Below are 72,089 nucleotides of genomic sequence, written 5' to 3'. Positions count from 1 at the left end.
CTATGGTAACGTCAGGTCAGTAACCTATCGTAACGTCAGGTCAGTACAGTAACCTATGGTAACGTCAGGTCAGTAGCCTATGGTAACGTCAGGTCAGTAACCTATGGTAACGTCAGGTCAGTAACCTATGGTAACGTCAGGTCAGTAGCCTATCGTCAGGTCAGTAACCTATCGTAGCGTCAGGTCAGTAACCTATGGTAACGTCAGGTCAGTAGCCTATCGTAACGTCAGTACAGTAACCTATGGTAACGTCAGGTCAGTAGCCTATCGTAACGTCAGGTCAGTAACCTATCGTAACGTCAGGTCAGTAGCCTATGGTAACGTCAGTACAGCAGCCTATCGTAGCGTCAGGTCAGTAGCCTATCGTAGCGTCAGGTCAGTAGCCTATCGTAACGTCAGGTCAGTAGCCTATCGTAACGGCAGGTCAGTAGCCTATCGTAACGTCAGGTCAGTAGCCTATGGTAACATCTGCACAGTAGCCTATCGTAACATCAGGTCAGTAACCTATCGTAACGTCAGGTCAGTAGCCTATCGTAACGTCAGTACAGTAGCCTATGGTAACGTCAGTACAGTAGCCTATGGTAACGTCAGTACAGTAGCCTATCGTAACGTCAGTACAGTAGCCTATGGTAACGTCAGTACAGTAGCCTATGGTAACGTCAGTACAGTAGCCTATGGTAACGTCAGTACAGTAGCCTATCGTAACGTCAGTACAGTAGCCTATGGTAACGTCAGTACAGTAGCCTATGGTAACATCATTACAGTAGCCTATGGTAACATCAGTACAGTAACCTATGGTAACGTCAGTACAGTAGCCTATGGTAACATCAGCACAGTAGCCTATCGTAACGTCAGGTCAGTAGCCTATTGTAACGTCAGTACAGTAACCTATGGTAACATCAGTACAGTAGCCTATGGTAACGTCGGTACAGTAGCCTATGGTAACATCAGTACAGTAGCCTATCGTAACGTCAGGTCAGTAGCCTATCGTAACGTCAAGTCAGTAGCCTATCGTAACATCAGGTCAGTACAGTAACCTATGGTAACGTCAGGTCAGTAGCCTATGGTAACGTCAGGTCAGTAACCTATCGTAACGTCAGTACAGTAGCCTATGGTAACGTCAGGTCAGTAACCTATGGTAACGTCAGGTCAGTAGCCTATCGTAACGTCAGGTCAGTAGCCTATCGTAACGTCAGGTCAGTAGCCCATCGTAACGTCAGGTCAGTAGCCTATCGTAACGTCAGGTCAGTAGCCTATCGTAACGTCAAGTCAGTAGCCTATCGTAACGTCAGGTCAGTAGCCTATCGTAACATCAGGTCAGTAGCCTATGGTAACGTCAGTACAGTAGCCTATGGTAACGTCAGTACAGTAACCTATGGTAACGTCAGCACAGTAGCCGATCGTAACGTCAGCACAGTAGCCTATCGTAACGTCAGTACAGTAGCCTATGGTAACGTCAGCACAGTAGCCTATCGTAACATCAGGTCAGTAACCTATCGTAACGTCAGGTCAGTAGCCTATCGTAACGTCAGTACAGTAGCTAATGGTAACGTCAGTACAGTAACCTATGGTAACGTCAGTACAGTAACCTATGGTAATGTCAGTACAGTAACCTATCGTAACGTCAGTGCAGTAACCTATGGTAACGTCAGTACAGTAACCTATCGTAACGTCAGGTCAGTAGCCTATCGTAACGTCAGGTCAGTAGCCTATCGTAACGTCAGGTCAGTAGCCTATGGTAACGTCAGGTCAGTAGCCTATCGTAACGTCAGGTCAGTAGCCTATGGTAACGTCAGGTCAATAGCCTATCGTAACGTCAGGTCAGTAGCCTATGGTAACGTCAGGTCAGTAACCTATCGTAACGTCAGGTCAGTACAGTAACCTATGGTAACGTCAGGTCAGTAGCCTATGGTAACGTCAGGTCAGTAGCCTATGGTAACGTCAGGTCAGTAACCTATGGTAACGTCAGGTCAGTAACCTATGGTAACGTCAGGTCAGTAGCCTATCGTAACGTCAGGTCAGTAACCTATCGTAGCGTCAGGTCAGTAACCTATGGTAACGTCAGGTCAGTAGCCTATCGTAACGCCAGGTCAGTAACCTATCGTAACGTCAGTACAGTAACCTATGGTAACGTCAGGTCAGTAGCCTATCGTAACGTCAGGTCAGTAACCTATCGTAACGTCAGGTCAGTAGCCTATGGTAACGTCAGTACAGCAGCCTATCGTAGCGTCAGGTCAGTAGCCTATCGTAGCGTCAGGTCAGTAGCCTATCGTAACGTCAGGTCAGTAGCCTATCGTAACGGCAGGTCAGTAGCCTATCGTAACGTCAGGTCAGTAGCCTATTGTAACGTCAGTACAGTAACCTATGGTAACATCAGTACAGTAGCCTATGGTAACGTCGGTACAGTAGCCTATGGTAACATCAGTACAGTAGCCTATCGTAACGTCAGGTCAGTAGCCTATCGTAACGTCAAGTCAGTAGCCTATCGTAACATCAGGTCAGTACAGTAACCTATGGTAACGTCAGGTCAGTAGCCTATGGTAACGTCAGGTCAGTAACCTATCGTAACGTCAGTACAGTAGCCTATGGTAACGTCAGGTCAGTAACCTATGGTAACGTCAGGTCAGTAGCCTATCGTAACGTCAGGTCAGTAGCCTATCGTAACGTCAGGTCAGTAGCCCATCGTAACGTCAGGTCAGTAGCCTATCGTAACGTCAGGTCAGTAGCCTATCGTAACGTCAAGTCAGTAGCCTATCGTAACGTCAGGTCAGTAGCCTATCGTAACATCAGGTCAGTAGCCTATGGTAACGTCAGTACAGTAGCCTATGGTAACGTCAGTACAGTAACCTATGGTAACGTCAGCACAGTAGCCGATCGTAACGTCAGCACAGTAGCCTATCGTAACGTCAGTACAGTAGCCTATGGTAACGTCAGCACAGTAGCCTATCGTAACATCAGGTCAGTAACCTATCGTAACGTCAGGTCAGTAGCCTATCGTAACGTCAGTACAGTAGCTAATGGTAACGTCAGTACAGTAACCTATGGTAACGTCAGTACAGTAACCTATGGTAATGTCAGTACAGTAACCTATCGTAACGTCAGTGCAGTAACCTATGGTAACGTCAGCACAGTAACCTATCGTAACGTCAGGTCAGTAGCCTATCGTAACGTCAGGTCAGTAGCCTATCGTAACGTCAGGTCAGTAGCCTATGGTAACGTCAGGTCAGTAGCCTATCGTAACGTCAGGTCAGTAGCCTATGGTAACGTCAGGTCAATAGCCTATCGTAACGTCAGGTCAGTAGCCTATGGTAACGTCAGGTCAGTAACCTATCGTAACGTCAGGTCAGTACAGTAACCTATGGTAACGTCAGGTCAGTAGCCTATGGTAACGTCAGGTCAGTAGCCTATGGTAACGTCAGGTCAGTAACCTATGGTAACGTCAGGTCAGTAACCTATGGTAACGTCAGGTCAGTAGCCTATCGTAACGTCAGGTCAGTAACCTATCGTAGCGTCAGGTCAGTAACCTATGGTAACGTCAGGTCAGTAGCCTATCGTAACGCCAGGTCAGTAACCTATCGTAACGTCAGTACAGTAACCTATGGTAACGTCAGGTCAGTAGCCTATCGTAACGTCAGGTCAGTAACCTATCGTAACGTCAGGTCAGTAGCCTATGGTAACGTCAGTACAGCAGCCTATCGTAGCGTCAGGTCAGTAGCCTATCGTAGCGTCAGGTCAGTAGCCTATCGTAACGTCAGGTCAGTAGCCTATGGTAACATCTGCACAGTAGCCTATCGTAACATCAGGTCAGTAACCTATCGTAACGTCAGGTCAGTAGCCTATCGTAACGTCAGTACAGTAGCTAATGGTAACGTCAGTACAGTAACCTATGGTAACGTCAGTACAGTAACCTATGGTAATGTCAGTACAGTAGCCTATGGTAACGTCAGGTCAGTAGCCTATGGTAACGTCAGGTCAGTAACCTATGGTAACGTCAGGTCAGTAGCCTATGGTAACGTCAGGTCAGTAACCTATGGTAACGTCAGGTCAGTAACCTATGGTAACGTCAGGTCAGTAACCTATGGGAACGTCAGGTCAGTAGCCTATCGTAACTTCAGGTCAGTAACCTATCGTAACGTCAGGTCAGTAACCTATGGTAACGTCAGGTCAGTAGCCTATCGTAACGTCAGGTCAGTAGCCTATCGTAACGTCAGTACAGTAACCTATGGTAACGTCATGTCAGTAGCCTATCGTAACGTCAGGTCAGTAACCTATCGTAACGTCAGGTCAGTAGCCTATCGTAACGTCAGGTCAGTAACCTATGGTAACGTCAGGTCAGTAGCCTATCGTAACTTCAGGTCAGTAGCCTATCGTAACGTCAGGTCAGTAACCTATCGTAACGTCAGGTCAGTAGCCTATGGTAACGTCAGGTCAGTAACCTATGGTAACGTCAGGTCAGTAGCCTATCGTAACGTCAGGTCAGTAACCTATGGTAATGTCAGGTCAGTAGCCTATGGTAACGTCAGGTCAGTAGCCTATCGTAACGTCAGGTCAGTAGCCTATGGTAACGTCAGGTCAGTAGCCTATCGTAACGTCAGTACAGTAGCTAATGGTAACGTTAGTACAGTAGCCTATCGTAACGTCAGTACAGTAGCCTATGGTAACGTCAGTACAGTAGCCTATGGTAACGTCAGTACAGTAGCCTATGGTAACGTCAGTACAGTAGCCTATGGTAACGTCAGTACAGTAGCCTATCGTAACATCAGGTCAGTAACCTATGGTAACATCAGTACAGTAGCCTATCGTAACGTCAGTACAGTAGCCTATGGTAACGTCAGTACAGTAGCCTATGGTAACGTCAGTACAGTAGCCTATGGTAACGTCAGTACAGTAGCCTATGGTAACGTCAGTACAGTAGCCTATGGTAACGTCAGTACAGTAGCCTATCGTAACGTCAGTACAGTAGCCTATCGTAACGTCAGTACAGTAGCCTATGGTAACGTCAGTACAGTAGCCTATGGTAACGTCAGTACAGTAGCCTATCGTAACGTCAGTACAGTAGCCTATGGTAACGTCAGTACAGTAGCCTATGGTAACGTCAGTACAGTAGCCTATGGTAACGTCAGTACAGTAGCCTATCGTAACATCAGGTCAGTAACCTATGGTAACATCAGTACAGTAGCCTATCGTAACATCAGGTCAGTAACCTATGGTAACATCAGTACAGTAACCTATCGTAACGTCAGTACAGTAGCCTATGGTAACGTCAGTACAGTAGCCTATGGTAACGTCAGTACAGTAGCCTATGGTAACGTCAGTACAGTAGCCTATGGTAACGTCAGGTCAGTAGCCTATCGTAACGTCAGGTCAGTAGCCTATCGTAACGTCAGGTCAGTAGCCTATCGTAACGTCAGGTCAGTAGCCTATCGTAACGTCAGGTCAGTAGCCTATCGTAACGTCAAGTTAGTAGCCTATCGTAACGTCAGGTCAGTAGCCTATCGTAACGTCAGGTCAGTAGCCTATGGTAACGTCAGTACAGTAGCCTATGGTAACGTCAGTACAGTAACCTATGGTAACGTCAGCACAGTAGCCTATCGTAACGTCAGCACAGTAGCCTATCGTAACGTCAGCACAGTAGCCTATCGTAACGTCAGTACAGTAGCCTATGGTAACGTCAGCACAGTAGCCTATCGTAACATCAGGTCAGTAACCTATCGTAACGTCAGGTCAGTAACCTATGGTAACGTCAGTACAGTAACCTATGGTAACGTCAGTACAGTAACCTATCGTAACGTCAGTACAGTAACCTATGGTAACGTCAGTACAGTAACCTATCGTAACGTCAGGTCAGTAGCCTATCGTAACGTCAGGTCAGTAGCCTATCGTAACGTCAGGTCAGTAGCCTATGGTAACGTCAGGTCAGTAGCCTATCGTAACGTCAGGTCAGTAGCCTATGGTAACGTCAGGTCAATAGCCTATGGTAACGTCAGGTCAGTAGCCTATGGTAACGTCAGGTCAGTAACCTATCGTAACGTCAGGTCAGTACAGTAACCTATGGTAACGTCAGGTCAGTAGCCTATGGTAACGTCAGGTCAGTAGACTATGGTAACGTCAGGTCAGTAGCCTATGGTAACGTCAGGTCAGTAACCTATGGTAACGTCAGGTCAGTAGCCTATCGTAACGTCAGGTCAGTAACCTATCGTAACGTCAGGTCAGTAACCTATGGTAACGTCAGGTCAGTAGCCTATCGTAACGTCAGGTCAGTAACCTATCGTAACGTCAGTACAGTAACCTATGGTAACGTCAGGTCAGTAGCCTATCGTAACGTCAGGTCAGTAACCTATCGTAACGTCAGGTCAGTAGCCTATGGTAACGTCAGTACAGCAGCCTATCGTAGCGTCAGGTCAGTAGCCTATCGTAACGTCAGGTCAGTAGCCTATCGTAACGTCAGGTCAGTAGCCTATCGTAACGTCAGGTCAGTAGCCTATCGTAACGTCAGGTCAGTAGCCTATGGTAACATCAGCACAGTAGCCTATCGTAACATCAGGTCAGTAACCTATCGTAACGTCAGGTCAGTAGCCTATCGTAACGTCAGGTCAGTAGCCTATCGTAACGTCAGTACAGTAGCTAATGGTAACGTCAGTACAGCAGCCTATCGTAGCGTCAGTACAGTAACCTATCGTAACGTCAGGTCAGTAGCCTATCGTAACGTCAGGTCAGTAGCCTATGGTAACGTCAGGTCAGTAGCCTATGGTAACGTCAGGTCAGTAGCCTATGGTAACGTCAGGTCAGGAGCCTATGGTAACGTCAGGTCAGTAGCCTATGGTAACGTCAGGTCAGTAGCCTATGGTAACGTCAGGTCAGTAACCTATCGTAACGTCAGGTCAGTACAGTAACCTATGGTAACGTCAGGTCAGTAGCCTATGGTAACGTCAGGTCAGTAACCTATGGTAACGTCAGGTCAGTAACCTATGGTAACGTCAGGTCAGTAACCTATGGTAACGTCAGGTCAGTAGCCTATCGTAACGTCAGGTCAGTAACCTATCGTAACGTCAGGTCAGTAACCTATGGTAACGTCAGGTCAGTAGCCTATCGTAACGTCAGGTCAGTAGCCTATCGTAACGTCAGGTCAGTAACCTATCGTAACGTCAGTACAGTAACCTATGGTAACGTCATGTCAGTAGCCTATCGTAACGTCAGGTCAGTAACCTATCGTAACGTCAGGTCAGTAGCCTATGGTAACGTCAGGTCAGTAACCTATGGTAACGTCAGGTCAGTAGCCTATCGTAACTTCAGGTCAGTAGCCTATCGTAACGTCAGGTCAGTAACCTATCGTAACGTCAGGTCAGTAGCCTATGGTAACGTCAGGTCAGTAACCTATGGTAACGTCAGGTCAGTAGCCTATCGTAACGTCAGGTCAGTAACCTATGGTAATGTCAGGTCAGTAGCCTATGGTAACGTCAGGTCAGTAGCCTATCGTAACGTCAGGTCAGTAGCCTATCGTAACGTCAGGTCAGTAGCCTATCGTAACGTCAGGTCAGTAGCCTATCGTAACGTCAGTACAGTAGCTAATGGTAACGTCAGTACAGTAGCCTATGGTAACGTCAGTACAGTAGCCTATGGTAACGTCAGTACAGTAGCCTATGGTAACGTCAGTACAGTAGCCTATGGTAACGTCAGTACAGTAGCCTATGGTAACATCAGTACAGTAGCCTATAGTAACGTCAGTACAGTAGCCTATGGTAACGTCAGTACAGTAGCCTATGGTAACGTCAGTACAGTAGCCTATGGTAACGTCAGTACAGTAGCCTATGGTAACGTCAGTACAGTAGCCTATGGTAACGTCAGTACAGTAGCCTATGGTAACGTCAGTACAGTAGCCTATGGTAACGTCAGTACAGTAGCCTATCGTAACGTCAGGTCAGTAACCTATCGTAACGTCAGGTCAGTAACCTATGGTAACGTCAGGTCAGTAGCCTATCGTAACGTCAGGTCAGTAACCTATCGTAACGTCAGTACAGTAACCTATGGTAACGTCAGGTCAGTAGCCTATCGTAACGTCAGGTCAGTAGCCTATCGTAACGTCAGGTCAGTAGCCTATCGTAACGTCAGGTCAGTAGCCTATGGTAACATCAGCACAGTAGCCTATCGTAACGTCAGGTCAGTAACCTATCGTAACGTCAGGTCAGTAGCCTATCGTAACGTCAGGTCAGTAGCCTATCGTAACGTCAGTACAGTAGCTAATGGCAACGTCAGTACAGTAACCTATGGTAACGTCAGTACAGTAACCTATGGTAATGTCAGTACAGTAACCTATCGTAACGTCAGTACAGTAACCTATCGTAACGTCAGGTCAGTAGCCTATCGTAACGTCAGGTCAGTAGCCTATCGTAACGTCAGGTCAGTAGCCTATGGTAACGTCAGGTCAGTAGCCTATGGTAACGTCAGGTCAGTAGCCTATGGTAACGTCAGGTCAGTAGCCTATGGTAACGTCAGGTCAGTAGCCTATGGTAACGTCAGGTCAGTAGCCTATGGTAACGTCAGGTCAGTAACCTATCGTAACGTCAGGTCAGTACAGTAACCTATGGTAACGTCAGGTCAGTAGCCTATGGTAACGTCAGGTCAGTAACCTATGGTAACGTCAGGTCAGTAACCTATGGTAACGTCAGGTCAGTAACCTATGGTAACGTCAGGTCAGTAGCCTATCGTAACGTCAGGTCAGTAACCTATCGTAACGTCAGGTCAGTAACCTATGGTAACGTCAGGTCAGTAGCCTATCGTAACGTCAGGTCAGTAGCCTATGGTAACGTCAGGTCAGTAACCTATGGTAACGTCAGGTCAGTAGCCTATCGTAACTTCAGGTCAGTAGCCTATCGTAACGTCAGGTCAGTAACCTATCGTAACGTCAGGTCAGTAGCCTATGGTAACGTCAGGTCAGTAACCTATGGTAACGTCAGGTCAGTAGCCTATCATAACGTCAGGTCAGTAACCTATGGTAATGTCAGGTCAGTAGCCTATGGTAACGTCAGGTCAGTAGCCTATGGTAACGTCAGTACAGCAGCCTATCGTAGCGTCAGGTCAGTAGCCTATCGTAGCGTCAGGTCAGTAGCCTATCGTAACGTCAGGTCAGTAGCCTATCGTAACGGCAGGTCAGTAGCCTATGGTAACATCTGCACAGTAGCCTATCGTAACATCAGGTCAGTAACCTATCGTAACGTCAGGTCAGTAGCCTATCGTAACGTCAGTACAGTAGCTAATGGTAACGTCAGTACAGTAGCTAATGGTAACGTCAGTACAGTAACCTATGGTAACGTCAGTACAGTAACCTATGGTAATGTCAGTACAGTAGCCTATGGTAACGTCAGGTCAGTAGCCTATGGTAACGTCAGGTCAGTAGCCTATGGTAACGTCAGGTCAGTAACCTATGGTAACGTCAGGTCAGTAGCCTATGGTAACGTCAGGTCAGTAACCTATGGTAACGTCAGGTCAGTAACCTATGGTAACGTCAGGTCAGTAACCTATGGTAACGTCAGGTCAGTAGCCTATCGTAACTTCAGGTCAGTAACCTATGGTAACGTCAGGTCAGTAACCTATGGTAACGTCAGGTCAGTAGCCTATCGTAACGTCAGGTCAGTAGCCTATCGTAACGTCAGGTCAGTAACCTATCGTAACGTCAGTACAGTAACCTATGGTAACGTCAGGTCAGTAGCCTATCGTAACGTCAGGTCAGTAACCTATGGTAACGTCAGGTCAGTAGCCTATCGTAACTTCAGGTCAGTAGCCTATCGTAACGTCAGGTCAGTAACCTATCGTAACGTCAGGTCAGTAGCCTATGGTAACGTCAGGTCAGTAACCTATGGTAACGTCAGGTCAGTAACCTATGGTAACGTCAGGTCAGTAGCCTATCGTAACGTCAGGTCAGTAACCTATGGTAACGTCAGGTCAGTAGCCTATGGTAACGTCAGTACAGTAGCTAATGGTAACGTTAGTACAGTAGCCTATCGTAACGTCAGTACAGTAGCCTATGGTAACGTCAGTACAGTAGCCTATGGTAACGTCAGTACAGTAGCCTATGGTAACGTCAGTACAGTAGCCTATGGTAACGTCAGTACAGTAGCCTATGGTAACGTCAGTACAGTAGCCTATCGTAACATCAGGTCAGTAACCGATGGTAACATCAGTACAGTAGCCTATCGTAACGTCAGTACAGTAGCCTATGGTAACGTCAGTACAGTAGCCTATGGTAACGTCAGTACAGTAGCCTATGGTAACGTCAGTACAGTAGCCTATCGTAACGTCAGTACAGTAGCCTATCGTAACGTCAGTACAGTAGCCTATGGTAACGTCAGTACAGTAGCCTATCGTAACGTCAGTACAGTAGCCTATGGTAACGTCAGTACAGTAGCCTATGGTAACGTCAGTACAGTAGCCTATGGTAACGTCAGTACAGTAGCCTATCGTAACATCAGGTCAGTAACCTATGGTAACATCAGTACAGTAGCCTATCGTAACATCAGGTCAGTAACCTATGGTAACATCAGTACAGTAACCTATCGTAACGTCAGTACAGTAGCCTATGGTAACGTCAGTACAGTAGCCTATGGTAACGTCAGTACAGTAGCCTATGGTAACGTCAGGTCAGTAGCCTATCGTAACGTCAGGTCAGTAGCCTATCGTAACGTCAGGTCAGTAGCCTATCGTAACGTCAGGTCAGTAGCCTATCGTAACGTCAGGTCAGTAGCCTATCGTAACGTCAGGTCAGTAGCCTATCGTAACGTCAGGTCAGTAGCCTATCGTAACGTCAGGTCAGTAGCCTATCGTAACGTCAGGTCAGTAACCTATGGTAATGTCAGGTCAGTAGCCTATGGTAACGTCAGGTCAGTAGCCTATCGTAACGTCAGGTCAGTAGCCTATCGTAACGTCAGGTCAGTAGCCTATCGTAACGTCAGTACAGTAGCTAATGGTAACGTCAGTACAGTAGCCTATGGTAACGTCAGTACAGTAGCCTATGGTAACGTCAGTACAGTAGCCTATGGTAACGTCAGTACAGTAGCCTATGGTAACGTCAGTACAGTAGCCTATGGTAACATCAGTACAGTAGCCTATAGTAACGTCAGTACAGTAGCCTATGGTAACGTCAGTACAGTAGCCTATGGTAACGTCAGTACAGTAGCCTATGGTAACGTCAGTACAGTAGCCTATGGTAACGTCAGTACAGTAGCCTATGGTAACGTCAGTACAGTAGCCTATCGTAACGTCAGGTCAGTAACCTATCGTAACGTCAGTACAGTAACCTATGGTAACGTCAGGTCAGTAGCCTATCGTAACGTCAGGTCAGTAACCTATCGTAACGTCAGGTCAGTAGCCTATGGTAACGTCAGGTCAGTAGCCTATGGTAACGTCAGTACAGCAGCCTATCGTAGCGTCAGGTCAGTAGCCTATCGTAACGTCAGGTCAGTAGCCTATCGTAACGTCAGGTCAGTAGCCTATCGTAACGTCAGGTCAGTAGCCTATCGTAACGTCAGGTCAGTAGCCTATGGTAACATCAGCACAGTAGCTAATGGTAACGTCAGTACAGTAACCTATGGTAACGTCAGTACAGTAACCTATGGTAATGTCAGTACAGTAACCTATCGTAACGTCAGTACAGTAACCTATCGTAACGTCAGGTCAGTAGCCTATCGTAACGTCAGGTCAGTAGCCTATCGTAACGTCAGGTCAGTAGCCTATGGTAACGTCAGGTCAGTAGCCTATGGTAACGTCAGGTCAGTAGCCTATGGTAACGTCAGGTCAGTAGCCTATGGTAACGTCAGGTCAGTAGCCTATGGTAACGTCAGGTCAGTAACCTATCGTAACGTCAGGTCAGTACAGTAACCTATGGTAACGTCAGGTCAGTAGCCTATGGTAACGTCAGGTCAGTAACCTATGGTAACGTCAGGTCAGTAACCTATGGTAACGTCAGGTCAGTAACCTATGGTAACGTCAGGTCAGTAACCTATGGTAACGTCAGGTCAGTAACCTATCGTAACGTCAGGTCAGTAACCTATGGTAACGTCAGGTCAGTAGCCTATGGTAACGTCAGTACAGCAGCCTATCGTAGCGTCAGGTCAGTAGCCTATCGTAACGTCAGTACAGTAGCCTATCGTAACGTCAGGTCAGTAGCCTATCGTAACGTCAGGTCAGTAGCCTATCGTAACGTCAGGTCAGTAGCCTATCGTAACGTCAGGTCAGTAGCCTATGGTAACATCAGCACAGTAGCCTATCGTAACATCAGGTCAGTAACCTATCGTAACGTCAGGTCAGTAGCCTATCGTAACGTCAGGTCAGTAGCCTATCGTAACGTCAGTACAGTAGCTAATGGTAACGTCAGTACAGTAACCTATGGTAACGTCAGTACAGTAACCTATGGTAATGTCAGTACAGTAACCTATCGTAACGTCAGTACAGTAACCTATCGTAACGTCAGGTCAGTAGCCTATCGTAACGTCAGGTCAGTAGCCTATCGTAACGTCAGGTCAGTAGCCTATGGTAACGTCAGGTCAGTAGCCTATGGTAACGTCAGGTCAGTAGCCTATGGTAACGTCAGGTCAGTAGCCTATGGTAACGTCAGGTCAGTAGCCTATGGTAACGTCAGGTCAGTAACCTATCGTAACGTCAGTACAGTAACCTATGGTAACGTCAGGTCAGTAGCCTATGGTAACGTCAGGTCAGTAACCTATGGTAACGTCAGGTCAGTAACCTATGGTAACGTCAGGTCAGTAACCTATGGTAACGTCAGGTCAGTAGCCTATCGTAACGTCAGGTCAGTAACCTATCGTAACGTCAGGTCAGTAACCTATGGTAACGTCAGGTCAGTAGCCTATCGTAACGTCAGGTCAGTAGCCTATGGTAACGTCAGGTCAGTAACCTATGGTAACGTCAGGTCAGTAGCCTATCGTAACTTCAGGTCAGTAGCCTATCGTAACGTCAGGTCAGTAACCTATCGTAACGTCAGGTCAGTAGCCTATGGTAACGTCAGGTCAGTAACCTATGGTAACGTCAGGTCAGTAGCCTATCATAACGTCAGGTCAGTAACCTATGGTAATGTCAGGTCAGTAGCCTATGGTAACGTCAGGTCAGTAGCCTATGGTAACGTCAGTACAGCAGCCTATCGTAGCGTCAGGTCAGTAGCCTATCGTAGCGTCAGGTCAGTAGCCTATCGTAACGTCAGGTCAGTAGCCTATCGTAACGGCAGGTCAGTAGCCTATCGTAACGTCAGGTCAGTAGCCTATGGTAACATCTGCACAGTAGCCTATCGTAACATCAGGTCAGTAACCTATCGTAACGTCAGGTCAGTAGCCTATCGTAACGTCAGTACAGTAGCTAATGGTAACGTCAGTACAGTAACCTATGGTAATGTCAGTACAGTAGCCTATGGTAACGTCAGGTCAGTAGCCTATGGTAACGTCAGGTCAGTAGCCTATGGTAACGTCAGGTCAGTAACCTATGGTAACGTCAGGTCAGTAGCCTATGGTAACGTCAGGTCAGTAACCTATGGTAACGTCAGGTCAGTAACCTATGGTAACGTCAGGTCAGTAACCTATGGTAACGTCAGGTCAGTAGCCTATCGTAACTTCAGGTCAGTAACCTATCGTAACGTCAGGTCAGTAACCTATGGTAACGTCAGGTCAGTAGCCTATCGTAACGTCAGGTCAGTAGCCTATCGTAACGTCAGGTCAGTAACCTATCGTAACGTCAGTACAGTAACCTATGGTAACGTCATGTCAGTAGCCTATCGTAACGTCAGGTCAGTAACCTATCGTAACGTCAGGTCAGTAGCCTATGGTAACGTCAGGTCAGTAACCTATGGTAACGTCAGGTCAGTAGCCTATCGTAACGTCAGGTCAGTAACCTATGGTAATGTCAGGTCAGTAGCCTATGGTAACGTCAGTACAGTAGCTAATGGTAACGTTAGTACAGTAGCCTATCGTAACGTCAGTACAGTAGCCTATGGTAACGTCAGTACAGTAGCCTATGGTAACGTCAGTACAGTAGCCTATGGTAACGTCAGTACAGTAGCCTATGGTAACGTCAGTACAGTAGCCTATGGTAACGTCAGTACAGTAGCCTATCGTAACATCAGGTCAGTAACCGATGGTAACATCAGTACAGTAGCCTATCGTAACGTCAGTACAGTAGCCTATGGTAACGTCAGTACAGTAGCCTATGGTAACGTCAGTACAGTAGCCTATGGTAACGTCAGTACAGTAGCCTATGGTAACGTCAGTACAGTAGCCTATCGTAACGTCAGTACAGTAGCCTATGGTAACGTCAGTACAGTAGCCTATCGTAACGTCAGTACAGTAGCCTATGGTAACGTCAGTACAGTAGCCTATGGTAACGTCAGTACAGTAGCCTATGGTAACGTCAGTACAGTAGCCTATCGTAACATCAGGTCAGTAACCTATGGTAACATCAGTACAGTAGCCTATCGTAACATCAGGTCAGTAACCTATGGTAACATCAGTACAGTAACCTATCGTAACGTCAGTACAGTAGCCTATGGTAACGTCAGCACAGTAGCCTATCGTAACATCAGGTCAGTAACCTATCGTAACGTCAGGTCAGTAACCTATGGTAACGTCAGGTCAGTAGCCTATCGTAACGTCAGTACAGTAACCTATGGTAACGTCAGGTCAGTAGCCTATCGTAACGTCAGGTCAGTAACCTATCGTAACGTCAGGTCAGTAGCCTATGGTAACGTCAGTACAGCAGCCTATCGTAGCGTCAGGTCAGTAGCCTATCGTAACGTCAGGTCAGTAGCCTATCGTAACGTCAGGTCAGTAGCCTATCGTAACGTCAGGTCAGTAGCCTATCGTAACGTCAGGTCAGTAGCCTATGGTAACATCAGCACAGTAGCCTATCGTAACATCAGGTCAGTAACCTATCGTAACGTCAGGTCAGTAGCCTATCGTAACGTCAGGTCAGTAGCCTATCGTAACGTCAGTACAGTAGCTAATGGTAACGTCAGTACAGCAGCCTATCGTAGCGTCAGTACAGTAACCTATCGTAACGTCAGGTCAGTAGCCTATCGTAACGTCAGGTCAGTAGCCTATCGTAACGTCAGGTCAGTAGCCTATGGTAACGTCAGGTCAGTAGCCTATGGTAACGTCAGTACAGTAGCCTATGGTAACGTCAGTACAGTAGCCTATGGTAACGTCAGGTCAGTAGCCTATCGTAACGTCAGGTCAGTAGCCTATCGTAACGTCAGGTCAGTAGCCTATCGTAACGTCAGGTCAGTAGCCTATCGTAACGTCAGGTCAGTAGCCTATCGTAACGTCAGGTCAGTAGCCTATCGTAACGTCAGGTCAGTAGCCTATGGTAACGTCAGGTCAATAGCCTATGGTAACGTCAGGTCAGTAGCCTATGGTAACGTCAGGTCAATAACCTATCGTAACGTCAGGTCAGTACAGTAGCCTATGGTAACGTCAGTACAGTAACCTATGGTAACGTCAGCACAGTAGCCTATCGTAACGTCAGCACAGTAGCCTATCGTAACGTCAGCACAGTAGCCTATCGTAACGTCAGTACAGTAGCCTATGGTAACGTCAGCACAGTAGCCTATCGTAACATCAGGTCAGTAACCTATCGTAACGTCAGGTCAGTAGCCTATCGTAACGTCAGTACAGTAGCTAATGGTAACGTCAGTACAGTAACCTATGGTAACGTCAGTACAGTAACCTATGGTAACGTCAGTACAGTAACCTATCGTAACGTCAGTACAGTAACCTATGGTAACGTCAGTACAGTAACCTATCGTAACGTCAGGTCAGTAGCCTATCGTAACGTCAGGTCAGTAGCCTATCGTAACGTCAGGTCAGTAGCCTATGGTAACGTCAGGTCAGTAGCCTATCGTAACGTCAGGTCAGTAGCCTATGGTAACGTCAGGTCAGTAGCCTATGGTAACGTCAGGTCAGTAGCCTATGGTAACGTCAGGTCAGTAACCTATCGTAACGTCAGGTCAGTACAGTAACCTATGGTAACGTCAGGTCAGTACAGTAACCTATGGTAACGTCAGGTCAGTAGCCTATGGTAACGTCAGGTCAGTAGACTATGGTAACGTCAGGTCAGTAGCCTATGGTAACGTCAGGTCAGTAACCTATGGTAACGTCAGGTCAGTAGCCTATCGTAACGTCAGGTCAGTAGCCTATCGTAACGTCAGGTCAGTAGCCTATCGTAACATCAGGTCAGTAACCTATCGTAACGTCAGGTCAGTAGCCTATCGTAACGTCAGGTCAGTAGCCTATCGTAACGTCCGTACAGTAGCTAATGGTAACGTCAGTACAGCAGCCTATCGTAGCGTCAGTACAGTAACCTATCGTAACGTCAGGTCAGTAGCCTATCGTAACGTCAGGTCAGTAGCCTATCGTAACGTCAGGTCAGTAGCCTATGGTAACGTCAGGTCAGTAGCCTATGGTAACGTCAGGTCAGTAGCCTATGGTAACGTCAGGTCAGTAGCCTATGGTAACGTCAGGTCAGTAGCCTATGGTAACGTCAGGTCAGTAACCTATCGTAACGTCAGGTCAGTACAGTAACCTATGGTAACGTCAGGTCAGTAGCCTATGGTAACGTCAGGTCAGTAACCTATGGTAACGTCAGGTCAGTAACCTATGGTAACGTCAGGTCAGTAACCTATGGTAACGTCAGGTCAGTAACCTATGGTAACGTCAGGTCAGTAGCCTATCGTAACGTCAGGTCAGTAACCTATCGTAACGTCAGGTCAGTAACCTATGGTAACGTCAGGTCAGTAGCCTATCGTAACGTCAGGTCAGTAGCCTATCGTAACGTCAGGTCAGTAACCTATCGTAACGTCAGTACAGTAACCTATGGTAACGTCATGTCAGTAGCCTATCGTAACGTCAGGTCAGTAACCTATCGTAACGTCAGGTCAGTAGCCTATGGTAACGTCAGGTCAGTAACCTATGGTAACGTCAGGTCAGTAGCCTATCGTAACTTCAGGTCAGTAGCCTATCGTAACGTCAGGTCAGTAACCTATCGTAACGTCAGGTCAGTAGCCTATGGTAACGTCAGGTCAGTAACCTATGGTAACGTCAGGTCAGTAGCCTATCGTAACGTCAGGTCAGTAACCTATGGTAATGTCAGGTCAGTAGCCTATGGTAACGTCAGGTCAGTAGCCTATCGTAACGTCAGGTCAGTAGCCTATCGTAACGTCAGGTCAGTAGCCTATCGTAACGTCAGTACAGTAGCTAATGGTAACGTCAGTACAGTAGCCTATGGTAACGTCAGTACAGTAGCCTATGGTAACGTCAGTACAGTAGCCTATGGTAACGTCAGTACAGTAGCCTATGGTAACGTCAGTACAGTAGCCTATGGTAACATCAGTACAGTAGCCTATAGTAACGTCAGTACAGTAGCCTATGGTAACGTCAGTACAGTAGCCTATGGTAACGTCAGTACAGTAGCCTATGGTAACGTCAGTACAGTAGCCTATCGTAACGTCAGGTCAGTAACCTATCGTAACGTCAGGTCAGTAACCTATGGTAACGTCAGGTCAGTAGCCTATCGTAACGTCAGGTCAGTAACCTATCGTAACGTCAGTACAGTAACCTATGGTAACGTCAGGTCAGTAGCCTATCGTAACGTCAGGTCAGTAACCTATCGTAACGTCAGGTCAGTAGCCTATGGTAACGTCAGGTCAGTAGCCTATGGTAACGTCAGTACAGCAGCCTATCGTAGCGTCAGGTCAGTAGCCTATCGTAACGTCAGGTCAGTAGCCTATCGTAACGTCAGGTCAGTAGCCTATCGTAACGTCAGGTCAGTAGCCTATCGTAACGTCAGGTCAGTAGCCTATGGTAACATCAGCACAGTAGCCTATCGTAACATCAGGTCAGTAACCTATCGTAACGTCAGGTCAGTAGCCTATCGTAACGTCAGGTCAGTAGCCTATCGTAACGTCAGTACAGTAGCTAATGGTAACGTCAGTACAGTAACCTATGGTAACGTCAGTACAGTAACCTATGGTAATGTCAGTACAGTAACCTATCGTAACGTCAGTACAGTAACCTATGGTAACGTCAGTACAGTAACCTATCGTAACGTCAGGTCAGTAGCCTATCGTAACGTCAGGTCAGTAGCCTATCGTAACGTCAGGTCAGTAGCCTATGGTAACGTCAGGTCAGTAGCCTATGGTAACGTCAGGTCAGTAGCCTATGGTAACGTCAGGTCAGTAGCCTATGGTAACGTCAGGTCAGTAGCCTATGGTAACGTCAGGTCAGTAACCTATCGTAACGTCAGGTCAGTACAGTAACCTATGGTAACGTCAGGTCAGTAGCCTATGGTAACGTCAGGTCAGTAACCTATGGTAACGTCAGGTCAGTAACCTATGGTAACGTCAGGTCAGTAACCTATGGTAACGTCAGGTCAGTAGCCTATCGTAACGTCAGGTCAGTAGCCTATCGTAACGTCAGGTCAGTAACCTATGGTAACGTCAGGTCAGTAGCCTATCGTAACGTCAGGTCAGTAGCCTATCGTAACGTCAGGTCAGTAACCTATCGTAACGTCAGTACAGTAACCTATGGTAACGTCATGTCAGTAGCCTATCGTAACGTCAGGTCAGTAACCTATCGTAACGTCAGGTCAGTAGCCTATGGTAACGTCAGGTCAGTAACCTATGGTAACGTCAGGTCAGTAGCCTATCGTAACTTCAGGTCAGTAGCCTATCGTAACGTCAGGTCAGTAACCTATCGTAACGTCAGGTCAGTAGCCTATGGTAACGTCAGGTCAGTAACCTATGGTAACGTCAGGTCAGTAGCCTATCATAACGTCAGGTCAGTAACCTATGGTAATGTCAGGTCAGTAGCCTATGGTAACGTCAGGTCAGTAGCCTATCGTAACGTCAGGTCAGTAGCCTATGGTAATGTCAGGTCAGTAGCCTATGGTAACGTCAGGTCAGTAGCCTATCGTAACGTCAGGTCAGTACAGTAACCTATGGTAACGTCAGGTCAATAGCCTATGGTAACGTCAGGTCAGTAGCCTATGGTAACGTCAGGTCAGTAACCTATCGTAACGTCAGGTCAGTACAGTAACCTATGGTAACGTCAGGTCAGTAGCCTATGGTAACGTCAGGTCAGTAGACTATGGTAACGTCAGGTCAGTAGCCTATGGTAACGTCAGGTCAGTAACCTATGGTAACGTCAGGTCAGTAGCCTATCGTAACGTCAGGTCAGTAACCTATCGTAACGTCAGGTCAGTAACCTATGGTAACGTCAGGTCAGTAGCCTATCGTAACGTCAGGTCAGTAACCTATCGTAACGTCAGTACAGTAACCTATGGTAACGTCAGGTCAGTAGCCTATCGTAACGTCAGGTCAGTAACCTATCGTAACGTCAGGTCAGTAGCCTATGGTAACGTCAGTACAGCAGCCTATCGTAGCGTCAGGTCAGTAGCCTATCGTAACGTCAGGTCAGTAGCCTATCGTAACGTCAGGTCAGTAGCCTATCGTAACGTCAGGTCAGTAGCCTATCGTAACGTCAGGTCAGTAGCCTATGGTAACATCAGCACAGTAGCCTATCGTAACATCAGGTCAGTAACCTATCGTAACGTCAGGTCAGTAGCCTATCGTAACGTCAGGTCAGTAGCCTATCGTAACGTCAGTACAGTAGCTAATGGTAACGTCAGTACAGCAGCCTATCGTAGCGTCAGTACAGTAACCTATCGTAACGTCAGGTCAGTAGCCTATCGTAACGTCAGGTCAGTAGCCTATCGTAACGTCAGGTCAGTAGCCTATGGTAACGTCAGGTCAGTAGCCTATGGTAACGTCAGGTCAGTAGCCTATGGTAACGTCAGTACAGTAGCCTATGGTAACGTCAGTACAGTAGCCTATGGTAACGTCAGGTCAGTAGCCTATCGTAACGTCAGGTCAGTAGCCTATCGTAACGTCAGGTCAGTAGCCTATCGTAACGTCAGGTCAGTAGCCTATCGTAACGTCAGGTCAGTAGCCTATCGTAACGTCAAGTTAGTAGCCTATCGTAACGTCAGGTCAGTAGCCTATCGTAACGTCAGGTCAGTAGCCTATGGTAACGTCAGTACAGTAGCCTATGGTAACGTCAGTACAGTAACCTATGGTAACGTCAGCACAGTAGCCTATCGTAACGTCAGCACAGTAGCCTATCGTAACGTCAGCACAGTAGCCTATCGTAACGTCAGTACAGTAGCCTATGGTAACGTCAGCACAGTAGCCTATCGTAACATCAGGTCAGTAACCTATCGTAACGTCAGGTCAGTAGCCTATCGTAACGTCAGTACAGTAGCTAATGGTAACGTCAGTACAGTAACCTATCGTAACGTCAGTACAGTAACCTATGGTAACGTCAGTACAGTAACCTATCGTAACGTCAGGTCAGTAGCCTATCGTAACGTCAGGTCAGTAGCCTATCGTAACGTCAGGTCAGTAGCCTATGGTAACGTCAGGTCAGTAGCCTATCGTAACGTCAGGTCAGTAGCCTATGGTAACGTCAGGTCAATAGCCTATGGTAACGTCAGGTCAGTAGCCTATGGTAACGTCAGGTCAGTAACCTATCGTAACGTCAGGTCAGTACAGTAACCTATGGTAACGTCAGGTCAGTACAGTAACCTATGGTAACGTCAGGTCAGTAGCCTATGGTAACGTCAGGTCAGTAGACTATGGTAACGTCAGGTCAGTAGCCTATGGTAACGTCAGGTCAGTAACCTATGGTAACGTCAGGTCAGTAGCCTATCGTAACGTCAGGTCAGTAGCCTATCGTAACGTCAGGTCAGTAACCTATCGTAACATCAGGTCAGTAACCTATCGTAACGTCAGGTCAGTAGCCTATCGTAACGTCAGGTCAGTAGCCTATCGTAACGTCCGTACAGTAGCTAATGGTAACGTCAGTACAGCAGCCTATCGTAGCGTCAGTACAGTAACCTATCGTAACGTCAGGTCAGTAGCCTATCGTAACGTCAGGTCAGTAGCCTATGGTAACGTCAGGTCAGTAGCCTATGGTAACGTCAGGTCAGTAGCCTATGGTAACGTCAGGTCAGTAGCCTATGGTAACGTCAGGTCATTAGCCTATGGTAACGTCAGGTCAGTAGCCTATGGTAACGTCAGGTCAGTAACCTATCGTAACGTCAGGTCAGTACAGTAACCTATGGTAACGTCAGGTCAGTAGCCTATGGTAACGTCAGGTCAGTAACCTATGGTAACGTCAGGTCAGTAACCTATGGTAACGTCAGGTCAGTAACCTATGGTAACGTCAGGTCAGTAGCCTATCGTAACGTCAGGTCAGTAACCTATCGTAACGTCAGGTCAGTAACCTATGGTAACGTCAGGTCAGTAGCCTATCGTAACGTCAGGTCAGTAGCCTATCGTAACGTCAGGTCAGTAACCTATCGTAACGTCAGTACAGTAACCTATGGTAACGTCATGTCAGTAGCCTATCGTAACGTCAGGTCAGTAACCTATCGTAACGTCAGGTCAGTAGCCTATGGTAACGTCAGGTCAGTAACCTATGGTAACGTCAGGTCAGTAGCCTATCGTAACTTCAGGTCAGTAGCCTATCGTAACGTCAGGTCAGTAACCTATCGTAACGTCAGGTCAGTAGCCTATGGTAACGTCAGGTCAGTAACCTATGGTAACGTCAGGTCAGTAGCCTATCGTAACGTCAGGTCAGTAACCTATGGTAATGTCAGGTCAGTAGCCTATGGTAACGTCAGGTCAGTAGCCTATCGTAACGTCAGGTCAGTAGCCTATCGTAACGTCAGGTCAGTAGCCTATCGTAACGTCAGTACAGTAGCTAATGGTAACGTCAGTACAGTAGCCTATGGTAACGTCAGTACAGTAGCCTATGGTAACGTCAGTACAGTAGCCTATGGTAACGTCAGTACAGTAGCCTATGGTAACGTCAGTACAGTAGCCTATGGTAACATCAGTACAGTAGCCTATAGTAACGTCAGTACAGTAGCCTATGGTAACGTCAGTACAGTAGCCTATGGTAACGTCAGTACAGTAGCCTATGGTAACGTCAGTACAGTAGCCTATCGTAACGTCAGGTCAGTAACCTATCGTAACGTCAGGTCAGTAACCTATGGTAACGTCAGGTCAGTAGCCTATCGTAACGTCAGGTCAGTAACCTATCGTAACGTCAGTACAGTAACCTATGGTAACGTCAGGTCAGTAGCCTATCGTAACGTCAGGTCAGTAGCCTATGGTAACGTCAGGTCAGTAGCCTATGGTAACGTCAGTACAGCAGCCTATCGTAGCGTCAGGTCAGTAGCCTATCGTAACGTCAGGTCAGTAGCCTATCGTAACGTCAGGTCAGTAGCCTATCGTAACGTCAGGTCAGTAGCCTATCGTAACGTCAGGTCAATAGCCTATGGTAACATCAGCACAGTAGCCTATCGTAACATCAGGTCAGTAACCTATCGTAACGTCAGGTCAGTAGCCTATCGTAACGTCAGGTCAGTAGCCTATCGTAACGTCAGTACAGTAGCTAATGGTAACGTCAGTACAGTAACCTATGGTAACGTCAGTACAGTAACCTATGGTAATGTCAGTACAGTAACCTATCGTAACGTCAGTACAGTAACCTATGGTAACGTCAGTACAGTAACCTATCGTAACGTCAGGTCAGTAGCCTATCGTAACGTCAGGTCAGTAGCCTATCGTAACGTCAGGTCAGTAGCCTATGGTAACGTCAGGTCAGTAGCCTATGGTAACGTCAGGTCAGTAGCCTATGGTAACGTCAGGTCAGTAGCCTATGGTAACGTCAGGTCAGTAGCCTATGGTAACGTCAGGTCAGTAACCTATCGTAACGTCAGGTCAGTACAGTAACCTATGGTAACGTCAGGTCAGTAGCCTATGGTAACGTCAGGTCAGTAACCTATGGTAACGTCAGGTCAGTAACCTATGGTAACGTCAGGTCAGTAACCTATGGTAACGTCAGGTCAGTAGCCTATCGTAACGTCAGGTCAGTAACCTATGGTAACGTCAGGTCAGTAACCTATGGTAACGTCAGGTCAGTAGCCTATCGTAACGTCAGGTCAGTAGCCTATCGTAACGTCAGGTCAGTAACCTATCGTAACGTCAGGTCAGTAACCTATCGTAACGTCAGTACAGTAACCTATGGTAACGTCATGTCAGTAGCCTATCGTAACGTCAGGTCAGTAACCTATCGTAACGTCAGGTCAGTAGCCTATGGTAACGTCAGGTCAGTAACCTATGGTAACGTCAGGTCAGTAGCCTATCGTAACTTCAGGTCAGTAGCCTATCGTAACGTCAGGTCAGTAACCTATCGTAACGTCAGGTCAGTAGCCTATGGTAACGTCAGGTCAGTAACCTATGGTAACGTCAGGTCAGTAGCCTATCATAACGTCAGGTCAGTAACCTATGGTAATGTCAGGTCAGTAGCCTATGGTAACGTCAGGTCAGTAGCCTATCGTAACGTCAGGTCAGTAGCCTATCGTAACGTCAGGTCAGTAGCCTATCGTAACGTCAGGTCAGTAGCCTATCGTAACGTCAGTACAGTAGCTAATGGTAACGTCAGTACAGTAACCTATGGTAACGTCAGTACAGTAACCTATGGTAATGTCAGTACAGTAACCTATCGTAACGTCAGTACAGTAACCTATGGTAACGTCAGTACAGTAACCTATCGTAACATCAGGTCAGTAGCCTATCGTAACGTCAGGTCAGTAGCCTATCGTAACGTCAGGTCAGTAGCCTATGGTAACGTCAGGTCAGTAGCCTATGGTAACGTCAGGTCAGTAGCCTATGGTAACGTCAGGTCAGTAGCCTATGGTAACGTCAGGTCAGTAGCCTATGGTAACGTCAGGTCAGTAACCTATCGTAACGTCAGGTCAGTACAGTAACCTATGGTAACGTCAGGTCAGTAGCCTATGGTAACGTCAGGTCAGTAACCTATGGTAACGTCAGGTCAGTAACCTATGGTAACGTCAGGTCAGTAACCTATGGTAACGTCAGGTCAGTAGCCTATCGTAACGTCAGGTCAGTAACCTATCGTAACGTCAGGTCAGTAACCTATGGTAACGTCAGGTCAGTAGCCTATCGTAACGTCAGGTCAGTAGCCTATCGTAACGTCAGGTCAGTAACCTATCGTAACGTCAGTACAGTAACCTATGGTAACGTCATGTCAGTAGCCTATCGTAACGTCAGGTCAGTAACCTATCGTAACGTCAGGTCAGTAGCCTATGGTAACGTCAGGTCAGTAACCTATGGTAACGTCAGGTCAGTAGCCTATCGTAACTTCAGGTCAGTAGCCTATCGTAACGTCAGGTCAGTAACCTATCGTAACGTCAGGTCAGTAGCCTATGGTAACGTCAGGTCAGTAACCTATGGTAACGTCAGGTCAGTAGCCTATCATAACGTCAGGTCAGTAACCTATGGTAATGTCAGGTCAGTAGCCTATGGTAACGTCAGGTCAGTAGCCTATCGTAACGTCAGGTCAGTAGCCTATCGTAACGTCAGGTCAGTAGCCTATCGTAACGTCAGTACAGTAGCTAATGGTAACGTCAGTACAGTAGCCTATGGTAACGTCAGTACAGTAGCCTATGGTAACGTCAGTACAGTAGCCTATGGTAACGTCAGTACAGTAGCCTATGGTAACGTCAGTACAGTAGCCTATGGTAACATCAGTACAGTAGCCTATAGTAACGTCAGTACAGTAGCCTATGGTAACGTCAGTACAGTAGCCTATGGTAACGTCAGTACAGTAGCCTATCGTAACATCAGGTCAGTAACCTATGGTAACATCAGTACAGTAGCCTATCGTAACATCAGGTCAGTAACCTATGGTAACATCAGTACAGTAACCTATCGTAACGTCAGGTCAGTAGCCTATCGTAACGTCAAGTCAGTAGCCTATCGTAACGTCAGGTCAGTACAGTAGCCTATCGTAACGTCAGTACAGTAGCCTATCGTAACGTCAGTACAGTAGCCTACCGTAACGTCAGGTCAGTAGCCTATCGTAACGTCAGGTCAGTAGCCTATCGTAACGTCAGGTCAGTACAGTAGCCTATGGTAACGTCAGGTCAGTACAGTAGCCTATGGTAACGTCAGGTCAGTACAGTAGCCTATGGTAACGTCAGTACAGTAGCCTATGGTAACGTCAGGTCAGTACAGTAGCCTATCGTAACGTCAGTACAGTAGCCTATCGTAACGTCAGTACAGTAGCCTACCGTAACATCAGGTCAGTAGCCTATCGTAACGTCAGGTCAGTAGCCTATCGTAACGTCAGGTCAGTACAGTAGCCTATCGTAACGTCAGGTCAGTAGCCTATGGTAATGTCAGTACAGTAGCCTCCTCAGAAGGAGGGGGAGGGGCAGGCAGACACTGGAGTACGTTTCTGAGTGACAGCATAGTCACTTTTTTGTGAGACTGGAAAAAATGCCTGGATTGTGAAGTATTGTTATTAACCATTTCCCATGCTTTTAAAATAGAGGTTCTGTTCCGGAACATTATGGATCACTTTCCTTTCTGTTCCTTGAAAAATTCTGTTATTTTCCGGTTTTTGGTTCTGTTCCATGAACCAGTTCCAACCCCTGATTTACAATGGTGTTTGTTCTTCACTGGTTCCCCTTTTCACGTGGCAACAGGTCACACATCTTGCTGCTGCACACTGGTATTTCATGCAGTAGATATGGGAGTTTATCAAAATTGGATTTGTTTTCAAATTCTTTGTGGATCGGTGTAATCTGAGGGAAATATGTCTCTCTAATATGGTCATACATTGGGAAGGAGGTTAGGAAGTGCAGCTCAGTTTCCACCTCATTTTGTGGGCAGTGAGCACATAGCCTGTCTTCTCTTGAGAGCCATGTCTGCCTACGGCGGCCTTTCTCAATAGCAAGGCTATGCTCACTGAGTCTGTACATAGTCAAAGCTTTCCTTAATTTTGGGTCAGTCACAGTGGTCAGGTATTCTGCCGCTGTGTACTCTCTGTTTAGGGCCAAATAACTTTCTAGTTTTCCCATTTTGTTAATTATTTTCAACGTGTCAAGTAATTATCTTTTTGTTTTCTCATGATTTGGTTTGGTCTAATTGTGCTGCTGTCCTGGGGCTCTGTGGGGTGTGTTTGTGTTTGTGAACAGAGCCCCAGGACCAGCTCAATTAGGGGACTCTTCACCATGTTCATCTCTCTGTAGGTGATGGCTTTGTTATGGAAGGTTTGGGAATCGCTTCCTTTTAGGTGGTTGTAGAATTTAACGGCTCTTTTCTGGATTTTGATAATTAGTGGGTATCGGCCTAATTCTGCTCTGCATGCATTATTTGGTGTTCTACGTTGTACACGGAGGATATTTTTGCAGAATTCTGCATGCAGAGTCTCGATTTGGTGTTTGTCCCATTTAGTGAAGTCTTGGTTTGTGAGCGGACCCCAGACCTCACAACCATGAAGGGCAATGGGTTCTATAAATGATTCATGTATTTTTAGCCAGATCCTAATCGGTATGTTGAATTCGATGTTGTTTTTGATGGCATGGAAGTTAACCCAGAGTGTTTTCAGGCTCGTAGACTGTAGTTAACCCAGAGTGTTTTCAGGCTCGTAGACTGTAGTTAACCCAGAGTGTTTTCAGGCTCGTAGACTGTAGTTAACCCAGAGTGTTTTCAGGCTCGTAGACTGTAGTTAACCCAGAGTGTTTTCAGGCTCGTAGACTGTAGTTAACCCAGAGTGTTTTCAGGCTCGTAGACTGTAGTTAACCCAGAGTGTTTTCAGGCTCGTAGACTGTAGTTAACCCAGAGTGTTTTCAGGCTCGTAGACTGTAGTCAACCCAGAGTGGTCCTGGTGTGTAGTGTGTTATCACCCTTTCTGGCCAGTCTGTGGCTAAGCTATAGGGGTCTGTGTCAGCGTCTGTTTCTGGTGCTACGGGGGTGATTTGGCTCTCACTGTCCCCTTTGGTAAACAAAGGGCTTAGACCCTAATACACCCCCCCCCCCCACGGCTCTCAGCGGCTCAGCCACACCGATTTAACCAGGGAGTCCTGTTTTTTGCTGCGTGCATGTCTCACAGAGCTTTGGGGACCCCCCCCCCCCCCCCTTTTTGTCTGGTCGTGACAGAGAACGGTTTATGGACCGCGGCGCCGTACTTGAGTGGATTAACATGGGGGGGGGGGGGGGTTTGGTCAGTACCAAGAGGTCGTTCAGCTGTGGTGTTGGTTTCATGACCACCACAGATGTCTTGTGGGAAATGGATACAGCGTTGGGAGAAGCCACAGAAGGCTGTTTCCTCAGCACCCTACTGGGAGGTGTTCCACATTCTTCTTTACCAAGTCTGCCTGTCCAGAGGTGAGACACGGGGAGTTTCTAGGATTTCATACAAATTAAACTTAACATTTGATTTGACCAATGTTTTGTTTGGTTATTGACATAAACATTGGATTTATTTGGTTTCTATTTATAAAATTTGATTATATTGGCAAATGTACAGTATGAATAGTATTTCAGGAATGTTCATTGAAAGGTTGAGCACACACACACACACACACACACACAGTGTCTACTGACAAGCCCCCAGACAAGGAGCACGTGGCGTAGAAGGAGCAGACAGAGACATCATGGATTTAGTATAAATGTTTAAAATATTTCATAAGGCATCATAAAAATCTCTCAACACACAAAATGAAAAATACACAATAGAAAAGCTTACTAAAGAACGTGACTCAAATCCATATGAATATTGACAACAACAAAAAACATTTACAATGACATTTCTTGTTTAAAAAAAAAAATTCTACGATTTTTCACATTTACATATTAAAACGGTTTTGCGTGCAGATTTGGCCAGGTATGAAAGACCCATCTCAACAGCGAGAAGCCTGGTGTATGAAAGACCCATCTCAACAGTGAGAAGCCTGGGGTATGAAAGACCCATCTCAACAGCGAGAAGCCTGGTGTATGAAAGACCCATCTCAACAGTGAGAAGCCTGGTGTATGAAAGACCCATCGCAACAGTGAGAAGCCTGGGGTATGAAAGACCCATCTCAACAGCGAGAAGCCTGGTGTATGAAAGACCCATCTCAACAGTGAGAAGCCTGGTGTATGAAAGACCCATCTCAACAGTGAGAAGCCTGGTGTATGAAAGACCCATCTCAACAGTGACAAGCCTGGTGTATGAAAGACCCATCTCAACAGTGAGAAGCCTGGGGTATGAAAGACCCATCTCAACAGCGAGAAGCCTGGGGTATGAAAGACCCATCTCAACAGCGAGAAGCCTGGGGTATGAAAGACCCATCTCAACAGCGAGAAGCCTGGGGTATGAAAGACCCATCTCAACAGCGAGAAGCCTGGTGTATGAAAGACCCATCTCAACAGCGAGAAGCCTGGGGTATGAAAGACCCATCTCAACAGCGAGAAGCCTGGGGTATGAAAGACCCATCTCAACAGTGAGAAGCCTGGTGTATGAAAGACCCATCTCAACAGTGAGAAGCCTGGTGTATGAAAGACCCATCTCAACAGTGAGAAGCCTGGTGTATGAAAGACCCATCTCAACAGCGAGAAGCCTGGTGTATGAAAGACCCATCTCAACAGTGAGAAGCCTGGTGTATGAAAGACCCATCTCAACAGTGAGAAGCCTGGTGTATGAAAGACCCATCTCAACAGCGAGAAGCCTGGTGTATGAAAGACCCATCTCAACAGTGAGAAGCCTGGTGTATGAAAGACCCATCTCAACAGCGAGAAGCCTGGTGTATGAAAGACCCATCTCAACAGTGAGAAGCCTGGTGTATGAAAGACCCATCTCAACAGTGAGAAGCCTGGTGTATGAAAGACCCATCTCAACAGCGAGAAGCCTGGTGTATGAAAGACCCATCTCAACAGTGAGAAGCCTGGTGTATGAAAGACCCATCTCAACAGCGAGAAGCCTGGTGTATGAAAGACCCATCTCAACAGTGAGAAGCCTGGTGTATGAAAGACCCATCTCAACAGTGAGAAGCCTGGTGTATGAAAGACCCATCTCAACAGCGAGAAGCCTGGGGTATGAAAGACCCATCTCAACAGTGAGAAGCCTGGTGTATGAAAGACCCATCTCAACAGCGAGAAGCCTGGTGTATGAAAGACCCATCTCAACAGTGAGAAGCCTGGTGTATGAAAGACCCATCTCAACAGTGAGAAGCCTGGTGTATGAAAGACCCATCTCAACAGCGAGAAGCCTGGTGTATGAAAGACCCATCTCAACAGCGAGAAGCCTGGTGTATGAAAGACCCATCTCAACAGCGAGAAGCCTGGTGTATGAAAGACCCATCTCAACAGCGAGAAGCCTGGTGTATGAAAGACCCATCTCAACAGCGAGAAGCCTGGTGTATGAAAGACCCATCTCAACAGCGAGAAGCCTGGTGTATGAAAGACCCATCTCAACAGCGAGAAGCCTGGTGTATGAAAGACCCATCTCAACAGCGAGAAGCCTGGTATATGAAAGACCCATCTCAACAGTGAGAAGCCTGGTGTATGAAAGACCCATCTCAACAGTGAGAAGCCTGGTGTATGAAAGACCCATCTCAACAGTGAGAAGCCTGGTGTATGAAAGACCCATCTCAACAGCGAGAAGCCTGGTGTATGAAAGACCCATCTCAACAGCGAGAAGCCTGGTGTATGAAAGACCCATCTCAACAGCGAGAAGCCTGGTGTATGAAAGACCCATCTCAACAGTGAGAAGCCTGGTGTACAGTAAATGGAAGCATTAGTCCAATACGGTGAATATATGAATGTAAAATCTTAGTGAATGTTACACTCCATAATTAGAACATGTAGTATTCACAGGTAACGTTCTTCACTGCCACCGGTTCCATTTGTCCAGAACACCTTGGCAATACCGGCAGGCAGAACACACATATAGTACTATTATAGCACAGACTACAGTCAATTACTTAAGGTGACATGAATCATTCAGCTCTCTGTCTGTGTGTGTGTGTGTGTGTGTCACTCAGCTCTCTCTCTCTCTGTGTCACTCAGCTCTCTCTCTCTCTGTGTGTGTGTGTGTGTGAGTGTGTGTCACTCAGCTCTCTCTCTCTGTGTGTGTGTGTCACTCAGCTCTCTCTCTCTCTCTGTGTGTGTGTGTGTCACTCAGCTCTCTCTCACAGCACAATATACAACATTGACAGGTAACACTGTGGAGCTTGGTCGGTCACGTGTTCCAGTCACCGGTGTCACAACAAAGGCCTTTCGTCAGCCGAAACACTCGTTGACATTTTATCCATCTTAGTCTTTCTCTATGTCTTTAATGTTTAATGCATTAATTACTATTATTACAATCTCTATAACACCAAGAGGGTCTCTAGAGTCGTAGTGTTGTCATGGCGACTGCCTCTGCAGAGGACGAAATCCAAGGCTGCTCAGGAGTGAACTCTCTCAAAAACGACCACACCCTATCCCCTCGTTTCATAGTGCACTACTTTGGACCAGAGCCACATCATCATCTTTGTACCGCTACCCACAATGCTTCAGCAAAGGGTCTTGAGTGCCCCGGAGGCACAGAGCAGCGTCTGCATGTGGTAAGGGGGCGGAGACACCAAATCCTCCTCCACCGCTTGCTCCGCCCTGAAACTGAACGGCTGGAAGGGAGCCTTCTTCTTCAGGATCTGACCGATGCCCATAGAGGGGAACTTACTGTGCTGGGGGCTGTCTGGCTCAACGCTGCCCCCGGCGGACGGAGGACTGAACGCAGATGACGGGTTGAGGGGACTGAAGGCTGATTTGGGCGGGGAGAAGGCAGAACCTCCCGGGGGGCTGCCGAAGATACTAGGGGGGTTGTCACCCGAGTTAGAGGAGGAGTTTTTTGGCTGGGGGTTGACGATGAGGACGGGGGGGCTGGGGATAGTCGCCTTTTTTAGGTAGGACGAATCAGGGTGGAAGGCTGAGACGTGTCGCGGAGGAGAGAAGGTCCCATTGGTCAGTTTGTACCAGGGTGTGGCCGAGGCGGGGACCACGACGTCGTCGATTGTCTCAGCTTTGGCGAGGGAGTCGTAGGAGTGCATGCCGATTGGAGAAGGAGCCGGGGGGGCGGGGATGTGGTCTGGGCTGGTATTGGCTGCCTGGAGGGTTTCTAGGTGCCTGGTTGGCTGTGACGTGCGGGGGAAGAGTGGGTGGATTTCTAGGTATTCCATGGAGGATGAGGCAACGGTACCGGACGGGGCGAGAGGAGAGGCACGGTGGAAGTTACCTGTCACCGCTCGCAGCAGACCTGAGAGAGATGAGGAAGAGAGGAAGAGGAGAGAGAGAGAAAAGTGTTACCTTCTGGGCTGACCACACAACGGTGGTCTTTTTACCCTAAAATAAAACCAATCAGTCCATGAGACTGGACCACTCAGGAACACTCAACACCTCTTGGAAAGCCATTCTGGTGTGTCTCTGGCATGAAAATGTGTGTAAATGTCTCACTGAATAATCAAACTATCTTAGGGTTAGATTTTCAGAAGACTGAGGCGGGTTTTCCTCTAACTTGAGGGATGGAGGGGAGGGGTGGAGGAGTTGAGGGATGGAGGGGTGGAGTGGGATGGAGGGGAGGGGTGGAGGAGTTGAGGGATGGATGGAGGGATGGGATGGAGTTGAGGGGTGGAGTGGAGGGATGGAAGGGAGAGATGGAGGGGAGGGATGGAGGGGAGGGATGGAGGGGAGGGGTGGAGTGGAGGGGAGGGGTGGAGGAGGGATGGAGTGGAGGGATGGAGTGGAGGGGATGGGAGGGATGGAGTGGAGGGGAGGGATGGAGTGGAGGGGATGGGAGGGGTGGAGGGGAGGTGGATTGGGGGATGGAGGTCCATTGTTGTTGAGAGCAGTCAGTGTCTGTCTGTCTGTCTGTCTGTCTGCGTGTGTTTCTGTCTGTCTGCCTGTCTGTCTGTCTGCGTGTGTTTCTGTCTGTCTGTCTGCCTGTCTGTCTGTCTGTCTGTCTGCGTGTGTTTCTGTCTGTCTGTCTGCGTGTGTTTCTCTCTCTGGTCTCACCATTCCTGTGCTTCTTCTCCTTGCTCGGGCCCTTGCTGACGGCCAGGTAGACAGGAGTCTGTTTAGGAGGGATGGTGACCTTCTCTACGTGTTTCCTCCACTGGGTCTGGAAGTACTCATTCTTCTCTGTCTTCTTCTCCTTCTCCTGGTACACCTTCTCCTGGAGGACAGAGACGTTATTTCAACGTTTATTCAACCTGGTACACCTTCTCCTGGAGGACTGAGACGTTATTTCAACGTTTATGCAACCTGGTACACCTTCTCCTGGAGGACTGAGACGTTATTTCAACGTTTATGCAACCTGGTACACCTTCTCCTGGAGGACTGAGACGTTATTTCAACGTTTATACAACCTGGTACACCTTCTCCTGGAGAACATCAAGCTTTCTCACTCAACAGAAACAGGAGATCGGCTCCTGCCATATAAGCCGTTCGGGCTCTGACAAGACTTACTTTACATTGTTATTAAAACATTATAATAAACATTATTACAATGTCATTCAAGCCTTATTCTAGAGTTACGCCTACTGCTTTTCGTGCAGAGAATATAATCACAGTAAGCTCCTGTCATTAACAGGTGGTTTCCTTACATTACAGTAAGTTCCTGTCATTAACATGCGGTTTCCTTACATTACAGTAAGTTCCTGTTATTAACAGGTGGTTTCCTTACATTACAGTAAGTTCCTGTCATTAACAGGTGGTTTCCTTACATTACAGTAAGTTCCTGTCATTAACAGGTGGTTTCCTTACATTACAGTAAGTTCCTGTCATTAACAGGTGGTTTAACAGAGAATATAATCAAAGTAAGTTCCTGTTATTAACAGGTGGTTTCCTTACATTACAGTAAGTTCCTGTCATTAACAGGTGGTTTCCTTACATTACAGTAAGTTCCTGTTATTAACAGGTGGTTTCCTTACATTACAGTAAGTTCCTGTCATTAACAGGTGGTTTAACAGAGAATATAATCACAGTAAGTTCCTGTTATTAACAGGTGGTTTCCTTACATTACAGTAAGTTCCTGTCATTAACAGGTGGTTTCCTTACATTACAGTACGTTCCTGTTATTAACAGGTGGTTTAACAGAGAATATAATTACAGTAAGTTCCTGTCATTAACAGGTGGTTTCCTTACATTACAGTAAGTTCCTGTCATTAACAGGTGGTTTAACAGAGAATATCATTACAGTAAGTTCCTGCTATTAACGGGTGGTTTAACGGAGAATATCATTACAGTAAGTTCCTGTTATTAACAGGTGGTTTCCTTACATTACAGTAAGTTCCTGTCATTAACAGGTGGTTTCCTTACATTACAGTAAGTTCCTGCCATTAACAGGTGGTTTCCTTACATTACAGTAAGTTCCTGTCATTAACAGGTGGTTTCCTTACATTACAGTAAGCTCCTGTTATTAACAGGTGGTTTCCTTACATTACAGTAAGTTCCTGTTATTAACAGGTGGTTTAACAGAGAATATAATTACAGTAAGTTCCTGCTATTAACAGGTGGTTTAACAGAGAATATAATTACAGTAAGCTCCTGTTATTAACAGGTGGTTTCCTTACATTACAGTAAGCTCCTGCTATTAACAGGTGGTTTCCTTACATTACAGTAAGCTCCTGTTATTAACAGGTGGTTTCCTTACATTACAGTAAGTTCCTGTTATTAACAGGTGGTTTAACAGAGAATATAATTACAGTAAGCTCCTGTTATTAACAGGTGGTTTCCTTACATTACAGTAAGTTCCTGTTATTAACAGGTGGTTTAACAGAGAATATAATTACAGTAAGCTCCTGTTATTAACAGGTGGTTTCCTTACATTACAGTACGTTCCTGTTATTAACAGGTGGTTTAACAGAGAATATAATTACAGTAAGTTCCTGTTATTAACAGGTGGTTTAACAGAGAATATAATTACAGTAAGTTCCTGTTATTAACAGGTGGTTTAACAGAGAATATAATTACAGTAAGTTCCTGTCATTAACAGGTGGTTTCCTTACATTACAGTAAGTTCCTGTCATTAACAGGTGGTTTCCTTACATTACAGTAAGTTCCTGTTATTAACAGGTGGTTTCCTTACATTACAGTAAGCTCCTGCTATTAACAGGTGGTTTCCTTACATTACAGTAAGCTCCTGTTATTAACAGGTGGTTTCCTTACATTACAGTAAGTTCCTGTTATTAACAGGTGGTTTAACAGAGAATATAATTACAGTAAGCTCCTGTTATTAACAGGTGGTTTCCTTACATTACAGTAAGTTCCTGTTATTAACAGGTGGTTTAACAGAGAATATAATTACAGTACGTTCCTGTTATTAACAGGTGGTTTAACAGAGAATATAATTACAGTAAGTTCCTGTTATTAACAGGTGGTTTAACAGAGAATATAATCACAGTAAGTTCCTGTTATTAACAGGTGGTTTCCTTACATTACAGTAAGTTCCTGTCATTAACAGGTGGTTTCCTTACATTACAGTAAGTTCCTGTCATTAACAGGTGGTTTAACAGAGAATATAATCACAGTAAGTTCCTGTTATTAACAGGTGGTTTCCTTACATTACAGTAAGTTCCTGTCATTAACAGGTGGTTTCCTTACATTACAGTAAGTTCCTGTCATTAACAGGTGGTTTAACAGAGAATATAATCACAGTAAGTTCCTGTTATTAACAGGTGGTTTCCTTACATTACAGTAAGTTCCTGTCATTAACAGGTGGTTTCCTTACATTACAGTAAGTTCCTGTTATTAACAGGTGGTTTAACAGAATATAATTACAGTAAGCTCCTGTTATTAACAGGTGGTTTAACAGATAATATAATTACAGTAAGCTCCTGTTATTAACAGGTGGTTTCCTTAAAGGGAAAAACAGTGTTGTTCTACAGATATTTACAGTCTCAAGCGTTCTGATCTATTTGGTGTTAATTCTGCTGTTCTGTTTTGTTGTGCTTTCGTCTTGTTGCTATGCATGTTGCTAGTGAAGGACCAGTCCTGTTAGTGAAGGACCAGTCCTGTTAGTGAAGGACCAGTCCTGCTAGTGAAGGACCAGTCCTGCTAGTGAAGGACCAGTCCTCTTAGTGAAGGACCAGTTCTGTTAGTGAAGGACCAGTCCTGTTAGTGAAGGACCAGTCCTGCTAGTGAAGGACCAGTCCTGCTAGTGAAGGACCAGTCCTCTTAGTGAAGGACCAGTTCTGTTAGTGAAGGACCAGTCCTGTTAGTGAAGGACCAGTCCTGTTAGTGAAGGACCAGTCCTGTTAGTGAAGAACCAGTCCTGTTAGTGAAGGACCAGTCCTGTTATTATCATGTCCAGATTTAATTAGCAGCTCTTTGTCATATCTTCCAAAGTATTAGGATGGACAACAAAGGATCGCCTGTACTCCAGGTGTTGTTTACCCTAACCTAGCCTGTACTCCAGGTGTTGTTTACCCTAACCTAGCCTGTACTCCAGGTGTTGTTTACCCTAACCTAGCCTGTACTGCCATGGTGTTGTTTACCCTAACCTAGCCTGTACTGCCATGGTGTTGTTTACCCTAACCTAGCCTGTACTCCATGGTGTTGTTTACCCTAACCTAGCCTGTACTGCCATGGTGTTGTTTACCCTAACCTAGCCTGTACTCCTGGTGTTGTTTACCCTAACCTGGCCTGTACTGCCATGGTGTTGTTTACCCTAACCTAGCCTGTACTGCCATGGTGTTGTTTACCCTAACCTACCCTGTACTCCAGGTGTTGTTTACCATAACCTAGCCTGTACTGCCATGGTGTTGTTTACCCTAACCTAGCCTGTACTGCCATGGTGTTGTTTACCCTAACCTACCCTGTACTCCAGGTGTTGTTTACCCTAACCTAGCCTGTACTCCAGGTGTTGTTTACCCTAACCTAGCCTGTACTGCCATGGTGTTGTTTACCCTAACCTAGCCTGTACTGCCATGGTGTTGTTTACCCTAACCTAGCCTGTACTGCCATGGTGTTGTTTACCCTAACCTAGCCTGTACTGCCATGGTGTTGTTTACCCTAACCTAGCCTGTACTGCCATGGTGTTGTTTACCCTAACCTAGCCTGTACTGCCATGGTGTTGTTTACCCTAACCTACCCTGTACTCCATGTGTTGTTTACCCTAACCTAGCCTGTACTGCCATGGTGTTGTTTACCCTAACCTACCCTGTACTCCAGGTGTTGTTTACCCTAACCTAGCCTGTACTCCAGGTGTTGTTTACCCTAACCTAGCCTGTACTCCATGGTGTTGTTTACCCTAACCTAGCCTGTACTGCCATGGTGTTGTTTACCCTAACCTGGCCTGTACTGCCATGGTGTTGTTTACCCTAACCTAGCCTGTACTCCAGGTGTTGTTTACCCTAACCTAGCCTGTACTCCAGGTGTTGTTTACCCTAACCTAGCCTGTACTCCAGGTGTTGTTTACCCTAACCTAGCCTGTACTGCCATGGTGTTGTTTACCCTAACCTAGCCTGTACTGCCATGGTGTTGTTTACCCTAACCTAGCCTGTACTCCAGGCGTTGTTTACCCTAACCTAGCCTGTACTGCCATGGTGTTGTTTACCCTAACCTGGCCTGTACTGCCATGGTGTTGTTTACCCTAACCTAGCTTGTACTCCAGGTGTTGTTTACCCTAACCTAGCCTGTACTCCAGGTGATGTTTACCCTAACCTAGCCTGTACTGCCATGGTGTTGTTTACCCTAACCTAGCCTGTACTGCCATGGTGTTGTTTACCCTAACCTAGCCTGTACTCCAGGTGTTGTTTACCCTAACCTAGCCTGTACTGCCATGGTGTTGTTTACCCTAACCTAGCCTGTACTCCAGGTGTTGTTTACCCTAACCTAGCCTGTACTCCATGGTGTTGTTTACCCTAACCTAGCCTGTACTCCAGGTGTTGTTTACCCTAACCTAGCCTGTACTCCAGGTGTTGTTTACCCTAACCTAGCCTGTATTGCCATGGTGTTGTTTACCCTAACCTAGCCTGTACTGCCATGGTGTTGTTTACCCTAACCTAGCCTGTACTCCAGGTGTTGTTTACCCTAACCTAGCCTGTACTCCATGGTGTTGTTTACCCTAACCTAGCCTGTACTCCAGGTGTTGTTTACCCTAACCTAGCCTGTACTGCTATGGTGTTGTTTACCCTAACCTGGTCTGTACTGCCATGGTGTTGTTTACCCTAACCTAGCCTGTACTCCAGGTGTTGTTTACCCTAACCTAGCCTGTACTGCCATGGTGTTGTTTACCCTAACCTAGCCTGTACTCCAGGCGTTGTTTACCCTAACCTAGCCTGTACTGCCATGGTGTTGTTTACCCTAACCTAGCCTGTACTCCAGGTGTTGTTTACCCTAACCTAGCCTGTACTCCAGGTGTTGTTTACCCTAACCTAGCCTGTACTGCCATGGTGTTGTTTACCCTAACCTAGCATGTACTCCAGGTGTTGTTTACCCTAACCTAGCCTGTACTGCCATGGTGTTGTTTACCCTAACCTAGCCTGTACTGCCATGGTGTTGTTTACCCTAACCTAGCCTGTACTCCATGGTGTTGTTTACCCTAACCTAGCCTGTACTGCCATGGTGTTGTTTACCCTAACCTAGCCTGTACTGCCATAGTGTTGTTTACCATAACCTAGCCTGTACTGCCATGGTGTTGTTTACCCTAACCTAGCCTGTACTGCCATGGTGTTGTTTACCCTAACCTAGCCTGTACTCCAGGTGTTGTTTACCGTAACCTAGCCTGTACTCCAGGTGTTGTTTACCCTAACCTAGCCTGTACTGCCATAGTGTTGTTTACCCTAACCTAGCCTGTACTGCCATGGTGTTGTTTACCCTAACCTAGCCTGTACTGCCATGGTGTTGTTTACCCTAACCTAGCCTGTACTCCAGGTGTTGTTTACCCTAACCTAGCCTGTACTCCAGGTGTTGTTTACCCTAACCTAGCCTATTCTGCGATGGTGTTGTTTACCCTAACCTAGCCTGTACTGCCATGGTGTTGTTTACCCTAACCTAGCCTGTACTCCAGGTGTTGTTTACCCTAACCTAGCCTGTACTGCCATGGTGTTGTTTACCCTAACCTAGCCTGTACTCCAGGCGTTGTTTACCCTAACCTAGCCTGTACTGCCATGGTGTTGTTTACCCTAACCTAGCCTGCACTGCCATGGTGTTGTTTACCCTAACCTAGCCTGTACTCCAGGCGTTGTTTACCCTAACCTAGCCTGTACTGCCATGGTGTTGTTTACCCTAACCTAGCCTGTACTCCAGGTGTTGTTTACCCTAACCTAGCCTGTACTGCCATGGTGTTGTTTACCCTAACCTAGCATGTACTCCAGGTGTTGTTTACCCTAACCTAGCCTGTACTGTCATGGTGTTGTTTACCCTAACCTAGCCTGTACTGCCATGGTGTTGTTTACCCTAACCTAGCCTGTACTGCCATGGTGTTGTTTACCCTAACCTAGCCTGTACTGCCATGGTGTTGTTTACCCTAACCTAGCCTGTACTCCAGGTGTTGTTTACCCTAACCTAGCCTGTACTCCAGGTGTTGTTTACCCTAACCTAGCCTGTACTGCCATAGTGTTGTTTACCCTAACCTAGCCTGTACTGCCATGGTGTTGTTTACCCTAACCTAGCCTGTACTGCCATGGTGTTGTTTACCCTAACCTAGCCTGTACTCCAGGTGTTGTTTACCCTAACCTAGCCTGTACTCCAGGTGTTGTTTACCCTAACCTAGCCTGTACTGCGATGGTGTTGTTTACCCTAACCTAGCCTGTACTCCAGGCGTTGTTTACCCTAACCTAGCCTGTACTGCCATGGTGTTGTTTACCCTAACCTAGCCTGTACTGCCATGGTGTTGTTTACCCTAACCTAGCCTGTACTGCCATGGTGTTGTTTACCCTAACCTAGCCTGTACTGCCATGGTGTTGTTTACCCTAACCTAGCCTGTACTCCAGGTGTTGTTTACCCTAACCTAGCCTGTACTCCAGGTGTTGTTTACCCTAACCTAGCCTGTACTGCGATGGTGTTGTTTACCCTAACCTAGCCTGTACTGCCATGGTGTTGTTTACCCTAACCTAGCCTGTACTCCAGGTGTTGTTTACCCTAACCTAGCCTGTACTGCCATGGTGTTGTTTACCCTAACCTAGCCTGTACTCCAGGCGTTGTTTACCCTAACCTAGCCTGTACTGCCATGGTGTTGTTTACCCTAACCTAGCCTGTACTCCAGGTGTTGTTTACCCTAACCTAGCCTGTACTCCAGGCGTTGTTTACCCTAACCTAGCCTGTACTGCCATGGTGTTGTTTACCCTAACCTAGCCTGTACTCCAGGTGTTGTTTACCCTAACCTAGCCTGTACTCCAGGTGCAGTGTTTCCTAACCTACCCTGTACTCCAGGTGCAGTGTTTCCTAACCTACCCTGTACTCCTTGGAGAGCCTCTTCATCTTGTTGTTGAGCAGGAAGTAGACAGCCAGGGTGTGACAGGCTCTGTTGGTGAGCACAGCACTCAGCACCTCGCTGTGTTTGTAGCCCATCCTTTCTGTCATATGCAGTAATACCATGTGGTTGATCTCCTCAATGTGGATCCTAGAGAGACAGAGAGAGACGTTAGCCATCAGACCTATGTGTGTGTGTACCTGTTGAGGTAGGGTGCTCCAGTGTTAGCCAGTTGACCTGTGTGTGTACCTGTTGAGGTAGGGTGCTCCAGTGTTAGCGTTAGCCAGTTGTAGCCAGGAGTCAGACATGACCTGGTGGATGTTGGGTCTCTTAGCTGGATCTGGTTCTAACAGCTTCTTCATTAGACAGATGGCCGCTGTGGAGAGATAGGAGGGGAGAGGGGGAGAGATAGGAGGGGAGAGGGGGAGAGAGAGGAGGGGAGAGGGGGAGAGAGAGGATGGGAGAGGGGGAGAGAGAGGATGGGAGAGGGGGAGAGAGAGGAGGGGAGAGGGGGAGAGAGAGGAGGAGAGAGGGGGGGAGAGGGTGAGAGAGAGGAGGGGAGAGGGGGAGAGAGAGGAGGGGAGAGGGGGAGAGAGAGGAGGGGAGAGGAGGGGAGAGGAGGGGAGAGGGGGGGGGAGAGGGTGAGAGAGAGGAGGGGAGAGGAGAGGGGGAGAGAGAGGAGGGGGGAGGGGGAGAGAGAGGAGGGGAGAGGAGGAGAGAGGAGGAGAGAGGGGGGGAGAGGGTGAGAGAGAGGAGGGGAGAGGGGGAGAGAGAGGAGGGGAGAGGGGGAGAGAGAGGATGGGAGAGGGGGAGAGAGAGGAGGGGAGAGGGGGAGAGAGAGGAGGGGAGAGGGGGAGAGAGAGGAGGGGAGAGGAGGAGAGAGGAGGGGAGAGGAGGGGAGAGGGGGAGAGAGAGGAGGGGAGAGGGGGAGAGAGAGGAGGGGAGAGGGGGAGGGAGAGGGGGAGAGAGAGGAGGGGAGAGGGGGGGAGAAGAGGGGAGAGGGGAGGGGAGGGGGAGAGAGACAGAGAGGAGGGATGAGAGAGAGATATGGAGAGAGAGAGATGGAGAGAGAGAGTGATGGAGAGAGGAGGAGAGAGAGATGGAGAGGGAAAGAGATGGAGGGAGAGAGATAGAGAGAGAGATGGAGGGGAGAGGGGGAGAGAGAGACAGAGAGAGGAGGGGAGGGGAGAGGGGGAGAGAGAGAGAAATGGAAAGAGACAGAGTGAGAGAAGAGGGAATGGGGTGAGAATTTGTTAAAGCTACAATCTGGGATTTGAAAAACAAGAAAACAGCCGCCAGCCACTTGTTTTGGTTCATTTGTTTTCTGTGTCTGTCTCTGTGTGCTCGTCTCTGTGTGCTCGTCTCTGTGTGTACCTGTAGAGAGAGAGGGCGGAAGAGGGTTCATATCCTTGTCCACCATCTTCTGGTGCAGAGCCCTGAGACTGAAGGGCTCCACGGTGAAGGGAAGGCTGCCAGTCAGCATGGCGTACATGTTCACTCCTCTGTAAGGGACAACATGCACAGGAACGTTACACACCTGTGTACAACACTCACCCAGCCACTAATAAATGTCATAATAAATGAGTTCTAGTGAACTGGTTGAGAAGTGATCTCGTAGTTCGAATAGATGTCTTTACTGTTTACAGTCTAGAAGTATTTATTCTGACAGAGAAATAGGGTGTGTGAATGACATGAGACGTATTTGTTGTAAACGGTAGACATGAGACGTGTTTGTTGTAAACGGTAGACATGAGACGTGTTTGTTGTAAACGGTAGACATGAGACGTGTTTGTTGTAAACGGTAGACATGAGACGTGTTTGTTGTAAACGGTAGACATGAAATCTGTTCGTTGTAAACGGTAGACATGAGACGTGTTTGTTGTAAACGGTAGACATGAAATCTGTTTGTTGTAAACGGTAGACATGAGACGTGTTTGTTGTAAACGGTAGACATGAAATCTGTTCGTTGTAAACGGTAGACATGAGACGTATTTGTTGTAAACGGTAGACATGAGACGTGTTCGTTGTAAACGGTAGACATGAGACGTGTTTGTTGTAAACGGTAGACATGAAATCTGTTTGTTGTAAACGGTAGACATGAGACGTATTTGTTGTAAACGGTAGACATGAAATCTGTTTGTTGTAAACGGTAGACATGAGACGTATTTGTTGTAAACGGTAGACATGAAATCTGTTTGTTGTAAACGGTAGACATGAGACGTGTTTGTTGTAAACGGTAGACATGAGACGTATTTGTTGTAAACGGTAGACATGAGACGTGTTTGTTGTAAACGGTAGACATGAGACGTGTTTGTTGTAAACGGTAGACATGAAATCTGTTTGTTGTAAACGGTAGACATGAGACGTATTTGTTGTAAACGGTAGACATGAAATCTGTTTGTTGTAAACGGTAGACATGAGACGTGTTTGTTGTAAACGGTAGACATGAGACGTGTTTGTTGTAAACGGTAGACATGAGACGTGTTTGTTGTAAACGGTAGACATGAAATCTGTTTGTTGTAAACGGTAGACATGAGACGTGTTTGTTGTAAACGGTAGACATGAAATCTGTTTGTTGTAAACGGTAGACATGAGACGTGTTTGTTGTAAACGGTAGACATGAAATCTGTTTGTTGTAAACGGTAGACATGAAATCTGTTTGTTGTAAACGGTAGACATGAAATCTGTTTGTTGTAAACGGTAGACATGAGACGTATTTGTTGTAAACGGTAGACATGAAATCTGTTTGTTGTAAACGGTAGACATGAAATCTGTTTGTTGTAAACGGTAGACATGAAATCTGTTTGTTGTAAACGGTAGACATGAGACGTATTTGTTGTAAACGGTAGACATGAGACGTGTTCGTTGTAAACGGTAGACATGAGACGTGTTTGTTGTAAACGGTAGACATGAAATCTGTTTGTTGTAAACGGTAGACATGAGACGTATTTGTTGTAAACGGTAGACATGAAATCTGTTTGTTGTAAACGGTAGACATGAGACGTATTTGTTGTAAACGGTAGACATGAGACGTATTTGTTGTAAACGGTAGACATGAAATCTGTTTGTTGTAAACGGTAGACATGAGACGTATTTGTTGTAAACGGTAGACATGAGACGTGTTCGTTGTAAACGGTAGACATGAGACGTGTTTGTTGTAAACGGTAGACATGAGACATGTTTGTTGGAAACGGTAGACATGAAATCTGTTTGTTGTAAACGGTAGACATGAGACGTATTTGTTGTAAACGGTAGACATGAAATCTGTTAGTTGTAAACGGTAGACATGAAATCTGTTCGTTGTAAACGGTAGAAATGAAATCTGTTCGTTGTAAACGGTAGACATGAAATCTGTTTGTTGTAAACGGTAGACATGAAATCTGTTCGTTGTAAACGGTAGACATGAAATCTGTTCGTTGTAAACGGTAGACATGAGACGTATTTGTTGTAAACGGTAGACATGAAATCTGTTTGTTGTAAACGGTAGACATGAGACGTATTTGTTGTAAACGGTAGACATGAAATCTGTTTGTTGTAAACGGTAGACATGAGACGTGTTTGTTGTAAACGGTAGACATGAAATCTGTTTGTTGTAAACGGTAGACATGAGACGTGTTTGTTGTAAACGGTAGACATGAGACGTGTTTGTTGTAAATGGTAGACATGAGACGTATTTGTTGTAAACGGTAGACATGAGACGTGTTTGTTGTAAACGGTAGACATGAAATCTGTTAGTTGTAAACGGTAGACATGAGACGTGTTTGTTGTAAACGGTAGACATGAAATCTGTTTGTTGTAAACGGTAGACATGAGACGTATTTGTTGTAAACGGTAGACATGAAATCTGTTTGTTGTAAACGGTAGACATGAGACGTATTTGTTGTAAACGGTAGACATGAGACGAGTTTGTTGTAAACGGTAGACATGAAATCTGTTCGTTGTGAACGGTAGACATGAGACGTGTTTGTTGTAAACGGTAGACATGAAATCTGTTCGTTGTAAACGGTAGACATGAAATCTGTTCGTTGTGAACGGTAGACATGAGACGTATTTGTTGTAAACGGTAGACATGAGACGTATTTGTTGTAAACGGTAGACATGAGACGTGTTTGTTGTGAACGGTAGACATGAGACGTGTTTGTTGTAAACGGTAGACATGAAATCTGTTTGTTGTAAACGGTAGACATGAAACGCGTTCGTTGTAAACGGTAGACATGAGACGTATTTGTTGTAAACGGTAGACATGAAACGCGTTTGTTGTAAACGGTAGACATGAGACGTGTTTGTTGTAAACGGTAGACATGAAATCTGTTTGTTGTAAACGGTAGACATGAAATCTGTTTGTTGTAAACGGTAGACATGAAATCTGTTTGTTGTAAACGGTAGACATGAGACGTATTTGTTGTAAACGGTAGACATGAAACGTGTTTGTTGTAAACGGTAGACATGAGACGTGTTTGTTGTAAACGGTAGACATGAAATCTGTTTGTTGTAAACGGTAGACATGAGACGTGTTTGTTGTAAACGGTAGACATGAAATCTGTTTGTTGTAAACGGTAGACATGAGACGTGTTTGTTGTAAACGGTAGACATGAAATCTGTGCGTTGTAAACTGTTGTGTATAAAACCTGTCAGTTGTATAGTTTATGTACTCAAATCAAATGTTATTCGTCACATACACATGGTTAGCAGATGTTAATGCGAGTGTAGCTAAATGCTTGTGCTTCTAGTTCCGACCGTGCAGTAATAACCAACGAGTAACCTAACAATTAAGAAATAACACGTAAAAAAACAGAACAGTGCATACTCACATGGACCAGACGTCCACCTTGGGGCCGTACTTCTTGCGGGACAGTAGTTCTGGAGCAGCGTAGGCTGGACTCCCGCACTGCGTACTGAACGGATCTGAGTAACCCAGGATCCCTGCACAGTTACTGAGACCAAAATCTACAGGGGAGGAGACAGGTTCTGAATGTCATTTAGGTGTTCTTGAAAGAGGGAGAGCTAGTAACAACATAAAGACAGAACTAGTTAGAAAGGTGGAAAAACAAGGACATTTCTAAGTGACCCCAAACTTTTGAACGGTAGTGTATATTATCTGTTATTAATGAGCTGTTTGGTTTTATAATGTATATTATCTGTTATTAATGAGCTGTTTGGTTTTATAATGTATATTATCTGTTATTACTGAGCTGTTTGGTTTTATAATGTATATTATCTGTTATTAATGAGCTGTTTTGTTTTATAATGTATATTATCTGTTATTAATGAGCTGTTTGGTTTTATAATGTATATTATCTGTTATTACTGAGCTGTTTGGTTTTATAATGTATATTATCTGTTATTACTGAGCTGTTTGGTTTTATAATGTATATTATCTGTTATTAATGAGCTGTTTGGTTTTATAATGTATATTATCTGTTATTACTGAGCTGTTTGGTTTAATAATGTATATTATCTGTTATTACTGAGCTGTTTGGTTTTATAATGTATATTATCTGTTATTACTGAGCTGTTTGGTTTTATAATGTATATTATCTGTTATTAATGAGCTGTTTGGTTTTATAATGTATATTATCTGTTATTACTGAGCTGTTTGGTTTTATAATGTATATTATCTGTTATTAATGAGCTGTTTGGTTTTATAATGTATATTATCTGTTATTACTGAGCTGTTTGGTTTTATAATGTATATTATATGGTATTAATGAGCTGTTTGGTTCTATAATGTATATTATCTGTTATTAATGAGCTGTTTGGTTCTATAATGTATATTATCTGTTATTAATGAGCTGTTTGGTTCTATAATGTATATTATCTGTTATTAATGAGCTGTTTGGTTTTATAATGTATATTATCTGTTATTACTGAGCTGTTTGGTTCTATAATGTATATTATCTGTTATTAATGAGCTGTTTGGTTCTATAATGTATATTATATGGTATTAATGAGCTGTTTGGTTTTATAATGTATATTATCTGTTATTAATGAGCTGTTTGGTTCTATAATGTATATTATCTGTTATTAATGAGCTGTTTGGTTCTATAATGTATATTATCTGTTATTAATGAGCTGTTTGGTTTTATAATGTATATTATCTGTTATTACTGAGCTGTTTGGTTTTATAATGTATATTATCTGTTATTAATGAGCTGTTTGGTTTTATAATGTATATTATCTGTTATTAATGAGCTGTTTGGTTTTATAATGTATATTATCTGTTATTACTGAGCTGTTTGGTTTTATAATGTATATTATATGGTATTAATGAGCTGTTTGGTTCTATAATGTATATTATCTGTTATTAATGAGCTGTTTGGTTTTATAATGTATATTATCTGTTATTAATGAGCTGTTTGGTTTTATAATGTATATTATCTGTTATTAATGAGCTGTTTGGTTTTATAATGTATATTATCTGTTATTAATGAGCTGTTTGGTTTTATAATGTATATTATCTGTTATTAATGAGCTGTTTGGTTTTATAATGTATATTATCTGTTTATTAATGAGCTGTTTGGTTTTATAATGTATATTATCTGTTATTAATGAGCTGTTTGGTTTTATAATGTATATTATCTGTTATTAATGAGCTGTTTGGTTTTATAATGTATATTATCTGTTATTACTGAGCTGTTTGGTTTTATAATGTACATTATCTGTTATTAATGAGCTGTTTGGTTTTATAATGTATATTATCTGTTATTAATGAGCTGTTTGGTTTTATAATGTATATTATCTGTTATTAATGAGCTGTTTGGTTCTATAATGTATATTATATGTTATTAATGAGCTGTTTGGTTTAATAATGTATATTATCTGTTATTAATGAGCTGTTTGGTTTTATAATGTATATTATCTGTTATTAATGAGCTGTTTGGTTTTATAATGTATATTATCTGTTATTAATGAGCTGTTTGGTTTTATAATGTATATTATCTGTTATTAATGAGCTGTTTGGTTTTATAATGTATATTATCTGTTATTAATGAGCTGTTTGGTTTTATAATGTATATTATCTGTTATTAATGAGCTGTTTGGTTTTATAATGTATATTATCTGTTATTAATGAGCTGTTTGGTTCTATAATGTATATTATATGGTATTAATGAGCTGTTTGGTTCTATAATGTATATTATCTGTTATTAATGAGCTGTTTGGTTTTATAATGTATATTATCTGTTATTAATGAGCTGTTTGGTTTTATAATGTATATTATCTGTTATTAATGAGCTGTTTGGTTTTATAATGTATATTATCTGTTATTAATGAGCTGTTTGGTTTTATAATGTATATTATCTGTTATTAATGAGCTGTTTGGTTTTATAATGTATATTATATGGTATTAATGAGCTGTTTGGTTTTATAATGTATATTATCTGTTATTAATGAGCTGTTTGGTTTTATAATGTATATTATCTGTTATTAATGAGCTGTTTGGTTTTATAATGTATATTATCTGTTTATTACTGAGCTGTTTGGTTTTATAATGTATATTATCTGTTATTACTGAGCTGTTTGGTTTTATAATGTATATTATCTGTTATTAATGAGCTGTTTGGTTTTATAATGTATATTATCTGTTATTAATGAGCTGTTTGGTTTTATAATGTATATTATCTGTTATTAATGAGCTGTTTGGTTTTATAATGTATATTATCTGTTATTAATGAGCTGTTTGGTTTTATAATGTATATTATCTGTTATTAATGAGCTGTTTGGTTTTATAATGTATATTATCTGTTATTAATGAGCTGTTTGGTTTTATAATGTATATTATCTGTTATTAATGAGCTGTTTGGTTTTATAATGTATATTATCTGTTATTACTGAGCTGTTTGGTTTTATAATGTATATTATCTGTTATTAATGAGCTGTTTGGTTTTATAATGTATATTATCTGTTATTAATGAGCTGTTTGGTTTTATAATGTATATTATCTGTTATTACTGAGCTGTTTGGTTTTATAATGTATATTATCTGTTATTACTGAGCTGTTTGGTTTTATAATGTATATTATCTGTTATTACTGAGCTGTTTGGTTTTATAATGTATATTATCTGTTATTACTGAGCTGTTTGGTTTTATAATGTATATTATCGGTTATTAATGAGCTGTTTGGTTTTATAATGTATATTATAAACTGGCTGTTTTGAACTCTGAATTCTGATTGGCTGACAACCCATGGTATATCACACCGTATACCACGGGTATGACAAAACATGTATTTTTACTGCTGTAATTATGTTGGTAACCAGTTTATAACAACAATAAGGCACGGCTGCTGTAATTATGTTGGTAACCAGTTTATAAAAACAATAAGGCACGGCTGCTGTAATTATGTTGGTAACCAGTTTATAACAACAATAAGGCACGGCTGCTGTAATTATGTTGGTAACCAGTTTATAACAGCAATAAGGCACGGCTGCTGTAATTATGTTGGTAACCAGTTTATAACAACAATAAGGCACGGCTGCTGTAATTATGTTGGTAACCAGTTTATAACAGCAATAAGGCACGTTGTCTGTCTGTCTGACCCAGCTACTTGAGGCACCAGGATCTGTCTGAACCAGCCACTGGAGGCACCAGAGGTTCTGTCTGACCCAGCTACTGGAGGCATCAGGTTCTGTCTGAACCAGCCACTGGAGGCACCAGAGGTTCTGTCTGACCCAGCTACTGGAGGCACCAGAGGTTCTGTCTGACCCAGCTACTGGACACCAGAGGTTCTGTCTGACCCAGCTACTGTAGGCACCAGGTTCTGTCTGAACCAGCCACTGGAGGCACCAGAGGTTCTGTCTGACCCAGCTACTGGAGGCACCAGAGGTTCTGTCTGACCCAGCTACTGGACACCAGAGGTTCTGTCTGACCCAGCTACTGGAGGCACCAGGTTCTGTCTGAACCAGCCACTGGAGGCACCAGAGGTTCTGTCTGACCCAGCTACTGGAGGCACCAGAGGTTCTGTCTGACCCAGCTACTGGACACCCGAGGTTCTGTCTGACCCAGCTACTGTTGTTGTCATTTTCTGCCTGTTTGTTTAGCCTCTGCAGAAGATGACAACTTTTACACTCACACACACAGAGAGAACCAAAGCAGGGGTTGGTTCACACACACACACAGAACACAGACTGAAGGTTGGTTGGTTAACACAGACACAGAGACAGAGGAGGGTTGGTTAACAGAGACAGAGCAGGGTTGGTTAACACAGACACAGAGCAGGGTTGGTTAACAGAGAGACAGAGCAGGGTTGGTTGACACAGAGACAGAGGAGGGTTGGTTAACAGAGACAAAGCAGGGTTGGTTAACACAGAGACAGAGCAGGGTTGGTTAACACAGACACAGAGACAGAGGAGGGTTGGTTAACACAGAGACAGAGTAGGGTTGGTTAACACAGAGACAGAGGAGGGTTGGTTAACAGAGACAGAACAGGGTTGGTTAATTAAACAGTTGTACCTATGAGCTTGATGTGTTCCTGTTCATCCAACAGCAGGTTTTCAATTTTCAGGTCCCTGTGAGACAGACACACAGAGGTCAACACAGAACACAGAGGTCAACCTTATCAGCACAGTGACCACACACACACTGCGACCGACTGTCAATGTATGGTAGTGCATTAGTATAGTCTGATCACTCAGACTGTCCTCCCTACATTGTGTGTCTACGTGTGTGTGTGTGTGTGTGTGTGTGTGTGTATATGTGTCTACGTCTGTGTGTGTGTCTACCTGTGTGTGTGAGTGTCTATGTCTGTGTGTGTGTGTGTGTCTACCTGTGAGTGTGTGTGTGTGTGTGTCTACCTGTGTGAGTGTGTGTGTGTGTCTACCTGTGTGTGTGTGTGTGTCTCCCTCTACCTGTGTGTGTGTGTGTCTATGTGTGTGTGTGTGTGTGTGTGTCTATGTCTGTGTGTGTGTGTGTCTATGTCTGTGTGTGTGTGTGTCTATGTCTGTGTGTGTGTGTGTCTATGTCTGTGTGTGTGTCTATGTCTGTGTGTGTGTCTACCTGTGTGTGTGTCTCCCTCTACCTGTGTGTGTGTCTACCTGTGTGTGTGTGTGTCTCCCTCTACCTGTGTGTGTGTGTGTGTCTCCCTCTACCTGTGTGTGTGTGTGTGTGTGTGTACCTGTGCACCACTCCAGCTCTGTGCAGATGTTCCACAGCCATCACCAGCTGCCGTACGTATTTCTGAGTCTCTCTCTCGTCCAGCTTCTTCTTATCGTAGATCCGGTTCATGAGGTTTCCTCCAGGACACAACTCCATCACCAGGTAGTAACTGATGATAACAGAACACAACTCCATCACCAGGTAGTAACTGATGATAACAGATGACAGAACACAACTCCATCACCAGGGAGTAACTGATGATGACAGGACACAACTCCATCACCAGGTAGTAACTGATGATAACAGAACACAACTCCATCACCAGGTAGTAACTGATGATAACAGATGACAGGACACAACTCCATCACCAGGGAGTAACTGATGATGACAGGACACAACTCCATCACCAGGTAGTAACTGATGATAACAGAACACAACTCCATCACCAGGTAGTAACTGATGATAACATAACACAACTCCATCACCAGGTAGTAACTGATGATAACAGAACACAACTCCATCACCAGGTAGTAACTGATGATAACAGAACACAACTCCATCACCAGGTAGTAACTGATGATAACAGAACACAACTCCATCACCAGGTAGTAACTGATGATAACAGAACACAACTCCATCACCAGGTAGTAACTGATGATAACAGATGACAGAACACAACTCCATCACCAGGAAGTAACTGATGATAACAGATGACAGGACACAACTCCATCACCAGGTAGTAACTGATGATAACAGATGACAGGACACAACTCCATCACCAGGGAGTAACTGATGATGACAGGACACAACTACATCACCAGGTAGTAACTGATGATAACAGAACACAACTCCATCACCAGGTAGTAACTGATGACAACAGAACACAACTCCATCACCAGGTAGTAACTGATGATAACAGAACACAACTCCATCACCAGGTAGTAACTGATGATAACAGAACACAACTCCATCACCAGGTAGTAACTGATGATAACAGATGACAGGACACAACTCCATCACCAGGTAGTAACTGATGATAACAGAACACAACTCCATCACCAGGAGGCTGATGATAACAGAACACAACTCCATCACCAGGTAGTAACTGATGATAACAGGACACAACTCCATCACCAGGTAGTAACTGATGATAACAGAACAACTCCATCACCAGGTAGTAACTGATGATAACAGAACACAACTCCATCACCAGGTAGTAACTGATGATAACAGAACACAACTCCATCACCAGGTAGTAACTGATGATAACAGAACACAACTCCATCACCAGGTAGTAACTGATGATAACAGGACACAACTCCATCACCAGGTAGTAACTGATGATGACAGATGACAGGACACAACTCCATCACCAGGTAGTAACTGATGATAACAGGACACAACTCCATCACCAGGTAGTAACTGATGATGACAGAACACAACTCCATCACCAGGTAGTAACTGATGATAACAGAACACAACTCCATCACCAGGTAGTAACTGATGATGACAGAACACAACTCCATCACCAGGTAGTAACTGATGATAACAGAACACAACTCCATCACCAGGTAGTAACTAATGATAACAGAACACAACTCCATCACCAGGAGGCTGATGATAACAGAACACAACTCCATCACCAGGTAGTAACTGATGATAACAGATGACAGGACACAACTCCATCACCAGGTAGTAACTGATGATGACAGAATACAACTCCATCACCAGGTAGTAACTGATGATAACAGAACACAACTCCATCACCAGGTAGTAACTGATGATAACAGATGACAGGAAACAACTCCATCGCCAGGTAGTAACTGACGATAACAGATGACAGGACACAACTCCATCACCAGGTAGTAACTGATGATAACAGATGACAGGACACAACGCCATCACCAGGTAGTAACTGATGATGACAGAACAACTCCATCACCAGGTAGTAACTGATGATAACAGAACAACTCCATCACCAGGTAGTAACTGATGATAACAGAACACAACTCCATCACCAGGTAGTAACTGATGATAACAGAACACAACTCCATCACCAGGTAGTAACTGATGATTACAGAACAACTCCATCACCAGGTAGTAACTGATGATAACAGAACAACTCCATCACCAGGTAGTAACTGATGATGACAGAGCACAACTCCATCACCAGGTAGTAACTGATGATAACAGGACACAACTCCATCACCAGGTAGTAACTGATGATAACAGAACAACTCCATCACCAGGTAGTAACTGATGATGACAGAACACAACTCCATCACCAGGTAGTAACTGATGATAACAGGACACAACTCCATCACCAGGTAGTAACTGATGATAACAGGACACAACTCCATCACCAGGTAGTAACTGATGATAACAGAACACAACTCCATCACCAGGAGGCTGATGATAACAGAACACAACTCCATCACCAGGTCGTATCTGATGATAGTATGCCCAGTAGTCTATTGTATAGTATAATATAGTATAGTACCTGTTCTCAGTCTCCAGTATGTCCAGTATAGTATAATATAGTATAGTACTTGTTCTCAGTCTCCAGTACGTCAAGTAGTATATAGTATAGTATAGTACCTGTTCTCAGTCTCCAGTATGTCCAGTATAGTATAGTATAGTACCTATTCTCAGTCTCCAGTATGTCCAGTATAATATAGTATAGTACCTGTTCTCAGTCTCCAGTGTGTCCAGTATAGTATAATATAGTATAGTACCTGTTCTCAGTCTCCAGTATGTCCAGTATAGTATAATATAGTATAGTATCTGTTCTCAGTCTCCAGTATGTCCAGTATAGTATAATATAGTATAGTATAGTACTTGTTCTCAGTCTCCAGTACGTCCAGTATAGTATAGTATAGTATAGTACTTGTTCTCAGTCTCCAGTACGTCCAGTATAGTATAGTATAGTATAGTACCTATTCTCAGTCTCCAGTAGGTCCGGTATAGTATAGTACCTATTCTCAGTCTCCAGCATGTCCAGTATAGTATAGTACCTATTCTGAGTCTCCAGTATGTCCAGTATAGTATAGTATAGTATAGTATAGTACCTGTTGTCAGTCTCCAGTATGTCCAGTATAGTATAGTACCTATTCTGAGTCTCCAGTATGTCCAGTATAGTATAGTATAGTATAGTATAGTATAGTACCTGTTGTCAGTCTCCAGTATGTCCAGTATAGTATAGTATAGTACCTGTTCTCAGTCTCCAGTATGTCCAGCAGCTGGGTGATGTTGGGATGTCTGATCATCTGTTGGATTTGACCTTCTCTACGTAGGTTCTTAGTCACGTAAGAGTCCTTCTTCGCCTTCCTCTTATCGATCACCTTTACCGCGACCTGGGACAGGGAGGAGGTGGGGGGAGTGAGAAAAAAATACACAAATCAGTCTAGATTCTGGCTGCGTTTCAAACTCATTAAAGACACTCTATCCTACCCTCGCATCTTGCCCTTGGGGGAATCCCCGCGGCCATATTTGTCGTCGGTCCAAATGATTAGCCAAGCAAGGGAAGTTTGCAATGTAAGCCGCCCAGCTTTTTGCAAGTGTTTGTGAGTGTACAATTACGTTCACTTCACTTAATTTGCTAGCTATCATAAAGTAGGCAGGCTAACGTTAGTTAGCTAATTAATTTGCTAGCTATCATAAAGTAGGCAGGCTAACGTTAGTTAGCTAATTAATTTGCTAGCTATCATAAAGTAGGCAGGCTAACGTTAGTTAGCTAATTAATTTGCTAGCTATCATAAAGTAGGCAGGCTAACGTTAGTTAGCTAATTAATTTGCTAGCTATCATAAAGTAGGCAGGCTAACGTTAGTTAGCTAATTAATTTGCTAGCTATCATAAAGTAGGCAGGCTAACGTTAGTTAGCTAATTAATTTGCTAGCTATCATACAGTAGGCATCTATTAATAATGATATATCTAATATAATTATTAATAGATGTAGACATGCAATTATAATTGGCTGTAGAGCATATAAAAGCACCCACAAGCTACCAGTGGCAGAAAACACAATCGTCACGGGACGAACAAGTGAAACATTTCCGGCCAAGGGCGGTCCATTTAAAATGAATTCTTGGGATGAGGGGAAAGGGTGTGTCTTTTAAGGACAGCCTGACCTCTCTACTCTCTGAGACAGCCCAACCTCTCTACTCTCTGAGACAGCCCGACCTCTCTACTCTCTGAGACAGCCCGACCTCTCTACTCTCTGAGACAGCTCGACCTCTCTACTCTCTGAGACAGCCCCCGACCTCTCTACTCTCTGAGACAGCCCGACCTCTCTACTCTCTGAGACAGCCCGACCTCTCTACTCTCTGAGACAGCCCGACCTCTCTACTCTCTGAGACAGCCCGACCTCTCTACTCTCTGAGACAGCCCGACCTCTCTACTCTCTGAGACAGCCCGACCTCTCCACTCTCTGAGACAGCCCGACCTCTCTACTCTCTGAGACAGCCCGACCTCTCCACTCTCTGAGACAACCCGACCTCTCTACTCTCTGAGACAGCCCGACCTCTCAACTCTCTGAGACAGCCCGACCTCTCTACTCTCTGAGACAGCCCGACCTCTCTACTCTCTGAGACAGCCCGACCTCTCTACTCTCTGAGACAGCCCGACCTCTCTACTCTCTGAGACAGCCCGACCTCTCTACTCTCTGAGACAGCCCGACCTCTCTACTCTCTGAGACAGCCCGACCTCTCTACTCTCTGAGACAGCCCGACCTCTCTACTCTCTGAGACAGCCCGACCTCTCTACTCTCTGAGACAGCCCGAACTCGCCACTCTCTGAGACAGCCCAACCTCTCTACTCTCTGAGACAGCCCGACCTCTCTGCTCTCTGAGACAGCCCGACCTCTCCACTCTCTGAGACAGCCCGACCTCGCCACTCTCTGACACAGCCCGACCTCGCCACTCTCTGAGACAGCCCGACCTCTCTACTCTCTGAGACAGCCTGACCTCTCTACTCTCTGAGATATAGTAACATGTCCTATCGTGGTCTGTCTCAACTTCCTGTATATAGTAACCTGTCCTGGTCTGTCTCAACTTCCTGTATATAGTAACCTGTCCTGGTCTGTCTCAACGTCCTGTATATAGTAACCTGTCCTGGTCTGTCTCAGCTTCCTGATTATAGTATCCTGTCCTGGTCTGTCTCAACTTCCTGTATATAGTAACCTGTCCTGGTCTGTCTCAACTTCCTGTATATAGTAACCTGTCCTGGTCTGTCTCAACTTCCTGTATTTAGTAACCTGTCCTGGTCTGTCTCAACTCCCTGTATATAGTAACCTGTCCTGGTCTGTCTCAACTCCCTGTATATAGTAACCTGTCCTGGCCTGGGTTTGTCTCCACTCCCTGTATATAGTAACCTGTCCTGGTCTGTCTCAACTTCCTGTATATAGTAACCTGTCCTGGTCTGTCTCAACTTCCTGTATATGGTAACCTGTCCTGGTCTGTCTCAACGTCCTGTATATAGTAACCTGTCCTGGTCTGTCTCAGCTTCCTGTATATAGTATCCTGTCCTGGTCTGTCTCAACTTCCTGTATATAGTAACCTGTCCTGGTCTGTCTCAACTTCCTGTATATAGTAACCTGTCCTGGTCTGTCTCCACTTCCTGTATATAGTAACCTGTCCTGGTCTGTCTCAACTTCCTGTATTTAGTAACCTGTCCTGGTCTGTCTCAACTCCCTGTATATAGTAACCTGTCCTGGTCTGTCTCAACTTCCTGTATATAGTAACCTGTCCTGGTCTGTCTCCACTTCCTGTATATAGTAACCTGTCCTGGTCTGTCTCAACTTCCTGTATTTAGTAACCTGTCCTGGTCTGTCTCAACTCCCTGTATATAGTAACCTGTCCTGGTCTGTCTCAACTTCCTGTATATAGTAACCTGTCCTGGTCTGTCTCCACTTCCTGTATATAGTAACCTGTCCTGGTCTGTCTCAACTCCCTGTATATAGTAACCTGTCCTGGTCTGTCTCCACTTTCTGTATATAGTAACCTGTCCTGGTCTGTCTCCACTCCCTGTATATAGTAACCTGTCCTGGTCTGTCTCCACTTCCTGTATATAGTAACCTGGCCTGGCCTGGGTTTGTCTCAACTTCCTGTATATAGTAACCTGTCCTGGTCTGTCTCAACTTCCTGTATATAGTAACCTGTCCTGGTCTGTCTCAACTCCCTGTATATAGTAACCTGTCCTGGTCTGTCTCCACTTCCTGTATATAGTAACCAGTCCTGGCCTGGGTTTGTCTCCACTCCCTGTATATAGTATATAGTAACCTGTCCTGGTCTGTCTCCACTTCCTGTATATAGTAACCTGTCCTGGCCTGGGTTTGTCTCAACTTCCTGTATATAGTAACCTGTCCTGGTCTGTCTCAACTTCCTGTATATAGTAACCTGTCCTGGTCTGTCTCCAATCCCTGTATATAGTAACCTGTCCTAGTCTGTCTCCACTTCCTGTATATAGTAACCTGTCCTGGTCTGTCTCCACTCCCTGTATATAGTAACCTGTCCTGGTCTGTCTCCACTTTCTGTATATAGTAACCTGTCCTGGTCTGTCTCCACTCCCTGTATATAGTAACCTGTCCTGGTCTGTCTCCACTTCCTGTATATAGTAACCAGTCCTGGCCTGGGTTTGTCTCCACTCCCTGTATATAGTATATAGTAACCTGTCCTGGTCTGTCTCCACTTCCTGTATATAGTAACCTGTCCTGGTATGTCTCCATGACTTCCTGTATACAGTAACCTGTCCTGGTCTGTCTCCAATCCCTGTATATAGTAACCTGTCCTGGTCTGTCTCCACTTCCTGTATATAGTAACCTGTCCTGGTCTGTCTCCACTCCCTGTATATAGTAACCTGTCCTGGTCTGTCTCCACTTCCTGTATATAGTAATCTGTCCTGGTTTCTCATACTATAGCAGCACAGCGTGTGTTCATTAGGAGAGTTGTGTCTTTGTGGCAGATGGAAGACATTAACAAACCATGTGGCTGCCCTTCCTCACATTTAACAGCCCAGTGGCCACGCAACACACGCACGCACACACACACACACACACACACACACACACACACACACACACACACACACACACACACACACACACACACACAGGGACCTGCACAAATGTAGACTGTATGCCACAGGCCTAATGAGGTCTTTCTCAGTTAATTACAACAAACAGCAGATTATGAGACATTGAGACCTCCCACTGTCAAAACCCCACTACCTCCCACTGTCAAAACCCCACTACCTCCCACTGTCAAAACCCCACTACCTCCCACTGTCAAAACCCCACTACCTCCCACTGTCAAAACCCCACTACCTCCCACTGTCAAAACCCCACTACCTCCCACTGTCAAAACCCCACTACCTCCCACTGTCAAAACCCCACTACCTCCCACTGTCAAAACCCCACTACCTCCCACTGTCAAAACCCCACTACCTCCCACTGTCAAAACCCCAATACCTCCCACTGTCAAAACCCCACTACCTCCCACTGTCAAAACCCCACTACCTCCCACTGTCAAAACCCCACTACCTCCACTACCTCCCACTGTCAAAACCCCACTACCTCCCACTGTCAAAACCCCACTACCTCCCACTGTCAAAACTCCACTACCTCCCACTGTCAAAACCCCATTACCTCCCACTGTCTCAATCCCACTACCTCCCACTGTCTCAATCCCACTACCTCCCACTGTCTCAATCCCACAACCTCCCACTGTCTCAATCCCACTACCTCCCACAGTCTCAATCCCACTACCTCCACTACCTCCCACTGTCAAAACTCCACTACCTCCCACTGTCAAAATCCCACTACCTCCACTACCTCCCACTTTCAAAACCCCACTACCTCCACTACCTCCCACTGTCAAAACCCCACTATCTCCACTACCTCCCACTGTCAAAACCCCACTACCGCCCACTGTCAAAATCCCACTACCTCTCACTATCTAAATCCCACTACCACCCACTGTCTCAATCCCACTACCTCCACAACCTCCCACTGTCTCATTCCCACTACCTCCCACTGTCTCAATCCCACTACCTCCCACTGTCTCAATCCCACTACCTCCACAACCTCCCACTGTCTCAATCCCACTACCTCCACTACCTCCCACTGTCTCAATCCCACTACCTCCCACTGTCTCAATCCCACTACCTCCACAACCTCCCACTGTCTCAATCCCACTACCTCCACTACCTCCCACTGTCTCAATCCCACTACCTCCCACTGTCTCAATCCCACTACCTCCACTACCTCTCACTGTCTCAATCCCACTACCTCCCACTGTCTCAATCCCACTACCTCCCACTGTCTCAATCCCACTACCTCCACTACGTCCCACTGTCAAAACCCCACTACCTCCACTACCTCCCACTGTCAAAACCCCACTATCTCCACTACCTCCCACTGTCAAAACCCCACTACCTCCCACTGTCAAAATCCCACTACCTCTCACTATCTAAATCCCACTACCACCCACTGTCTCAATCCCACTACCTCCACAACCTCCCACTGTCTCATTCCCACTACCTCCCACTGTCTCAATCCCACTACCTCCCACTGTCTCAATCCCACTACCTCCACAACCTCCCACTGTCTCAATCCCACTACCTCCACTACCTCCCACTGTCTCAATCCCACTACCTCCCACTGTCTCAATCCCACTACCTCCACAACCTCCCACTGTCTCAATCCCACTACCTCCACTACCTCCCACTGTCTCAATCCCACTACCTCCCACTGTCTCAATCCCACTACCTCCACTACCTCTCACTGTCTCAATCCCACTACCTCCCACTGTCTCAATCCCACTACCTCCCACTGTCTCAATCCCACTACCTCCACTACGTCCCACTGTCAAAACCCCACTACCTCCACTACCTCCCACTGTCAAAATCCCACTACCTCCACTACCTCCCACTGTCAAAACCCCACTACCTCCACTACCTCCCACTGTCAAAATCCCACTACCTCCACTACCTCCCACTGTCAAAATCCCACTACCTCCACTACCTCCCACTTTCAAAACCCCACTACCTCCACTACCTCCCACTGTCAAAAGCCCACTACCTCCCACTGTCAAAACCCCACTACCTCCACTACCTCCCACTGTCAAAACCCCACTACCTCCCACTTTCAAAACCCCACTACCTCCACTACCTCCCACTGTTAAAACCCCACTACCTCCACTACCTCCCACTGTCAAAATCCCACTACCTCCACTACCCCACTGTCAAAATCCCACTATCTCCACTACCTCCCACTGTCAAAATCCCACTACCTCTCACTATCTAAATCCCACTACCTCCCACTGTCTCAATCCCACTACCTCCACAACCTCCCACTGTCTCATTCCCACTACCTCCACTACCTCCCACTGTCTCAATCCCACTACCTCCCACTGTCTCAATCCCACTACCTCCACAACCTCCCACTGTCTCATTCCCACTACCTCCACTACCTCCCACTGTCTCAATCCCACTACCTCCCACTGTCTCAATCCCACTACCTCCACAACCTCCCACTGTCTCAATCCCACTACCTCCACTACCTCCCACTGTCTCAATCCCACTACCTCCCACTGTCTCAATCCCACTACCTCCACAACCTCCTATTGTTTATATCCCACTACCTCCACAACCTCCCACTGTCCAAATCCCACTACCTCCACTACCTCCCACTGTCTCAATCCCACTACCTCCACTACCTCCCACTGTCTCAATCCCACTACCCCCACTACCTCCCACTGTCTCAATCCCACTACCTCCCACTGTCTCAATCCCACTACCTCCACAACCTCCTATTGTTTATATCCCACTACCTCCACAACCTCCCACTGTCCAAATCCCACTACCTCCACTACCTCCCACTGTCTCAATCCCACTACCTCCACTACCTCCCACTGTCTCAATCCCACTACCCCCACTACCTCCCACTGTCTCAATCCCACTACCTCCCACTGTCTCAATCCCACTACCTCCACAACCTCCCACTGTCTAAATCCCACTACCTCCACTACCTCCCACTGTCTCAATCCCACTACCTCCACTACCTCCCATTGTCTCAATCCCACTACCTCCACTACCTCCCACTGTCTCAATCCCACTACCTCCACTACCTCCCACTGTCTCAATCCCACTACCTCCACTACCTCCCACTGTCTCAATCCCACTACCTCCCATTGTCTCAATCCCACTACCTCCCACTGTCTCAATCCCACTACCTCCCACTCTCTCAATCCCACTACCTCCCACTGTCTCAATCCCACTACCTCCACAACCTCCCACTGTCTCAATCCCACTACCTCCACTACCTCCCACTGTCTCAATCCCACTACCTCCACTACCTCCCATTGTCTCAATCCCACTACCTCCCACTGTCTCCTCCCTCCTCACCTCCCACCCCTCCACCCCACCTCTCCTCCCTCCTCCCACCTCTCCTCCCCTCCCTCCTCCCCTCCCACCGAGCCTCCCACCTCGCCTCCCACCTCGCCTCCCTCTCAATCCCACTACCTCCCACAGTCTCAATCCCACTACCTCCACTACCTCCCACTGTCAAAACTCCACTACCTCCCACTGTCAAAATCCCACTACCTCCACTACCTCCCACTTTCAAAACCCCACTACCTCCACTACCTCCCACTGTCAAAACCCCACTATCTCCACTACCTCCCACTGTCAAAACCCCACTACCGCCCACTGTCAAAATCCCACTACCTCTCACTATCTAAATCCCACTACCACCCACTGTCTCAATCCCACTACCTCCACAACCTCCCACTGTCTCATTCCCACTACCTCCCACTGTCTCAATCCCACTACCTCCCACTGTCTCAATCCCACTACCTCCACTACCTCCCATTGTCTCAATCCCACTACCTCCACTACCTCCCACTGTCTCAATCCCACTACCTCCACAACCTCCCACTGTCCAAATCCCACTACCTCCACTACCTCCCACTGTCTCAATCCCACTACCTCCACTACCTCCCACTGTCTCAATCCCACTACCCCCACTACCTCCCACTGTCTCAATCCCACTACCTCCCACTGTCTCAATCCCACTACCTCCACAACCTCCCACTGTCTAAATCCCACTACCTCCACTACCTCCCACTGTCTCAATTCCACTACCTCCCATTGTCTCAATCCCACTACCTCCACTACCTCCCACTGTCTCAATCCCACTACCTCCACTACCTCCCACTGTCTCAATCCCACTACCTCCACTACCTCCCACTGTCTCAATCCCACTACCTCCCATTGTCTCAATCCCACTACCTCCCACTGTCTCAATCCCACTACCTCCCACTCTCTCAATCCCACTACCTCCCACTGTCTCAATCCCACTACCTCCACAACCTCCCACTGTCTCAATCCCACTACCTCCACTACCTCCCACTGTCTCAATCCCACTACCTCCACTACCTCCCATTGTCTCAATCCCACTACCTCCCACTGTCTCCTCCCTCCTCACCTCCCACCCCTCCACCCCACCTCTCCTCCCTCCTCCCACCTCTCCTCCCCTCCCTCCTCCCCTCCCACCGAGCCTCCCACCTCGCCTCCCACCTCGCCTCCCTCCTCCCCTCCCACCTCGCCTCGCACCTCTCCTCCCCTCTCTCCTCGCCTCCCATCTCCCCTCCCACCTCTCTCCTCCCCTCCCACCTCGCTCCACCCCACCTCTCTCCTCCCCTCCCACCTCGCTCCACCCCACCTCTCTCCTCCCCTCCCACTTCTCTCCTCCCCTCACCTCCCTCCCCTCTCCTCCTCTCCCCTCCCCTCCCACCTCGCTCCTCCCCTCCCACCTCGCTCCACCCCACCCCTCTCCTCCCCTCCCTCCTCTCTGACTGTTATTGCCAAATGTTTGCATCATCCACACAAAGAGAACGAGGGGAGGAGGGGGGGAAAGGAGAGGAGCTTTCTCTCTCTCTGCTCTCCTCAGCAACAGAGTGAAAAGGGGTACAGGGAAGGGGGGGGTCTAATTCAAGTCACACACACACAGGTATACCACCTCACAGCCCCGAGCTGATGGAATCACTATGAAACACAAACACCATTTATCAAAGACATAATTTAATATGTAAGTATCGCAATGTGTATATAAAATGTATGAGAGAGAGAGAGAGAGAGAGAGAGAGACACAGAGAGAGAGACACACAGACACAGAGAGAGAGACACACAGACACAGAGAGAGAGACACACAGACACAGAGAGAGAGACACACAGACACAGAGAGAGAGAGACACACAGAGAGAGAGAGAGAGAGAGACCTAAATGCCAGAACCTGACACCCTCAGCACACAGGGGGACAAACACCTATCTGGAGGTAACAGCATTCCCTCCCTCATATGCCCCCCTAGGCACAACTATGACAACATAACCAACAAAAACAGGTCACAACTCCTGCAGCTCTGTCGCACGCTGGGTCTGTACATAGTCAATAGGCTTCGAGGGGACTCCTATGGTAGGTACACCTATAGCTCTGTTACATCCTGGGTATGTACATAGTCAATGGGCTTCGAGGGGACTCCTATGGTAGGTACACCTATAGCTCTGTTACATCCTGGGTCTGTACATAGTCAATGGGCTTCGAGGGGACTCCTATGGTAGGTACACCTATAGCTCTGTTACATCCTGGGTATGTACATAGTCAATGGGCTTCGAGGGGACTCCTATGGTAGGTACACCTATAGCTCTGTTACATCCTGGGTCTGTACATAGTCAATGGGCTTCGAGGGGACTCCTATGGTAGGTACACCTATAGCTCTGTTACATCCTGGGTCTGTACATAGTCAATGGGCTTCGAGGGGACTCCTATGGTAGGTACACCTATAGCTCTGTTACATCCTGGGTATGTACATAGTCAATGGGCTTCGAGGGGACTCCTATGGTAGGTACTCCTATAGCTCTGTTACATCCTGGGTATGTACATAGTCAATCGACTCCTATGGTAGATACACTCATCATCTATAGCTCATCTCTTGGCAGTAGTACTGTAGACTACTTTATCACTGACCTCAACCCAGAGTCTCTCAGAGCGTTCACAGTCAGCCCACTGACACCCCTATCAGACCACAGCAAAATCACAGTCTACTTAAACAGAGCAATACTCAATCATGAGGCATCAAAGCCAAATGAACTGAAAAATATGAACAAATGCTATAGATGAAAGGAAAGTAGTGTGGAAATCTACCAAAAAACTATTTAGGGCTGGGCGTTATGGCCAAAATATTATATCACAGTATTTAAAAAAAAAAAAAAATTGGACGGTATGACAGTATTTTTTGGTTTTTTAATTATATAAGTTCTACATTTGCTTTATGAGTAGTGAGTGACCCTAGGGTGCTTTATGAGTAGTGAGTGACCCTAGGGTGCTTTATGAGTAGTGAGTGACCCTAGGGTGCTTTATGAGTAGTGAGTGACCCTAGGGTGCTTTATGAGTAGTGAGTGACCCTAGGGTGGCAACATTCTAAGTGACTTCAGTGTCTTTCTCCATTCTGATTGGTTTATACTGTTCAACTTCAACCAAAACTAATTTCAGATATTTTATCATTTCCTGCACTCAATTGACAGTGGTGGAAAAAGTACCCAACCAGGCTTTAACTTAGCCTGGTCCCAGATCTGTTTGTAGTAGGGCCAGTGGTGGAAAAAGTACCCAACCAGGCTTTAACTTAGCCTGGTCCCAGATCTGTTTGTAGTAGGGCCAGTGGTGGAAAAAGTACCCAACCAGGCTTTAACTTAGCCTGGTCCCAGATCTGTTTGTAGTAGGGCCAGTGGTGGAAAAAGTACCCAACCAGGCTTTAACTTAGCCTGGTCCCAGATCTGTTTGTAGTAGGGCCAGTGGTGGAAAAAGTACCCAACCAGGCTTTAACTTAGCCTGGTCCCAGATCTGTTTGTAGTAGGGCCAGTGGTGGAAAAAGTACCCAACCAGGCTTTAACTTAGCCTGGTCCCAGATCTGTTTGTAGTAGGGCCAGTGGTGGAAAAAGTACCCAACCAGGCTTTAACTTAGCCTGGTCCCAGATCTGTTTGTAGTAGGGCCAGTGGTGGAAAAAGTACCCAACCAGGCTTTAACTCAGCCTGGTCCCAGATCTGTTTGTAGTAGGGCCAGTGGTAGAAAAAGTACCCAAAAGTCATCCTTGAGTAAAAGTAAAGAAACCTTAATAGAAAATGACTCAAGTGAAAGTGAAAGTCACAGTAAAATACTACTTGAGTAAAAGTCTAAAAAGTATTTGGTTTTAAATGTACTTAAGTATCAAATGTAAAATTATGAATCATTTCAAATTCCTTATATTAAGTAAACAAGATGGCGCCATTTTATTTTTTCTTTATTTACGGATAACCAGGGGAACACTCCAACATTTAGACATAATTTACAAACAAAGCATTTGTGTTTAGTGAGTCCTCCAGATCAGAGACAGTAGGGATGACCAGGGAGGTTCTCTGTTGAGTGAGTCCACCAGATCAGAGGCAGTAGGGATGACCAGGGAGGTTCTCTGTTGAGTGAGTCCACCAGATCAGAGGCAGTAGGGATGACCAGGGAGGTTCTCTGTTGAGTGAGTCCACCAGATCAGAGGCAGTAGGGATGACCAGGGAGGTTCTCTGTTGAGTGAGTCCACCAGATCAGAGGCAGTAGGGATGACCAGGGAGGTTCTCTGTTGAGTGAGTCCACCAGATCAGAGGCAGTAGGGATGACCAGGGAGGTTCTCTGTTGAGTGAGTCCACCAGATCAGAGACAGCAGGGATGACCAGGGATGTTCTCTGTTTAGTGAGTCCTCCAGATCAGAGGCAGTAGGGATGACCAGGGATGTTCTCTGTTTAGTGAGTCCTCCAGATCAGAGGCAGTAGGGATGAACAGGGATGTTCTCTGTTTAGTGAGTCCTCCAGATCAGAGGCAGTAGGGATGACCAGGGATGTTCTCTGTTTAGTGAGTCCTCCAGATCAGAGGCAGTAGGGATGACCAGGGATGTTCTCTGTTTAGTGAGTCCTCCAGATCAGAGGCAGTAGGGATGACCAGGGATGTTCTCTGTTTAGTGAGTCCTCCAGATCAGAGACAGTAGGGATGACCAGGGATGTTCTCTGTTTAGTGAGTCCACCAGATCAGAGACAGTAGGGATGACCAGGGATGTTCTCTATTTAGTGAGTCCACCAGATCAGAGGCAGTAGGGATGACCAGAGATGTTCTCTTGATAAGTGCGTAAATCTAACGAGTTTGTCAGAGAGAATGTATGGAGTAGAAAGTACAGTATTTTCTTTAGGAATGTAGTGAAGTAAAAGTAGTCCAAAATAATAAAACATTTTAGTAAATTAAAGTACAGATACCAACAAAAAACAAGTACTTAAAGTATTTTTACTTCAGTACTTTACACCACTGCTCAATTGAGAATGTCTACACTGCCACGTCGGGCTGCACGATATGGGCAAATAACCTAGTAACAGTATAATTTTTAAACCGTCCCCTCGCCCATACCCGGGCGCGAACCAGGGACCTTCTGCACACATCGACAACTGACGCCTACGAAGCGTCGTTACCCATCGCTCCACAAAAGCCGCGGCCCTTGCAGAGCAAGGGGAACTACTACTTCAAGGTCTCAGAGCAAGTGACGTCACTGATTGAAACGCTATTTAGCGCCCACGCTAACTAAGCTAGCCGTTTCACATCCGTTACACTCACCCCCCTTTTGACCTTCCTCCTTTTTCCGCAGCAACCAGTAATCCGGGTCACGGCACCAATGTAACAGTATAATTTTTAAACCGTCCCCTCGCCCATACCCGGGCGCGAACCAGGGACCTTCTGCACACATCAACAACGGACGCCTACGAAGCGTCGTTACCCATCGCTCCACAAAAGCCGCGGCCCTTGCAGAGCAAGGGGAACTACTACTTCAAGGTCTCAGAGCAAGTGACGTCACTGATTGAAACGCTATTTAGCGCCCACGCTAACTAAGCTAGCCGTTTCACATCCGTTACACTCACCCCCCTTTTGACCTTCCTCCTTTTTCCGCAGCAACCAGTAATCCGGGTCACGGCACCAATGTAACAGTATAATTTTTAAACCGTCCCCTCGCCCATACCCGGGCGCGAACCAGGGACCTTCTGCACACATCAACAACTGACGCCTACGAAGCGTCGTTACCCATCGCTCCACAAAAGCCGCGGCCCTTGCAGAGCAAGGGGAACTACTACTTCAAGGTCTCAGAGCAAGTGACGTCACTGATTGAAACGCTATTTAGCGCCCACGCTAACTAAGCTAGCCGTTTCACATCCGTTACACTAGGACTTATTTTTAACAAAATGTTGCAATTGCGATTTGACTTGCGAATTCGAGCAAAACTGTTGGAATCATGGAAATATAATGACTACTCTAATTCGATAGTTAGAATATAATAGTGGGCACATTGAATACAGTGTTTGACATGACAACAAATGAAAATGCCAGGGAGGAGTTATTGTGACAGGGTAGGAACTAAAGTGTTAATAAGTGTTTCCTAGGGGACCCTATAATCTTTGACTACATTGCATGTTCTCTTAGCTACTTCATGTAGCTAACATATTCTTGCTTTGCATATTCCTCTGATTTAGAAGATACTGTTGCACAAACAACATGCTGATTTAGGTCTACATCACTGGTATTATCAGGCTGTATTAGCTAGCTACGTTTGCTCTTAATCAGTACATGTATTAGCTAGCTAGCTATTAGCATTAGCAGCTAACAATTAGCATCTCACATGATTTAGGGCAACTTGCTAAGAAAATACAAACTAGCTGTTTGCAGATGTAAGAAACAAGCTAATAGTGTCACTATAGAACGCTAGTGGATTTATATTAAGAAGCAAAGTGAAAACGGCATCGTTGTCATCCACATTGTTGCATGTGCTGCATTGACCAGGCAGACAGAACACAAGTGTCTCTTGGTTGAGGAACATCAAATGCGCTCCTTGAGTGACAGGGGGCGTGGCTAGGTCTGTGTGGAAAGTGTTACGGAGAGAAAGAGCCGAGAGAGATGACTGAAGTAGCTAAAAGTAAACTATAAAAATGGACGTTACACACAGCGTATTTAACAAACCAAACATTCAAATCCTGGTATAGAAGGTAAAGTAAAAACCCAAACCGGTCCCTGCATCAATACCTGTATATCATAAAATAGGGTATACCGCCCAGCCCTATATATAACACATTCAATATATTTGGCCTCTCAGCTTCCCTATCAAATCTAAAAGACAAGGCAAGAAGGGCCTTCTATGCCATCATAAGGAACATAAAATTCAACATAACAATTAGGATCTGGCTAAAAATACTTGAATCAGTCATAGAGCCCATTGCCCTTTACGGTTGTGAGGTCTGGGGTCCGCTCACCAACCAAGACTTCACAAAATGGGACAAACACCAAATTGAGACTCCGCATGCAGAATTCTGCAAAAATATCCTCCGTGTACAACGTAGAACACCAAATAATGCATGCAGAGCAGAATTAGGCCGATACCCACTAATGATCAAAATCCAGAAAAGAGCCGTTAAATTCTATAACCACCTAAAAGGAAGTGATTCCCAAACCTTCCACAACAAAGCCATCACCTACAGAGAGATGAACCTGGCAAAGAGTCCCCTAAGCAAGCTGGTCCTGGGGCTCTGTTCACAAACACACCCCACAGAACCCCAGGACAACAGCACAATTAGACCCAACCAAATCATGAGAAAACAAAAAGATAATTACTTGACACGTTGGAAAGAATTAACAAAACAAAATGGGAAAACTAGAATGCTTTTTGGCCCTAAACAGAGAGTACACAGTGGCAGAATACCTGACCACTGTGACTGACCCAAACTTAAGGAAAGCTTTGACTATGTACAGACTCAGTGAGCATAGCCTTGCTATTGAGAAAGGCCGCCGTAGGCAGACATGGCTCTCAAGAGAAGACAGGCTATGTGCTCACTGCCCACAAAATGAGGTGGAAACTGAGCTGCACTACCTAACCTCCTGCCCAATGTATGACCACATTCGAGACACTTATTTCCCTCAGATTACACAGATCCACAAAGAATTTGAAAACAAACCCAATTTTAATAAACTCCCATATCTACTGGGTGAAATTCCACAGTGTTCCATCACAGCAGCAAGATGATTTGTGACCTGTTGCCACAAGAAAAGGGCAACCAGTGAAGAACACACACCACTGTAAATACAACCCATATTTATGTTTGAAATGTCGTTATTATTTTGAAATTTCTGTATGTGTAATGTTTAATATTCATTTTTATTGTTTATTTCACTTTTGTATATTATCTACCTCACTTGCTTTGGCAATGTTAACTCATGTTTCCCATGCCAATAAAGCCCCTTAAATTGAGAGACACAGAGAGAGAGAGAAACACAGAGAGAGACAGACATAGAGAGACACACATAGAGAGAGAGACACACACACACAGAGAGACACAGAGAGAGAGAGAGAGAGACACAGAGAGAGAGAGACACTGACACACACAGAGAGACACAGAGAGAGAGAGAGACACTGACACACACAGAGAGACACAGAGAGAGAGACCCTCACAGAGAGAGAGACACTGACACACAGAGAGACCCTCACAGAGAGAGAGAGAGAGACCCTGACACACACAGAGAGACACAGAGAGAGAGACAGACACACAGACATACAGAGGAGTTGGGGTGAGGTCACTACTAGACAGCAGAACAGTCTGTATGTTTGAGCAAAGCTACTGAAGAGACCTCTTCACAGCACAGCCACTACCCTGCACGTGGTACAGAACACACACTGCAGTAAATATTGACAATAGTCAAGATGGGTTTTGGGAAGGAGTGTGTGTGTGTGTGTGCGTGCGTGCGTGCGTGCATATCTCTCTCTCTCTCTCTCACTGTGTTGGTTGGCCATGCACACCTGGCACTATAAGAGCCTATTCATAATGATAACATAAAACAGCGATGATAACATTAAGGTGTGTTATTAACAGCTCAGATTAAACAGAGATGATAACATTAAGGTGTGTTATTAACAGCTCAGATTAAACAGCGATGATAACATTAAGGTGTGTTATTAACAGCTCAGATTAAACAGAGATGATAATATTAAGATGTGTTATTAACAGCTCAGATTAAACAGCGATGATAACATTAAGGTGTGTTATTAACAGCTCAGATTAAACAGAGATGATAATATTAAGATGTGTTATTAACAGCTCAGATTAAACAGATATGATTACATTAAGATGTGTTATTAACAGCTCAGATTAAACAGAGATGATTACATTAAGATGTGTTATTAACAGCTCAGATTAAACAGAGATGATTACATTAAGATGTGTTATTAACAGCTCAGATTAAACAGAGATGATAACATTAAGATGTGTTATTAACAGCTCAGATTAAAGGCTATCCACCAGTACATGTGTTATTATGTATTAGACCTATCAGTCAGTGTATAGTAGACCTATCAGTCACTAGTAGAGCTATCAGTCATTGTATAGTAGACCTATCAGACACTAGTAGACCTATCAGTCATTGTATAGTAGACCTATCAGACACTAGTAGACCTATCAGTCATTGTATAGTAGACCTATCAGACACTAGTAGACCTATCAGTCATTGTATAGTAGACCTATCAGACAGTAGTAGACCTATCAGTCATTGTATAGTAGACCTATCAGACACTAGTAGAGCTATCAGTCATTGTATAGTAGACCTATCAGTCACTAGTAGAGCTATCAGACATTGTATAGTAGACCTATCAGTCATTGTATAGTAGACCTATCAGACACTAGTAGAGCTATCAGTCATTGTATAGTAGACCTATCAGTCATGTGTGAAGTATCTAAGTGTTTAATAGTATTGTAATGTGAAGTGTCTATTCATATGTGAAGTGTCTATTCATATGTGAAGTGTCTATTTATATGTGAAGTGTCTATTCATATGTTAAGTGTCTGTTTATATGTGAAGTGTTTAATAGTATTGTAATGTGAAGTGTCTATTTATATGTGAAGTGTCTATTTATATGTGAAGTGTCTATTCATATGCGAAGTGTCTATTCATATGCGAAGTGTCTATTCATATGTGAAGTGTCTATTCATATGTGAAGTGTCTATTTATATGTGAAATGTATATTCATATGTGAAGTGTCTATTCATATGTGAAGTGTCTAAGTGTTTAATAGTATTGTAATGTGAAGTGTCTATTTATATGTGAAGTGTCTATTTATATGTGAAGTGTCTAAGTGTTTAATAGTATTGTAATGTGAAGTGTCTATTTATATGTGAAGTGTCTATTCATATGTGAAGTGTCTATTCATATGTGAAGTGTCTATTTATATGTGAAGTATCTATTCATATGTGAAGTGTCTATTCATATGTGAAGTGTCTATTCATATGTGAAGTGTCTATTGATATGTTAAGTGTCTATTTATATGTTAAGTGTCTATTTATATGTGAAGTGTATATTTATATGTGAAGTGTCTATTTATATGTGAAGTGTCTATTCATATGTGAAGTGTCTATTCATATGTGAAGTGTGTATTCATATGTGAAGTGTCTATTTATATGTGAAATGTATATTCATATGTGAAGTGTCTATTCATATGTGAAGTGTCTATTTATATGTGAAATGTATATGTATATGTGAAGTGTCTATTCATATGTGAAGTGTCTATTCATATGTGAAGTGTCTATTTATATGTGAAGTGTCTATTTATATGTGAAGTGTCTATTTATATGTGAAGTGTCTAAGTGTTTAATAGTATTGTAATCCAGTTATCAAAGTTGTCAAACTCAGGAGTAAATCCTCACATCAAGTTGACTGGTAAGATGGGTCACCTGACAAAAAAATCAAAGTGTTTTTCGTCCCTTGCTGAAAATAATCATTCCACATGCATGGAAAAATTGAAAAAAAAGTATTCATGCATCAGTAAAAACTGTCAACTAGCCCTACCTTCTCTCCAGTCATGGCGTGAAGTCCCTCTCGGACTTTAGCGAAGGAGCCCTCTCCAAGTTTCCTCCCGATCAAGTAGTTTCCGACCCGCTTAGTGTGGTAAAAATTACGGAGGATATCCGCAGCAGGACTGCCTAGAGAAGCCGGGATAACGTTCTCCGGGGTAGAGGCCGGGGCTTTACTCCCGGGGACAACGTTCTCCGGTGTAGAGGCCGGGGCTTTACTCCCGGGGACAACGTTCTCCGGTGTGGAGACCGGGGCTTTACCCCCGTGTAACCGGGGACTATCGACAACCATGTCAACGCCAGTGGCTGGCATAAAAACTCCTAACTGTCAAACTACAAAAGCACGGTTTATTTTCAGCCTTTAGAGAAGTTTCCAACTGTCCGTCCTCGTTGTCCCCTGCGCTCTAAACCTGGCAGGTCCGGTATGTGAGGAGCATCTGAAGTCCGACAAAGTCCCGTCTGCCCGTCCTGTCCGTTGTCCCCGTTGATTGTAAATAGGCCAATTTAACCGGAACCCGAGCCACCTGTTCAAACAACGCGCCAACATGCAGTGTGCGTATTTTCCAAGAGCTTGTCACGAACTTGACGCGTCCAAACGTTTTCAAACACTTAAACGGTCTCATAAAGAAAATATAAATCAAAATAGGCTTCTTGACTGAGAATATAAATATCTAAATATTTCCAAAAGTTGCCAAAATGTGTTAAAAGGGAGTGTAAATATCCTTGTGTTGTTCATTAAACTTCTCTCTCGGTCACTCAATCAATCTTTTCTGGAGCTGAGCGTTGCTTTCCGGTGGGTGGTTATTGGACTTGAGACTGAAGAACGCTGTAGGGTTTGAAGCGACTTTCCCGGTTCAGTGGGTGGGCGTTACTTGTTTGTGAGAAAACGCTTCTGACTCGGTAACCGGGTTGGGCTGTAGTCCTATCAGACGCGGCGGCGGGAGCAGACGAGACCCCCCCTCACACCTCTCAAGTCAATTCAAAGGGCTCTCTCCTCTCCAAATACAGTAGCCGCCCCTGCAGCTCAAACAAAGGCTGGTCTAACTCTTCCGGAGACTGGATATGGGGATGATATCACCTGGCTCTCTCTCTTCCCTGATTGGAAGGTGACTCCTGGTAGCTAGAGAATATGGATCATGATTAATGAGTCTATTGATTTGTCTCGCTGTTTGGCGAGAGCCACCCTTCCTCTCCTCCTCCAAAGGAGTCGTGTCTTGAATATAGATAACCTTGTGGTGTAAACTAGGCTATGTTATTAACCATGAATAGTCTATAAACGTAAATGATGTGTTATGTCTAAGGTAATATACGGGGGGGTTGCATGTTCTTTTTTTTAGGTTTTAGGAACAAAGAAATGTTTTGATGAATGATGTTGAACGTTGCGTAAAAGGGCTGTGACGCTCCACTCCACACGATCAGCTCTGTTACTAAAATAACACGGAGAGAGACTCTGCGTACCGAGTAACCAAATGAGCTACACACCAACATGCTTGTCTAATGGACATATATTTTATACAGTGATGTCTCAAGACAAATATGACCGTGTTCTGCTCTAAATGACATTCTAAAGACAATAACCTTTGTGTTGTCTTTCTATGAGTGTGTTGTTAGTGCAATCAAACGCAAAGGATACAGCTATTGCATCAGATGAGTTGGTCTTCAATACAAGAGAAGTAGCATGCGGGGAAACTAAAACGGTTT

The 72,089-nt window shown here is 45.3% G+C and overlaps 1 protein-coding gene across 1 annotated transcript; it reads right to left on the bottom strand.

Annotated features, from left to right (window-relative positions):
* Positions 1–27,582: 27,582 nt before the first annotated feature.
* On the bottom strand, positions 27,583–71,425 carry LOC110534818 (hormonally up-regulated neu tumor-associated kinase homolog A-like). Its single transcript, XM_090188587.1, has 10 exons — positions 70,384–71,425; positions 52,659–52,801; positions 49,468–49,617; positions 48,807–48,862; positions 44,168–44,303; positions 40,731–40,858; positions 39,606–39,732; positions 39,338–39,506; positions 31,955–32,114; positions 27,583–31,199 (listed from the first exon to the last, which is right to left on the bottom strand). The coding sequence occupies exons 1-10, from the start codon at positions 70,699–70,701 to the stop codon at positions 30,460–30,462; spliced, it is 2,127 nt and encodes a 708-aa protein (XP_090044713.1). The 5' UTR covers positions 70,702–71,425; the 3' UTR covers positions 27,583–30,459.
* Positions 71,426–72,089: the final 664 nt, after the last annotated feature.

Source organism: Oncorhynchus mykiss, chromosome 10 (genome assembly GCF_057628025.1).
Source record: "Oncorhynchus mykiss isolate SJ-2025 chromosome 10, ASM5762802v1, whole genome shotgun sequence".
Lineage (NCBI taxonomy): Eukaryota > Metazoa > Chordata > Actinopteri > Salmoniformes > Salmonidae > Oncorhynchus > Oncorhynchus mykiss.
The sequence above is the reverse complement of the archived record's forward strand: the minus strand, read 5'-3'. Positions and strand labels throughout refer to the sequence as shown.

What these genes read in the sequence shown, in the direction of transcription:
- LOC110534818 (XM_090188587.1), bottom strand. Translation starts at nt 70,701, where the DNA reads ATGCCAGCCACTGGCGTTGACATGGTTGTCGATAGTCCCCGGTTACAC. An exon ending in ATACTGGAGACTGAGAACAG is followed by an intron (nt 49,618 to 52,658) that starts GTACTATACTAT and finishes TGTTATCATCAG; the next exon opens with TTACTACCTGGTGATGGAGT. An exon ending in AGAGCTGGAGTGGTGCACAG is followed by an intron (nt 48,863 to 49,467) that starts GTACACACACAC and finishes TCTGTCTCACAG; the next exon opens with GGACCTGAAAATTGAAAACC.